This window comes from Hypanus sabinus, unplaced genomic scaffold, assembly GCF_030144855.1.
Source record: "Hypanus sabinus isolate sHypSab1 unplaced genomic scaffold, sHypSab1.hap1 scaffold_760, whole genome shotgun sequence".
NCBI classification, from domain to species: domain Eukaryota; kingdom Metazoa; phylum Chordata; class Chondrichthyes; order Myliobatiformes; family Dasyatidae; genus Hypanus; species Hypanus sabinus.
In genome coordinates, this window is record NW_026781611.1 from 118046 (window position 1) to 190134 (window position 72089).

The 72089-nt window shown below is 44.0% G+C and overlaps 2 long non-coding RNA genes across 2 annotated transcripts in view; one reads left to right on the forward strand and one right to left on the reverse strand.

The window, feature by feature from the left end:
- Nucleotides 1-23600: 23600 nt before the first annotated feature.
- On the reverse strand, nt 23601-40512 carry LOC132390081 (uncharacterized). The gene is made up of 3 exons (XR_009510775.1): nt 40041-40512; nt 34135-35344; nt 23601-23875 (listed from the first exon to the last, which is right to left on the reverse strand). It is a non-coding gene; the product is annotated as an uncharacterized LOC132390081 (long non-coding RNA).
- A 30301-nt stretch (nt 40513-70813) lies between these two features.
- Nucleotides 70814-72089, forward strand: part of LOC132390083 (uncharacterized) — an 11551-nt gene continuing 10275 nt past the window's right edge. Inside the window, exon 1 of the long non-coding RNA XR_009510776.1 lies at nt 70814-71273. This is a non-coding gene — a long non-coding RNA (uncharacterized LOC132390083). The remainder of the gene's footprint in view (nt 71274-72089) is intronic.

A 72089-nucleotide genomic window follows, 5' to 3' on the forward strand; every position in this document is an offset into this window, starting at 1 on the left:
GGTCCTCCACACTGCCAGGAGTCTTACCATTAATACTATATTCTGCCATAAAATTTGACCTACCAAAATGGACGACTTCGCACTTATAAGGATTGAACTCCATCTGCCACTTCTCAGGCTAGTTTTGCATCCGATCAATGTCCCGCTCTAACTTCTGACCGACCTCCACACTAACCATTGTGTCTGCAGCAAACTTACTAACCCATGCCTGCACTTCCTCAACCAGCTCATTTATGAAAAATCAGCTCCCAAAAGACTTTGCCTAACTTCCTGCCAGGCTTTAAGTGCAACCTGTCCTGTTTGTACAGTTGACAGCTGCCCCAGAAGAGTTCCCAATGATCTAAAAACCTGAATCCTTGCCCCCTTCTCCAAGGGGACATTGCTTTGTGGATCCAGAACTGTCTTGCACACTGAAGGCAAATAATGGTTGTAGACGGGTCTTTTTGTCCATGGAGGTCGGTGACAAGTGGAGTGTCTCGGGGATCTGTTCTGGGACCCTTACTCGTAGTGATGTTTTATAAATTATCTGGATGAGGAAGTGGAGGGATGGGTTGGTAAGTTTTCTGACGACAGAATGGTTGGAGGTTTTCTAGATACTGTGGAGCACAGTCAGAGGAACAGCGGGACGTTGACAGGATGCAAAACTGTGCTGAGCAATGACAGATGGAGTTCAACACAGATAAGTGTCAGGTGGTTCATTTCTTTAGGTCAAATGTCAAGGCAGCATATAGCATCAATGGGAAGACTCTGGAGGATCTTGTGTTCGAGTATATTACTGTAACACACACAAAGCTGCTGCACAGGTTGCCTCTGTGGTTAGGACACCATAAGGATTGAGTTTAAAACCCGAGAGGTAATGTTGTAGTCATATAGGAACTCGGACAGGCCCACTTGTAGTACTATGCGCAATCCTCGTCGGCTCACTGAAGGAAGTATGTCGAAACCACAGGAACGGTGCAGAGGAGGTTTACTCGGATGTTGCCTGGATCGGGGAGCGTGCCTTATGAGAATGGGTAGAGTGAACTCGGCCTTTTCTCCTCGGAGCGACGGAGGATGAGAGGTGACCTGACAGAGGTGTACAAGATGCTGAGAGGCATTGATCGTGTGGATAGTCAGAGGCTTTTTCCCGGGGCTGAAATGTCTAGCACGAAAGGGCACGGTCTTCAGGTGCTTGGAGGTAGGTACAGTGGGGATGTCAGGGGTATGTTTATTTACCCTGAGAGTGGCGAGTGCGTGGAATGAGCTGCCGGCGCCGATGGTCTGGGCCGATACGATTTTAAGAGTCTCCAGGACAGGTACATGGAGCATAGTAAAATAGAGGGCTATGGGTAATCCGAGGTAATTTCTGAGGTCAGGCCATGTTCGGCACAGCTTTGTGGACAGAAGTGTCTGTATTGTGCTGCGTGTTTTCTATGTTTCTGTGTTTCTATCTGGTAATGTCGAGCCCGGTGCTGATTACGGATTTCAGATCCGTGTTATTATCCATTGTTTGGTTTGCAATTCATGCCTTTTTAGATGTTCCCCAGTGGGCATTTTTTCGGCTGTGTGAGATAACAATTTCCATTGGTTCCATTACATTGACACTGACACTGAACTTTGCATCATTTCAGTAACCATAGCTGATCTGGATGCTATTACAAACTTGTTACGTACCCCGTAACTGGGTATCTAACCAGCAGAGAAAGAAGAATCCGTTGGAGTATGGTGGTACTATATCTAAAGGAGTTTATTCATAAAAATAAGCAAAACCATATCAATAATGCAAATATACATATATAACAAGTTAGCAGTAATAAACCTAAAAGTTTTAAAAGGCAAACCTTCCTTTGCTTTCTCTCCGTCCTTCTGTGGTGGACTCGTCACTGTGGCATGAGTGGACACACACACAAGTCCCCACCTGCCTGCTTTTCCCCTGTGAGCTTTACTGAACGATCTCCTGGTTCCCTCTCCGAAGCCCCCTCCTTTCATGTGGGTTCCAACACTCAATCAGTGTCCACTGGCGTGTCTGGAGGGCGTCTCTACAGATCTGTCTTTTATCCCTACTCACGGGGACTCAGCTATTCATCACTCCTGAATGATCTGTCCATCAAATAAGGCCACTCCTTCAGTCCACTGAGGAATGTTTCTGGGCAAAATAGTAGAAGATAACAAAACCCTTGCAGAAGTCATAATACAGTAAATCAACAGTCTCTCTCCCCTTTATTATCCGTAGCAAATGTTCTTGCCTGTTTTTCGTCTCTTTCTCATGGTCAGCATAGCAACAGTAATAGTTTGTGTTTCTCAGGGGGGTGGTGGTTAACTCTGTACCCCCATTGTACATCAGGTCTGTTCATCACTCATAACATACCCATCCTTCTGGGAATTTTCGCCAGGGCAAAATTAACTAAGAAAGCAATGACTGAATTACAGAGTTTAACAAAAATACAGAAGTTGTCTTAACTACAAGAATAATATAGATACACGTTCAAATTAACATCTAGATAAACAATCAGCAATAACATTATCACTCCCCTTTACATGTTGTATTTTAATATCAAATTTTTAACAACAGACTCCAACTTAGTAATCTCCTATTTTTTTTTTCATGTTAGCCAAAAAAATATACGAAAGGGCTTGTGTTCTTAGCTTAGGTGTATATTACAAAATGTGAACCAATACATGTGTGATGATATCGTGGTACGTTATAAAAGTTTGTGCAAATACTAATCTCTATTTTACTGTTAAACCTAACATTCGATCTTTCATGTTGTTTTTTTTTAATCTTTCACATACTTTGTCAAATTCCCTCAAAATCAGATCTTGTTGTTCAAAGTGGCATTTCGACAACCTTTGTCCCTTTTCCACTTAACTCTCACGTGGTTATCTTGCTCGCCAGTGTGGAATAGGCCTTCACAGACTCTCACCAATGTTTTCCAAACTAAGCCCATTTGCTGAACTTACACACAATTCGTTAATTTTAAGCAAGTCATTAATTTTATCTTCAGGATCTTTCATTCTGTTTGTTTTCAGTTTAACAGCTGCAGATGATCCCTCTTGGTCAAAACAACATTTCAAGTTCTGCCTCTCCAAATCACATACTTGAATAACATCAATTTGTTTATCCTTCAATTTCCAAACAATCTGTAATTGATTCACAGGCACATTGTTAAGAAGCCATTGTTCAGTTAACGGTCCCTTCCCTTTTGTCAATCCTTCTAAAACCAATTCAGATTTTATATTTTCTTTTTTAAATTTACGAACACCTTTCCCTTCTCCTTCAATAATATTCACATCACCAGCTTTCATCTCACCATTAACTTTTAACACACCTTCTAACACAAACAACTGAGAATTCTCACTTTCCACTGGTACCAAGGTTAACCCTTTCTTCACTGAACCACGTCCATCTGACCCAAAAAGACTGCATTCCTTTTCAACTAAATCAGATACCTCATACTTTTCCAGTGTTTCAATACTAGGTTCAGTACCCTGTGCACCCACACCCTTCACACCCTGGACACACGTAAATGGGACATCTACCTCTTCCAGGCTTTCAATACCAGTCCCTTTTTCAAATTCTAACTTACCCCGATCATCCCAGTTTCTCTCTGGGCAACACCCCTTCGGAGAAAACTCCACCTTGCGGGTTAAAACAACTTAGTCTGCTAACCCAGCAGACTCCCTCGAGGTAGCGGCATCCTTTTCATCTAGGACAGTCCTTACATCATTATCGGGAACACATTTAAATTCTTCAACAGCAAACTGCTCTGTCAAGCCAGGCAGATCGTCCGTGCCCAATCCTGGACCTTAACTGCCATATCTGTTTCTCATCTTTACTCTGTGTCTCTATAAATTCCCTCCTGACTAAGGATAGATCTATTTACTCTCCTTAGATCCACTATCCTCCGTTTTAAAACCCTCTAACCCCTCTTGGTACAGGGTAGGTAAAAAACGTCTCCGCCAAATCAACACTGGACTCATTTAAACTGGCTCCTTTCTCAGCCGCCTTTCTCGACATGCTGCGAGTTATTGCGCATGCGGGATAAATCTGCGAATCTATGGGCGGGTCCTCAGCACTCGCAGGCTTACTTGTTAATTTCACTGCTGAATACACATCCCCAGAATCTCTCCAGATCCGCACGGGAACCGGAGTTTCTCCTTCCTTCACATACACCGTCCCTTCCGAGATAAACTTCTCACGCCCCTCTTGTGCTCTGTCTACCTTTTCCTTCCTCCTCGATCCATTGACCGTCCCAATGCAACCAGTCGGAATTGCTGTTTTCCCTTTTCCTGTTTCCTTCTTCGGAGCAAAGCATTCAGATGCTAAATGGCCTGCTTTCCCACAATTATAACAGGTAAAGCTAGGAACCTTCCTTCTGGCCTGCTTTTCCTCCTCCTTACCTTTTCCACCAGCTCCCGGCTTATCTACTGCCTTAGCCGGCGGGCTTTCACTACCGTCCCTACTCCCTCTCTGGTAACTCTTATTTGAGGAAAACTTTGACCTGTGGGTTAAAGCATACTTATTTGCTAACTTGGCAGTCGCAGACAAAGTCTCTGTCACCTGCTCATCCAAGTACGTCTTCATACTCTCAGGGATACAACTTTTAAATTGCTCCATCAGTATTGACTGTAACAGTTTATCACAATCTCCAACCAGGACTTTTGGGGCATACCAACGCTCACAATTTATTTGCATCTCACGGGCAAACTCTAAATACGTGTGGTTCCACGGCTTTCTCAAGTTCCAGAACTTCTGCCGGTATGCCTCTGGCACCAACTCGTAACTCCTCAGTACAGCGCTTTTTACTTCCTCATAATTCCTAGTCTCATCCATAGACAATGCCGAATACGCTTGCTGAGCCTTCTCCCGAAGTACGCTCTGTACCAGAACAGCCCATTTTCTCTCAGGCCGGTTCTGATTCACAGCCACTTTCTCAAAATGGAGGAAGAAATTATTGGCATCCATTTCCTCGAATGGAGGTACCAACTGGATCTCCCGACCAATATTGAACCCCTCATTTGGGTCAGCCGCACGGTCTCTTCCCTGCTGTACCTTTAACGTCTCTATTTCCAGCGCATGCTGCCTCTCTTTCTCCCTTTCCTGCATCTGCCTTTCAGCTTCCACTTTCCTCCTTTCAGCTTTCCTTTCTTCCTCCTCTCTGCTCCTTTCTTCCTGTCTTGGCCCTGCAGCTTTTCTCTCTGCTTCCAGCTGCCTTATCCGAAGATCTTGCTGACTCTTCTTCTTCTTCTCCTTTTCCTCAGCAAACCTTAATTTTTCAATCTCTAACTGAGCCTCCCCCTCGGCTTGTTTCCTCTCAGGGAACAGGTCAAATACATCTGGTGTGAACACACCCTTGGATACACAATGCATAATTATTTCTCTCTGTATATCCACCTTTCTCATCGGTGATTTCACCTCTGAGAGTTCTAAGCGTTTCGGAACATTCACCAATTCAGCCTTCCTGGCAACTCTAATGCACCGCAGTTGGTTCTTTTAAAATTTGACAATGTCCATCTCTGCTGGTTTCCCGTCTGGGTAATGTCACAAACAGATCAGATAAGGGACTGTTATCCTGATTCACTGGCCCCTGAACATGTTATCAAATCCCGAACGAGCCCCAAGTTGTTACCTACCCTGTAACTCGGTCTCTAACCAGCAGAGAAAGAAGAGTCCGTTGGAGTCCGATGGTACTATATTTAAAGATGTTTATTAGTAAAAATAAGCAAAACCATATCAATAATGCAAATATACATATAAAACAAGTTAGCAGTAATAAACCTAAAAGTGTAGGAATAATAATAATCAATAATAAACAAGCTCGATCGATGTCGAGGCGTAAATAAATGTCATAGAAAACTATAAAGTTCAGTTCAGTTCATGAGTGCTGATGTAGTTATGGTTGATGTATTGTAATCGTTGGAGAGCGAGAGAGAGAGAGAGAGAGATGTAACAGCTACAACCAGGCAAACCTTCCTTTGCTTTCGTAATCCGTCGTATCTTTGTGGTAATTCAGTTATGACCCCTCTGGTCGTCAGCCAGACGGTTCTTCTCTGGTGAACTCGTCACTCTGACATGAGTGGACAAAAGCACAAGTCCACACCGGCTTGCTTTAACACTGTGAGCTTTACTGAGCGATCTCCTGGTTCCGTCTCCGAAGCCCCCACCTTTCCGTGGGTCTCAACAATCAATCAGTGTCCATTGGCGTGTCTGGAGGGTGTCTCTCCAGACCTGTCTTTTTATCCCTACTAATGGGGACTCAGCTATCCATCACTCCTGAATGACTGTGTTCATCTATTAAGGCCACTCCTTCAGTCCACTGATGAATTTTTATGGGCAAAACAGAAGAAAAGAAAAAAAACCCTTGCAGAAGTCATAATGCAGTAAATCAACAGGCTCTCTCCTCTCTCTTGTCTGTAGCGAATGTTCTTGCCTGTTTTTCGTCTCTTTCTCATGAGTAATAGTATAGTTAGCCAACCTTAATTTTTCCACCTCTAACCGCAGCTCCCCCTCGGCTGGTCTCCTCTCAGGGAACTGGTAGATGGGGCGGTGAAGGCGACATGAGGCATGCTTGGTTTCAGCGGTCAGAGCACAGAATATAAAAGTTAGGCTATTATATTGTAAATTGTACAAAGCACTGGCTGAAGCGGCATTGTATCAGAATCAGGTTTATCATCACTGACGTAACACATGATTTGATATTTTTTTTGCAGCTGTATAGTGCCAGACCATAGCAACAGTAATAGTCCGTGTTTCTCGGTGAGGGGGATGCTTAACTCTGTACCCCCATTGTCCATCAGGTCTGTTAATCACTCTTAACATACTGTTGTCCGTAATTCTCCTCTAAACTTACCAGTGATTTCCCATCACCTTTCTCATTGTCAGGTGACCCTTGCCTGAAGTGAATTAATTCCTAATTCCTTCTTCACCAGCTCCATTTACTTGTCAATTTTCTAGGTTTTTTTTGAAATGTGAGATTTTGAAGCACCATTGCCTCATATATTAAAACACCAATGCCTTCAGCCCAGCTCGTGTCCATGTCAACCACTGCAACTCCCTGCCTGTCTCAGCTGCTCCTTTCTGCCAATAACACCCCAAACTACACAGTCCTATTGTTTATCCACGCCTGTCCTAAATGTAGCAACTGTGTCCTCCTCCACCACTTCCTACAGGTACTTATCAGTTTTAAATCTCTCCCTCTTAACATGTGTGGCTTCCCCCTAAATCTGGATGAAGTTTTTCTATGTGAAAACTTGTTAAAGGCCTTACTGAAGTCCCCGGAGACAAACTCCACTGTCCCATCAACATCTCTCCCCCGTTGCCTACTGGAAATAACAATCCAAATGTTTTATCAGATAATGAAACATTGAACCATTGAAAATCTGCAGCGCAATAAAGGCCATTCGGCCGACAAATCAGTGCCGAAGTTGTCCTTACCTTTACACTATTTCGGATTACCTATAGCCCTCTTTTTTTCTTAGGTGCATGTATCCATCCAGGGGTCTCTGACAAGACCCTAACGTCTCCGCCTCCACGAAAGCCGCCGGCAGTCAATTCCTCACCCTCACCATTCTTTCCGTAAAAAACTTACCCCTGACATCTCCTCTGTACCTACTTCCAAGCAAGTTAAAACTGTGCCCTCTCGTAATAGCCATTTCAGCCCAGGAAAAAGACTCCGACTATCCACACGACCAATGCCTCTCATCATCTTAAACACCTCTATCAGGTCACCTCCCATCCTCCGTCACTCCAAGGCGAACAGGTCGAGTACACTCAAACTATTCCCTTAAGGTATGCTCCGCAATCCAGGCAACATCCTCGTAAATCTCCCCTGCACCATTTCTATAGTTTCCACGTTCTTCTTGTAGTGAGTCGACCAGAAATGAGCACCGTACTCCGTCTGGGGTCTCACCAGTGTCCTTTCTCGCTGCAACATTACATTCAGCTGTAAAACTCAGTCCGAAGGTTGATGAAGGCCAATTCACCGTACGCCTTCTCAACCATAGAGTCAACTTGGGTAGCGGCTTTGACTGTTCTATGGACCACAAGATCCCTCTGGTCATCCGTACTACCAAGACCCTTGCCGTTAATATCCATATTCTGCCATTACTTTGACCTACCTAAATGAAGAACCACACACTTATCTGGGTTGAACTCCACCTGCCACATCTCCGCCCAGTTTTGCATCATGTCAATGTCCTGCTGTAAAGTCTGGCAGTCCTCCATACCATCCACAACATCCCAACCTTTGTGTCATCAACAAATTTACGAGCCCTACCATCCAATTCCTCATCCAGTTAATTTATAAAAATCGCAAAGAATAGGGGTTCTGGAACAGATCCCTAGGATACGTCACTGGTCACCGACCTCTGTGCAGAATATGACCCGCCTACCAATACTTTTTGCCTCCTGTCGGCAGCCAGTTCTGTATCCACAAAGCTATGGCACCTTGGATCCCATGCCTTCTTACTTTCCCTATAAGTCTTGCATGGGCTACCTTATCAAATACCCTGCTCAAAAATCCATACGTTCTACATCTACAGCTCTACTTTCATTAATGTGTTTCGTCATCTCTTCAAAAAATTCAATCAAGCTGATGAGACCCACTGGTCTATAATTTCCTGGGCTATCCATACTCCCTTTCTTGAATACGAGAGCAACATCCGCACCCCCCCCCCCAATCCCCCGGAACCTCTCCCGTCCTCATTGTTGATGCAAACATCACCGCTAGAGGATCAACAATCACCTCACTCGCCTCCCACGGTTTCCTGGGATGCATCCCTTCCGGTCCAGGTGACTTATCCAACTTAATGATTTCTCACATCTCCAGTACATCCTATTCCCTAATATCTATCGGCAAAGGGTTTTCAGTCCGCTGCAAGTCATCCCTACAATCGCCAAAATCTTTAACCGTAGTGAATACGGAAGCAAAATTGTCATTAAGTACCTCTTCCGATCCCAGACATCCTTTTGTACTGTCTCTCTTGTTTGGTCCCATTGTCTCACGTCTTATCCTCTTGCTCTTCACATACTTGTAGAATGAATTGGGGTTTTCCTGTCTGGCAAGGCCTTCTCATGGCCCCTTGCGGCTCTCCTAATTCATTTTTAAGCTCCTTCCTGCTTATCTGACAGGTTTCTAGATCTCTATCATTACCCTGTATGTTGATCCTTTCGTAAGCTCTTTTTTTAATTCTTGACTCGATTTACATCGGCCTTTCGACACCACGGTTCCTGTACCGTGTATGCTTGTGTTTCCCACTGGTCGCGATGAATGGAACACAGTTAGCCAACCTCCAACCTTCGGAATTTACCCCGAACCCTGCAACGTCCATCTCAAAACCTCATGTCCATCAAATTGAATAACTTCTTAATGTTTACTTATCATGGAATAATAAATGTTTCATTTCATTTTCAGATTCGTAACGGAATTCATAAATCTGCAGATTCTATTGTTGAGTTGTGCACTAATCAATCTCCTATGTTTTAACAAATCTCCTATGTTTTAACAGAACGTATTTCCAATGTCATTGTTACATCTAATGCCACCAGACTGATTCAGTACAGCGACACCGTCAGGCTATCCTGCTCCGCAACAGGCACGGATGTCTCTTACCTGTGGCTTGAGAAGAATAACAAGATAATTCCTGGAGGCAGGATTGTTCTGAATGAAGATAACAGCACACTCACTGTATCTGGAGTGCTACGGACAGATGGAAGTTTCACCTGTAGAGCAAGCAACAAGATTAACGAAATCACAAGCCCTCCGTTTTCTCTTCATGTCAACTGTAAGTGTCCCGAGACTGCAGTAGTTACATATAATATCATAGTTCCTGCGAGATACGGGGTACAGGGAGTGTGTGAATACATTAGTGATCGTTGCCTGAGGTATTAACCACTATCGACTAACACTGCGACAACTGAACAGTTAATTAGGAGACAGATCCAGGTCTATCGCGGAAGCTGGGGAATTAAAATTAAAATTCTAAAGTTCAAATGCGAGTCACGTTACGGCGGTTAAACTACCACTATGTCGGTACAAATCTGTACTTTAGGTACTTCCCCTTTATTCTTAAACTGTGACCCCTCGTTCTTGACCTCCCCAACATCGGAAACAACCTTGTTGCGTCTAGCCTGTCCAATCCCTTTAGAATTTTATACGTTTCAATAAGATCCCAGCTCTATCTTCTCAATTCCAGTGAGTATAAGCCTGGTCGATCCAGTCTTTCTTCACATGAAAGTCCTGTCATCCCAGGAATCAATCTGGTGAACCTTCCCTGTACTCCCTCTATGGCAAGAATGTCTTTCCTCAGATTAGGGGACCAAAACTGCACACAATATTCTAGGTGCGGTCTCACCAAGGCCTTGTACAACTGCTGCAGAACCTCCCTGCTCCTGTTCTCAAATCTTTTTGCTATGAATGCCAACATACCATTTGCCTTTTTCACTGCCTGCTGTACCTGTATGCCCACCTTCAATGACTGGTGTACAATGACACCCAGGTCTCGTTGCACCTCCCCTTTTCCCAATCGGCTACCGTTCAGATAAAAATCTGTTTTCCTGTTCTTGTAACCAAAATGGATAACCTCACATTAATACACATTAAATTGCATCTGCCATGAATTTGCCCACTCACCTAACCTTTCCAAGTCACCATGCATCCTCTTAGCATCCTCCTCACAGCGAACACCGCCGCCCAGCTTCGTGCCATCTGCAAACTTGAAGATGCTGCATTTAATTCCCTCGTCTAAATCATTAATATATATTGTAAACAACTGGGGTCCCAGCACTGAGCCTTGCGGTACCCCACTAGTCACTGACTCCCATTCTGAAAAGGTCACGTTTACTCCCACTCATTGCTTCCTGTCTGCCAACCAATACTGTATCCACGTCAATACCATACCCCCAATACCGTGTGTTTTAAGTTTGCACACAAATCTCCTGTGTGGGACCTTGTCAAAAGCCTTTTGAAATATAAATATATCACATCCACTGGCTGTGCCCTATCCACTCTATTAGTTACATCAAAAAATTCTATAAGATTTCTCAGACATGATTTTCCTTTCACAAATCCATGCTGACTTTGTCCGATGATTTCACCAGTTTCCAAATGTGCTGTTATCTCATCTTTGATAACCGACTCTAGCATTTTCCCCACCACCGATGTCTGACTAACCGGCCTATAATTCCCCGGTTTCTCTCTCCTTCTTTTGTTAAAAAGTGTGGTTACATTAGCCACCCTCCTATCCTCAGGAACTAATCCATAATCTAAGGAGTTTTGAAAAATTATCACTAATGCTTCCACTTTATCTTGGGCTACGTCCTTAAGCACTCTGGGATGCAGACCATCTGGCCCTGGGGATGTATCTGCCTTTAATCCCTTCAATTTACCTAACACCACTTCCCAGCTAACATGTATTTCCCTCAGTTCCTCCATCTCACTAGAGCCTCGGTCTCTTACTATTTCCGGAAGATTAGTTACGTCCTCCTTAGTGAAGACAGAACCAAAGTAGTTATTCAGTTGGTACGCCATGTCTTTGTTCCCTATGATCAATTTCACCTGTTTCTGACTGTGATGGACCTACATTTGTCCGGACCAATCTTTTTCTTTCCACGTATCTATAAAAGCTTTTACAGTCAGTTTTTATGTTCCCTGCCAGCTTTCTCTCATAATCTTTTGTCCCTTTCCTAGTTAAGCCCTTTGTCCTCCACTGCTGGTTTCTGAATTTCTCCCAGTCCTCAGGTGTGCCGCTTAATTTTTTTTTTGCTAATTTATATGTTTCTTCTTTGGACTTGATACTATCCCTAATTTCCCTTGTCAGCCCCGGGTGCACTGCCTTCCCCGGTTTATTCTTTTGCCAAACTGGGATGAGCAATAGTTCTATTCAATCATATTGAAATTATCCTTTTAAAATTCTAATTCAGGTTTGAGTTTTGTTTTTTCTCAACACAACGGAAGCTGATCCGAACTTGGTACAGTGAGGGCAAAGATATTATTTTTTAGACAAATGGACCATTGAATCTGCCAGCGCTGTGTAAGGCCGTTTAGGGACTTTGCTAATAATTTCGTTCACCGGAAGGGACAGGGACAGTTTTGAGTGTAAAACGCTCACAGCCCTTATCAGCCCCACAACCCTTCTGGCAAATGTCCATAGCTAAGACAAGGTGGGTATACATTGCTTTAGTGCCAATGTGGAAATGGGAATTTACAGCTGTTAGATCTGGATGAAATTCACAATGTGCAGTGGTGTTACCGCCACCGGTGCTCACTGATAGAGACTAAACCTAGAATATTGGAACTGAAAATGGGTCCTACCGTAACACGTTGTAAACTGGAGTGTCCCTATAATTGCACACGTGGGCAGTAACTTGACAGTATAGTGTGTGCCCAGATGACATTCGGCCCGAACCCTGATTACATGAGTTATTGCATCTACACTTCAAGTTGCCTTACCTATCAACGCAGAACGACGCTTTGTATTTTGTCTGTAACGTTTTTATGAACTCTATTCCACAAAACACACACCTGGGGAAGTTTTACGAAACGATACGCTTATGACTGGCGTGCATTGTATCCAGCTTGGAGGAGGAGACGGGTTTTGGGATATGAGGTAACTGTGCAATGCATAGTTTCGTAAAACGTGGATAATCTGACACTGTGTCCCGACTCTCCTCTTTCCCGCGCGTGGCTTCCAGCCGAATGCATTCTCCGGTGTGTAGGGGCGCTTTCTCTGGTGGTGGGCTGATCTTCCTCTTCAGATGAGGAACTCTGTTTCATCTCCTGTCTGATTTGTTGCAACCCCATTTGTCCGTTTCTTTCAGACGGACCGGATCGTCCATCCATCATCACTCAACCGCACTCGGCTTTTCACGTTGCCGGAAGCTCCCTCAGGTTAACATGTTTTACAGAGTCCCGCCCAGATGCTCAATTGAATTGGCAACTGAACGGTGCCCACCTACAAAGTGGGCAGGAGGTCGTCCTCGACAGCATCTCTGTGAGCAACGCGGGAAACTATACTTGTGAGGCCTATAACAGGGTTACGAAAAGGAACAATGCCTCAACCACGCAAATCAATGTGTTCGGTAGGTAGTCCGTACTTCCCTTTGTTGAGGTCCTATAATTAATGGTGTTGGTGCAGACAGGCCCGTGTAATCCAACTAAATGCCTGAACCCGTTTAGAATACTGACTAACAATATCAATCCACAACGTTGCATATTGATGAATAAGAATATTGATTAAGATGAAAATTGCAATTGTTCTGACTTGCTGATTAAATTACAAATGTTTACTTGCTGCAGTTAAGGCCAGAAGGCCGTAATCATTGGAAGGATATTTAGACCATTTGGCCAATGGAGTCCGCTCCGCCATTTCATCATGGCTGATCCAATATTCCTCGCTGTCCCGATCACAGGCGTTTCCGCATATTCCTCATGCCCTGACCAAACGAGAATCTATCATCCTCGGCTTTAAACTTACATAACGATACGCCCTCTACAGCTGCCTACGGAACATAATTCCCAGATTCATCACGTTCTGTCGAAAGAGATTCACTTTCGCCTTGGTTTCTGAAAGGATACCACTCTATGCGCAGGTTGTGCCTTCTGGGATTAGACTCTCCCGCCATGAGAATCATCTTTTCCACATCCACTCTAACAAGACCTTTCACTGTTCGATAGGTTTCCATGAGGTCTCCCCACATTCTTCTGAACTCCAGTGAGTAGAGGCCCGGAGCCATCAAACCCTCTTCTCCTGTAAAGCCGTTCAATCCTGGGATCATTTTGGCGAACTTCCTTGGAAACCCCTTCGGTTTAATCACATTCTCTCTCAACGACAAGAGTCCCAAAATGCATCACAATACTCCAAGTGAAGCCTCACCGGTGCTTTATCAGGTTTCAGCATTACATCCTTCCTTTTATATTCTAGTCGCCTTGAAATGAATGCTAACATTGCATGACCCCTGATAACCGAAACATCCAACATTTCATCAGGGTGTTCCACGGTGAGGGATGATGCAGTTTGTCCACCAGTTCCTTGTTCCCCAGTACTACCTCTTCACTACCGTTTTTGAACGGCCCGATATCCACTCTTGCTTCTCGCTTCACACTTGTTGTACGTTAAGACTCTGTGCCGATCTTCATTAATATTATTGGCTGGAGTGCTTTCTCATTCATCTCTACCTTCTAAATGACCTTTTAGTTGCCATTTGTTATTTTATCCAACCTCCCAATCATCTGCCTTCCCATTAATGATTGTTCCATCATATACCCTCCTTTTTACCTTCATGATGGCTTTGACTTCTCTTCTTCGCCACGGTTATGTCTTCTTTCCTTCAGAACATTTCTTACTCCTCTGCCGTCATCCTCCGCCAGTGTTATTTTTCATTTAAATCTGGCCAACCCCTCTCTAGTGCTTCTCTAACTCCTTTTGACCCTCTGTAACACTGGTTCATCTGACTCTTCAGCTTCCCCTTCTCACATTTCAGGATGAAGTCGATCATATTATGATCACTTATCCCAACATTCTTTTTTTCCATAAGCTCTCTGATCAATTTAGGCTCATGGCACAACAGACAATCTGGAGGAGCCGACGTCCTGCCGAAATCTGGCTCCACCAGATCTCCACGGATCCTTCTGTCAATCTGGTTCCCTTCCAACTGCAACTCCACTTAGGAACCTAGCGTGCAGCGACAAGAGGCCTTCCCACAGGAATGTTTATCCCTCCCCAGTTCAGGAGCAAACCGACCCTTCTCTAGAGGTCGCAACTTCCCTGGAGGAACCCATGATCATAATTCCTATGCCCTCCCTCCTCCGCCAACACCGCAGCCACATATTAAATACGAAGTCACCCTACTTTTGGCTTCGACAGCAGGGGGCACGGGTAGTTTATTTTACATGGTCCACGGAACAATTAAACTGTCGTCAAGTGCAATTCTGTTTTAGTCTGCTTTGCTGGAGAATGTATATTCATTCTGCAGGAAAATCCATGAACAGAGGAACATCTGAAACGGGAATAGGTTGCTCACCGTCCCCTTGGGTAACAGCAGTAAAATTTTAAACTCAGTGCCGGCGCTTAGTTCAAGCTGGATACCGACGTGATATCGAAACACATAGGGATAAGAACTGGGAATGCCGACGATATTGAGTTGGCAGCATCCAAATATTATGTTCGTGATGTAGATAAAACCCCGTGTAAATCTATTTGCATTTAAATTGTACTTACAGAGACAGTGACTGGGGTTACTGTGGTGGCCAGTGATCCCAACCGCCTGGAAGACCACGATACCATCACACTCAGCTGTCACGCGTCGGGCACTGTTCAGACACGGAAATGGTTCAAGGATAACCAACCCATCCAGGGAAACGGCAGAATATTTACATCTCCCGACAAGGCGAAACTGACTATAATCAGAGCTAACAGAAACGACCGAGGGACGTACAAGTGCATCGCCAGCAACTCATTCAGCAGTGGCGCTGGAGAGACCAACCTGCAAGTTTACTGTAAGTACACAGTTAGTCAACCGCGCTCATTTGTATCAGATATTACACTTACCAACATTTGCTCCCATCTTTTCAATGAAGAGAGAAGGTCATAATATCCCGGATCCACCAGGATTTTACTCTAATCAACAATTTTTTCATTTTATAAATGGATCAGAGAATTGTACCGGAGCGTCCAGTCGTGTCCAATATTGTGTCAACCCTGACATTAGCTTGCTTTGCTCTGTCAGTCCCCTGGGGTAGATATGCCTGGTACAACGGGGACAATCTCCTGCAGACAGGGCAGGAACTCACCCTTGTGTCAGTGACAACGGGGACAATCTCCTGCAGACAGGGCAGGAACTCACCCTTGTGTCAGTGACAATGGGAACAATCTCCTGCCGACAGGGCAGGAACTCCCCCTTGTGTCAGTGAGCTCGGCTGACGTTGGGAGTTCTACATGTCGGATTAACCAACAGGACCAGTTATCTTACAAGGTGTAGTTAGCGCACAAGGTGAGTGAATGTGTCTCTCATTCGTCCATGTAAACCCGATGATCAAAGATTGAAACCATTTCCCTCTCACGCTGTCCTCACCCCCTACCTTCACTCCTCCTTCTAAGTGGCCTACCAGAATAAAAATAATAATTGATTTAAATTGATTTCTATTTCGAGACCAGCGACCAGAAGTTTCCGGAGCCTAGAAAAATTACCATTTCTTAATAAAGATGAGTTTTCGCCATGTAAAATATATGCTTGTTTTCTGTGTCATCACCAAAAACAGATGAAAATTGTACCTTCCGGGCTGGCGCGATCGTGGGCATTATACTTGGTTTACTCATCATGGGCCTGGTTGGAGGATTCAGTGGATGGCTGTTCGCAAGAAAAGCTGGCGGGTAAATGCATATCTCTACGAATTTCGCTCCCCCCTTTAATAATTGAATGTGAATTTGGGCAGAAACGACTTTAGCTGGGATCAGTGCCATCTGTGGACAGAATCAGCATTCCGTCTTCACGGCGAAGTTGTCTGTCCGAAAATTGTCTGAAAGAGGTTTGAGTTCAGCAATATGTGTGTGAACAGCCTTATCTGTCAAAAAGTACAAAGCATTTTGTCTACTTAACCCATCTGTCGATGCTATCGAACTCAACTGGTACAGGTCATCCGATAAACAAAACGTTATTAATGGATATCTGGAGAGAATCGAATGGAATTATAGGGGCCATTCTCATTCGGTGCATCAGCGCAGGAAATTAAGTTCCTGACGGATTATTTTCTTGTCCTTTGTTTCAGTTTATTCAGCATCATATGTCCACCGAAATCTAAAAATGGCACGAGCAGAAATTCCGGATGGAAAAGTGAGTGAACTCCGTTTCAACTGTTCTAATACTGAGTCCAGGGGAATCTCAGCATTTGATTTTAATTTGGTAGCTCATCGTCCACTGAAGCTGGAGCTGGCCATCCGAGTGAATGGTCACGGATGATGCGACTTTTGCCGTTGGGTTTCCAATTATTTTAGCTGAAAACCTCTGCTGAAGATTACAACATCAGCGAACTAATGGGACGGTAGTTCATGCAACTTAAATTCTCTTCATGTTGATCAATATCGGCCCTCAATTCCTGGTTCCGGTGATTGTTGGGAAGGGAGTTCATGCTATCAATGGCTTTTTCTTCTGGGGCGGTTTGACGTCTGCTGTGTTCAACAAAGCCTCCTGACGCTCTGCACCCTTGTGCCATATCTGTTTTGTTTCCTCAGGTACCTTCGATACAAAGAACGTAAACTCATCAGAATATTATGAAAATGTCCAAATGGATGAACAGGTTGGATGTTTGCATTATGTCCGTGATCTCACTCATTTATTTGCCAAGAGGGAAAAAAGAACATAATTAATGTGATGGGTATCGTCCATCGGGCCCTTCGGCACAGACTGGGCATTTAACAAGATCCTGGATGATCGATCCCGAATCTTATTTTCCGATAATGGAGAAACAATACATTATATTCCGCAAAGTAGACCCAAACCTGATGGCATGAACATCGATGTTACCCCTCCAGCATTTGTGTTCACTTCTCTCTTCTTCTATTTTCCACTCCGGCCTCTTACCTCTTTTCCTCACCTGCCCATCAACTCCCTGCAGTAACCCTCCCTCTTCCCCTTCTCCTATGGCACACTTGCCTCTGAAATCGGATCACTGTGGTTAAGAATGCGTATGGTGTATTGACCTTCATCAACCGTGGGATTGAATTCAGGAGCCGAGAGGTAATGTAGCAGCTATATAGGACCCTGGTAAGACCCCACTTGGAGGACTGTGCTCAATTCTGGTTGCATCACTACAGGAAGGATGTGGAAGCCATAGAAAGGGTGCAGGGGAGATTTGCAAGGATGTTGCCTGGATTGGGGAGCATGCCTTAAGAGAATAGTTCAAGTGAACTCGACCTTTTCTCCTTGAAGCGGAAGAAGATGAGAGGTGACCTGAGAGAGGCGTACAAGATGATGAGAGGCATTGAGCGTGTGGATAGTCAGAGCTTTTTTTCCCAGGGCTGAAATGCTTACTACTAGAAGTCACAGGTTTAAGGTGCTGGGGAGCAGGTACAGAAGAGATGTCAGGGGTGAGTTTTTTTTTGCTCAGAGACTGGTGAGAGAGTGGAATGGGCCACCGGCCAAGGACTTGGAGCCGTATACAACAGGGTCTTTTAAGAGGATTTTGGATAGGTACATGGAGCTTAGTAAAATAGAGTAAGCCTAGTAAGTTCTAAGGTAGGGTTGTGAACGGCACAACTTTGCGGGCCGAAGGGCCTGTATTGTGCTGTATGTTTTCTATGTTTCGTCGTTTTACTTTTTCTTCAGCCTTTTCCCCTTTCCCACTCTTTAGGCCTCACCTCCAGGCCAGTCCTCATTCTCCTGGCCACCATTTTGTCCAGGCGTCTTCCTGCCTCCTTCCCAGCCCAGTAGAAGGGTCTCTGCACAACACGTGAACGGAGTAATGAATTCCATTAATGCTGCCGGACACTCTGAGTCCCTGCGGCATTTTGTGTGTGAGTTTCCAGCACCTGCAGATTTTCCCCAGAATTCCCCAGAATCCATAACTCCTAAGTGATATAAAATCATAACTTACCCTTGCTGTAATATATTTCATGGAATAGTCTTTTAAAATGTCCGATCAATGTGAGTAACTCCACACACACACACACACACACACACACACACACACACACACACACACACACACACACAATCAGAAACACGCGGTGCAGCGAACGGTGAACGAGTCAACATTGCCCCAAGCACTAATTAATGTGATACATTGATACTCCCAGGGTTTATCGGCGGAGAGTTAGAATTCAATTGTTGTGAACTTGTTTAAACGTCTCAAATATAACACGTAATCTTCTCTTTCCAGGGGGCAAGGAACGAAGCGCAGGATGGAGACTCCACTTACACGGTAAGGGAAACATTTTCGTCAATCCCTTTTTGAAGTAATTGTTTCCGCTTCAGAACCTGAAGTGAGACTCTCGACAGCGAGAATGTCGAAGTTTCAGTAACGGGGGAAGCGAGAAATGGCGGAGGAACTCCTTAAGTATCACGTGTTCGCCTTCACTGTTGAAGACACCATCAGTATGACAGTGTCAGGACATGGGAGTGGTTGCAGCCACCATAATAATCAGAAAATGATAGACAATCTGGAAGGTGGATAAATAACCTGGGTGAATGGATGAGATTGACTGCACGCCAGGGGTCTGAAATAGGGCTCTGGTGAAGTGGTAGGAGAGGAATTAGTACTCATACCATCATGGAATTGTTTTGGAGGATTGGAAATTTGAAAACATCACTTTGCTCTTCTTGAAGAAAGGGAAGTAAATGACAGGAGCTGACACGCCTGTCAGCTTGAGGCCTCTGTGTACGGCAGTTTTGAAGAAGGAAAGGGTGACCTCATTGAAAGCTGAATAATTGGAAGACCTATACTGACTAGGCGAGGAGCGATTCTCTCAAAGTGAGGGAGAGGGTGCTGGTCTGGGACCAGAGGGCGGCGCTATGGAATGCATGGTATGGAATGGAGGGTGTGAGTACTAATTCCTCTACTATGGAGTGCAGAGAACCCTTCAGAAGAGAGCGATGAGGAGGAATATCTTTAGCTGAAGTGTGGTGTATCTCTGTAATTTGTTTGTCCCTTATGGCTCTGGGGGCAAAGGCCCCGTGTTACATGAAACAGCGTTGATAGTTTCAAGTATTGCAGACTGAAAGCAGATGATTGGGGTTGGGAGGGAAAATTCATCCGTCATTAGAGAATGGTGGAGGAGTCCAATGGACCGAAGGGCCCAATTCTGCTCTTATGTTTTATGCTGTTGTGAACTTATAGTGCTTCCTGCGATATTTAATAATCATAATTGTGTCTCTGATCCTCTCTTCGTCATGGCCTTACTGTTCCGTGTTTCTCTCAGACACGAATTGCTAAGAATGCGCAGGTCCTTTTCAATGCTCTTCTGATTCTTCTCTGACACATAAATGCATTTGGTAATAATTTTTACTAATCCTGCTGATTTCCTCGCGTTAACAGGGTCTTATCCTGGAGTATCGATCTGTTTACGGTGATCTGAATAGGTATGTGAACCGAATCTGGGGCTGCCGACCCATAGTGTCACTTGTAAAGGAAAGGTATCCACTAATTTCAAGCCTATGGGCCTGCAGGGCCATGGTTGTGCGCATGTCATAGTCACCCTGAGATTAGAAGTTTAGAAACAAGTAATCGAGCAAGACTGGAGTCAGGCGGCGTCGCACAGCGATATATTGATATTGAAAGGAACAATTTTCCTGGATCTATAGCGATTTAAAAAAATATTAATTGCGGTTGCATTGTCACAATGTGAGACACAGAAGATTGTCTTGTGGGCAAAAGTAACGTTTTATCTCCTTGTTCCCCATTTTCCTTGCTGACTTTTGCCATCGCCCTGATGGTTAAGATGGTGCTGGGGTAGTTGGTAGTAGAGGAAGTGGTGGTCCGGAGTTTCTCGTAGAATAATAATGGTAGGTTACTATGCTGCATTCTGTACACTATGCACACATCGGCCATTACGTGCCGGTAGTGAAGGAAGGGAACTTGCATGCTGCAATTGCATGCGCTTGCTCTGTACCAGGGTCTAACACTACACTGTCGGAAAAAAATAGATATGTCAGAAATACGAAACTGTGGCAATTACCTCCTGGAGCAAACACGAGGAAATCTGCAGATGCTAGAAATTCAAACAACACACACAAAATGCTTGTGGAACGCAGCAGGTCAGGCAGCATCTATAAGGAGAAGAACTGTCGACGTTTTGGGCCGAGACCCTTCGTCAGGACTTCCTAATTCCTTCCTAACAGGTTTTTTCAGCAGTTCAACTGAACCAGAAATGCTCTCAGAACAATACAGTTCTCCCTCCATCGATCACTACTCCCCCCCACCCCAGGTAGATGATTCCGGAAATCAGAACAGAATTTCCCAAACACACCGGATTCAATCTCGTAATTCTGTCCCATCCACAAATAGTAACGAAGAGGGTGAAAAATGCATCTTCACAACAGAATGTTCACATCTCCCCGGGAATCTTAAATGTTTCGTTAACAGTGTAGACAGTAACAGAGATGGGGAAGGTTATCGGGACCGGAGAGTGTTACAGAGACCCTAATGGAAACAGCAATGGAGGTGTTTACAGAGACAGGGTGGTTGGAGGGGACAGAAATGGGGAGATGTGTAATGCTTGCCAGGTGGTTCAGTAGCAATGAAGGGTAAAGAGTAGGGGAGGTTCGGAGAGAGGGGTGTGCGGTCTTGGCGGATTTACTGACAGAGAGCAGTGAGACCCGGCGTGGAATGGGAGACCGCATTGCTGGGACATAAGCTTCGATCACCTGAAAAAGCGGGATCTCCCGGTGGTCACCCATCAGTACGGGTTACATGAAGGTATCTTTCCTTTTATATTTAAATTGGATTTGACTGAATTTCTTGACAACGTAGGCGCTGGGGATGTTGGAAATATCAAGAAAAACGAAATCCCGGAATAGACTCAGACAGTCAGGCAGCCTCTGTGGAGAAGGAATGTTTCATATTTCAAATCGAAGATCCTCTGTCAGAACTATTGGACGATTCCCTTCGGCCCCATGTCTCTCCCGCTCCAGTGAAGGTTCATTTAACATTTTCGTGCCGCTTTGTTGTTCCCCGCCTTCCCGTCCCGTATCGCAATGTCGACCTCTGCTTCCGCTTTCACAGATGGAGTTTAATGCTGATAGGTGTGAGGTGCTACATTTTGGTAGGAGTAATCCAAATTGGACATACATGGTTAATGGTAGGGCTTTGAGGAATGCAGTAGAACAGAGTGATCTAGGAATAATGGGGTACCCTAAAGTTAGGATCTCGTGTGGATAGGGTGGTGAAGAAAGCTTTTGGTATGCTGGCCTTTATAAATCGGAGCATTGAGTATAGGAAGTAATGTTAAAATTGTACAAGGCATTGGTGAGGCCGAATCTGGAGTATTGTGCACAGTTCTGGTCACCGAATTAAAGAAAAGATGTCAACAAAATAGAGACAGTACAGAGACTTATTAGAAGGTTACCTGGGTTTCAGCACCCATGTTACAGGGAAAGATTGACCAAGTTAGGTCTTTATTCTCTAGAGCGTAGGAGGTTGAGGGGGGACTTGATAGAGGTATTTAAAATTATGAGGGGAATAGGTAGAGTAGACGTGGATAGGCTTTTTCCATTGAGAGTAGGGGAGATTCAAACAACAGGACATCAGTTGAGACTTAGGGGGTAAAAGTTTAAAGGTAACATGACGGGGAATTTCTTTACTCAAAGAGTGGTAGGTGTATGGAATGAGCTTCCAGTAGAAGTGGTCGAGGCGGGTTCGGTATTGTCATTTAAAGCAAAATTGGACAGGAAGATAATGGAGGGTTTTGGGCTGAGTGCGGGTCAGTGGGACTAGGTGAGAGTAAGCGTTCGGCACGGACCAGAATGACCGACATGGGCTGTTTCCGTGCTGTATTTGCTATATGGTTATATACCTCTCTAAATGTACTTAAACCCTGCCTCACAGGATCTTCACCATCAACTATCGCTCCACTGAGGTAAGACTGACTGGTCTCAGATTTCCAGGACTATCTCTACTCCTTCTTGAATAAAGGAAAACATCCGCAACCCTCCAATCCTCCGGGACCTCTCCCGTCCCCATTGATGATGCAAAGATCATCGGCAGAGGCTCAGCAATCTCCTCCCTCGCCTCTCTCTGCAGCCTGGGGTACATCTCATCCGGTCCCGGCGACTTACCCAACTTGATGCTTTCCAGCACATCCTCTTTCATAATATCTACATGCTCAAGCTTTTCAGTCCGCTGCAAGTCATCACTACTATCACCAAGATCCTTTTCCAGAGTGGATACTGAAGCAGAATATTCATTAAGTAGGTCTGCTAATTCCTCCGGTTCCATACACACTTTCCCAAAGTCAGGTCCTATTCTTTCACATCATAGCAATGTCGACTTCGGCTTCTTCCTTCACAAATGCTGCCCGACGTGCTCAGTGTTTCCAGCGGTTTATTTTTCTACCCCTTAATGTTATGTTACTCTTACCCCCGGTAACTGGTCCCAAGATTGGTTCGCTTACTGTGTCCGGCGGCTGTATTTTATTCACAAAGGGGTAGCTTCCTTAACTTAGTGCAGTCAGGCTTGCACTGCTCGGGGATCTGTATTCTGAAAAACGCATCTACTTCTCAAAACGTCAGGAGATTCACTCGACAATATGTGGTGATGACAAGTGAAGCTGCAACTGTGAAGAGCGGCTTTGAGAGATCCTGATGACAAGCATCGGCCCTCGGTTACTGAGGCAGAAAGGCCGACATGGTACTCCATAATTTTAACCGGAGAGTTCTACCTGCTCTTTAGTTCTCTGTCCTCTGGGACACGTAAAATATTATTTGCCTTACAATTAAATGAAAATTTTAAATATTCGGCAAATTGACCTCGAAATAAATCCCTCCAGACACTCCATGATATCTGCAACTCTGCTCCATATTCATAATATATATATTTTGTTTCCTCTGTTGACCGACGTCTACAGAAGACCACAGCATAAAAATTGCAAAATAAAATTATTTGGACGTTTAAGTTGTCTATTGAAGTGGAATATCGGCAGCAACTTTTATTTACGCGACAGGCTGATCTTTACAGAAAAGCCGCTGCGTTTCACCGTTACGTTGTTCTGAACCTGGCAAGTACAATTTCCACTGGCAACGTTGACAACTGACTCGATGGTGTCGCCCTGTCCTGTCTGCTGTCTGCTCCACTGCGCCATCTAGAGTCAGCATTGGGAACTGACTGGACAGAACATTTTAATTTCAGACTTGTGACAGTATGTGTGACAACCGGACCCTGCGGCTGAATCCCGATGTTGCCTGACGCATCTGCAACAGAAATAGAGAGTGTATGCTGTTTCTGTGATCGGTGATATTCAGTGTAAACTAATGTAATGATCTAACTGCGTACCTACAAGATATCAGTTCGGTCAGATGTATTCTAATCATGTTCTATCTGAATTGCGCCCTTAGCGTCACAGGGAATACAACCGTATCGTTGCTTTTCTGATAGTCAAATAGTTGATGTTTACATTGACACGAGACACGGGCTCTGCCAACAGAACTGACAGAGGAATGGAATTATTCCTTTCTACTGCAGTCCAATCATTTCAGCTGGGAAGCTGCAGACCAAATTACGATCGTGACCGACGTATTGGTCCTAATGGCAAATTAATGACAGCTCATGAAGAGGAGGGCGCGGCGTCAGTTCCACGGCGTCATCAAGATGGCATGTGATTTACTTTTTTTTCGATGGCCGAAGGCTCTGCTCCTGCACGGAACAGCTCTATGGGTGACAGTAAATTGTTTTCATTGGAGGGAGAGTCACGAACAAAGCGACGTAATCATCACATAAATGTTCGGACTTCGATAAATCAGAGCTCCATGAGCTAGTAATCTTCAGAAGATCAGAGGTGGAGGGGTCAGTAACTTTAAATTGCTGGTTACCACTTTCTCATCAGCCCAGGCCTGGAACCACCGTGGAGATGTAATTGCGGGCAAAGCACGAGAACTGTTTTAATTCCTCAGGAACCTGACGAGATCCGGCATGTCATGAAATACCTCGGCAAACCTCTGTGGGTGTGTTGCGGGAAGTGCACTGAGAGTCTGCAGTCAGACATCGTGTGGGAAGACCAATGTCTCCGAGCGGCAAATCACCCAGCAGGTGGCGCAGTCGTCCCAGCACGTCACCAGCACAACCCTCCAAACCATTGAGCAGATCCACATGAAACGCGTCGGAGAGAAGCATCATCCACCATCACAAAGATCCTCACGAACCGGTGTGTGCACTTTTCCCGCTGCTGCCATGAGGTGGAAGGTAAAGCCGCCTCGAGACTGGCAGCTCCGGAATCAAGAACAGTCACTGATCCTCAACCATCAGAATCTTCACTAAAAGGAGATTACCACACTGATTTAAGGACCCTGTTATCCTGTTATCTCATAGTCGTGATTTCTTGTTATTATTTATAACCATATAACCATATAACAATCAAAGCACGGCAACAGGCCTTCTCGGCCCTCCTAGTCCGTGTCGAACTCTTAATCTCACCTAGTCCCACCTACCCGCACTCAGCCCATAACCCTCCACTCCTTTCCTGTCCATATACCTATCCAATTTTACCTTAAATAACACAACTAAATTGGCCTCTACTACTTCTACAGGAAGCTCATTCCACACAGCTATCACTCTCTGAGTAAAGAAATACCCCCTTGTGTTTCCCTTAAACTTCTGCCCCCTAACTCTCAAATTATGTCCTCTCGTTTGAATCTCCCCTCCTCTCAATGGAATCAGCCTATTTACGTCAACTCTATCTATCCCTCTCAAAATTTTAAATACCTCGTTCAAATCCCCCCTCAGCCTTCTACGCTCCAATGAATAGAGACCTAACTTGTTCAAACTTTCTCTGTAACTTAAGTGCTGAAACCCAGGTAAGATCCTAGTAAATCGTCTCTAATTTATTGATATTTTTCCTATAATTCGGTGACAAGAACTGCACACAATATTCTAAATCTGGCCTTAACATTGCCTTGTACAATTTTAACATTACATCCCAACTTCTGTACTCAATGCTCTGATTTATAAAGGCCAGCGTTCCAAAAGCCTTCTTCACCACCCTATCTACATGAGACTCCACCTTCAGGGAACTATGCACTGTTATTCGTAGATCTCTCTGTTCCACTGCATTCCTCAATGCCCTACCATGTACCGTGTATGTTCTATTTGGATTATTCCTGCCAAAATGTAGAACCTCACACTTCTCTGCATTAAACTCCATCTGCCAACGTTCAGCCCATTCTTCTAACCCGCATAAATCTCCCTGCAAGCTTTGAAAACCCACCTCATTATCCATAATACCTCCTACCTTAGTGTCATCGGCATACTTACTAATCCAATTTACCACCCCATCATCCAGATCATTTATGTATATTACAAACAACATTGGGCCCAAAACAGATCCCTGAGGCACCCCGCTAGTCACCGGCCTCCATCCCGATAAACAATTATCCACCACTACTCTCTGGCATCTCCCATCTATCCACTGTTGAATCCATTTTATTACTCCAGCATTAATACCTAACGACTGAACCTTCTTAACTAACCTTCCATGTGGAACTTTGTCAAAGGCTTTACTGAAGTCCATATAGACTACATCCACTGCCTTACCCTCGTCAACATTCCTCGTAACTTTTTCAAAAAATTCAATAAGGTTTGTCAAACATGACCGTCCACGCACAAATCCATGCTGGCTACTCCTAATCCGATCCTGTCTATCCAGATAATTATTAATACTATCTCTAAGAAAACTTTCCATTAATTTACCCACCACTGATGTCAAACTGACAGGTCTATAATTGCTAGACGTACTTCTAGAACCCTTTTTAAACAATGGAACCACATGAGCAATACACCAATCCTCCGGCACAATCCCCGTTTCTAATGACATCTTGAAGATCTCCGTCAGAGCTTTCTTAAAAGCGCCAGTACTTCCAGCTCTTTAATTGTCATAGGTTCCATAACTTCCTTACTTGTTTCCCACACCTTACACAATTCAATATCCTTCTCCTTAGTGAATACCGAAGAGAAGAAATTGTTCAAAATCTCTCCCATCTCCCTCGGCTACACACAGAGCTGACCACTCTGATTCTCTAAGGGGGCAATTTTATCCCTCACTACCCTCTTGCTTTTAATATAACTGTAGAAACCTTTCGGATTTACTTTCACCTTATTTGCCAAACCAACCTCGTATCTTCTTTTAGCTTTTCTAATCTCTTTCTTAAGATTCCTTTTACATTCTTTATATTCCTCGAGCAATTCCTTTACTCCATGCTGCCTATATCTATTGTAGACATCCCTCTTTTTCAGAACCAAGTTTCTAATATCCCTTGAAAACCATGGTGCTTTCAAACCTTTAACCTTTCCTTTCAACCTAACAGGAACATAAAGATTCTGTACCCTCATAATTTCACCCTTAAATGACCTCCATTTCTCTTTACATCCTTCCCATAAAACAACTTGACCCAATCCACTATCTCTTAATCCCTTCGCAACTCCTCAAAGTTAGCCTTTCTCCAATCAAAAATCTCAACACTAGGTCCTGTCCTGTCCTTCTCCATAATTATATTGAAGCTAATGCTATTGTGATCACTGGACCCGAAGTGCACCCCAACACATACATCTGTCAGCTGACCTATCGCGTTCCCTAACAGGAGATCCAACATTGCCCCATCTCCAGTCGGTACTTCTATGATTTGTTGCAAAAAACTATCCTGCACACATTTCACAAACTCTAAACCATCCAGCCCTTTTACAGAATGAGCTTCCCAATCTACGTGTGGAAAATTAATATCTCCCACAATCACCAGCTAGTGTTTACTACAAATATCTGCTATCTCCGTACACATTTGCTCTTCCAAATCACGCTCCCCATTAGGTGGCCTATAATACACTCCTATCAGTGTTACTACACCTTTCACATTCCTCAATTCCACCCAAATTGCCTCCCTAGAGGAGCTCTCTAATCTATCCTTCCAAAGCACCGCCATAAGATTTTCTCGGACAAGCAATGCAACACCTCCTCCTCTGGCCCCTCCTACTCTATCACACCTGAAGCAACTAAATCCAGGAATATTGAGTTGCCAATCACAACCTTCCTGCAACCATGTTTCACTAATACCTACAACATCATAATTCCAGGTATCAATCCACGCTTTAAGCTCATCCACCTTTCTTACAATGCTCCCAGCATTAAAATAGATACATTTAAGATACTCTCCACCTCCTCCACTCTTTTCATCCCTAACAATGCATTCAAATTTATTATCCTTTTCTTTCTTCTCCCCGACATCTTCGGGTTGAGCGCATCCCTTCTCCATCACACACTGTCTATTTATTTCCTCTACTGGTGAACTAACCTCCTCTCCCATAGTTTCCTGAAATTGATTCCCCCCGCCCATCTCACTAGTTTAAAGTCTGCCCTGTAGCCCTAGCAAACCTCCCCTCTAGGATATTGGTCCCCCCAGGATTCAAGTGTAACCCACCCTTCTTGAACAGGTCACGTCTGCCCCAGAAGAGGTCCCAATGATCCAGAAAATTGAATCCCTGCCCCCTGCTCCAATCCCACAGCTAAGCATTCATGCTCCACCTAATTCTGTTCCTACTCTCACTGTCGCGTGGCACAGGCAGTAATCCCGAGATTACTACCTTTGCAGTCCTTCTTTCTAACTGCCTTACTAAATCCCTATACTCTCGTTTCAGGACCTCTTCCCCTTTCCTTCCTATGTCATTGGTACCTACATGTACCAAGACATCTGGCTCCTCACCCTCCCACTTCAGGATATCTTGGACGCGATCAGAAACGTCCCGAACCCTGGCACCAGGGAGGCAAATTACCATCCGGGACTCCCGATCACCTCCACTGAACCGCCTGTCTGAATCGCTGACTATCGAGTCCGCTATTACTATGGTCCTCTGTCTTCTATCCCTACCCGTATGAGTTACAGGGCCGTCCTCTATGCCGGAGGCTGTCTTCCACCAGGTAGGCTGTCCCCCCCAACAGTACTCAAACATGAGTACTTATTGTCAGGGGGTACAGCCACTGGGGTACTCTCTAGTACCTGCCTCTTCCCCTTCCTGACCGTGACCAACCTATCTGCCTCCCGTGGCCCCGGAGGGACCACCTGCCTGTAACTCCTCTCTATCACCTCCTCACTCTCCCTGACCAGGCGAAGGCCATCGAGCTGCAGCTCCAGTTCCCTACCTCGGTCCTTCAGGAGCTGCAGTTCGATGCGCCTAGCGCAGATGTGGACGTCCGCGAGGATCGGAGACTCCAGGAACTCCCACATCCGACACCGAGAACAACAAGCTGCCCTCACACTCATACTTCCCAAATAACTGACAATAACAAGAACTAAAAGATAAGCCTACTGTGCCCTCTTCCGCCTAAGCCCCCAGAGCTCAAGCCCTACACTCTGCTTCCGGCGCACCCCGCTGCCCGCTTCTTAAGGCTGCGTTCTTTTTATATCTTCCCTCCGTCCCAGGCCTCCTCACGCGCCTGCTCAGTCCCGCCTCTCAGAACTCCGATCTGAGACGCCATTGGACAATTTGAAAATGGCCGCCGCCGCACTTCCTCTCAAAGCCTCGCTGTCCGCTTCCAAAAGAGAACTACCTCACTCAGTCTCTCCTTTTTATATCTTCCCTCCTTCCCAGGCCTCCTCACGCGCCTGCGCAGTCCCGCCTCTCAGAACTCCGATCTGAGACGCCATTGGACAATTTGAAAATGGCCGCCGCCGCACTTCCTCTCAAAGCCTCGCTGTCCTCTTCCAAAAGAGTAAATGTGGTACTCTGTCGAGTATCCCTGAGATCCGTCCACTCTGGCCTGACCTATCCGGGACCAATGGGATTGTGGAGAGTAAATGTGTTACTCTGTCGAGTATCCCTGAGATCCGTCCCCTCTGGCCTGCCCTATCCGGGACTAAATGGATTGTGGACAGGAAATGCGGTACTCTGTCGAGTATCCCTGAGATCCGTCCCCTCTGGCCTGCCCTATCCGGGACCAAAGGGATTGTGGAGAGTAAATGTGTTACTCTGTCAGGTATCACTGTCATCCAGGCTCTCTTCCTACCCCACATTATTCTTGTCTGTGATTGCAGTGCGACAATCTCTGGCCCAATGTCCCCTCTTTCTACAAACCCCGTTTCTGTCCTTAGCCAAGTGTCCTCTTCATCAACACTGTCCACACGTTCCTCCCACCCGTTCTGGGTTCTTCGTCGGGGCACGAACTCCATCTCCTCACTACCGGTTCTCTGTGCACTCTCTCGCTTTTCCACAGTCCCTTTAAAGAGTCAATTGCGCTCCCTATTGATCAGTATTCATGTCACCCAGGGGCCAGGTCTGACACAGCGAATTGAGATTAGTTAATTTAAAGGAGTGGGCAGGCTTGGGTCTAAGACGGTTTCGAAAAGTCTGCACTGCCAGCTGGACACATTGATCTGTCCAGGGGTTTGCCGGCATTGGACTCTCACGTATCCTTAAAACGAGCTAGAAAGTACGCAAGGGATTCTCCTATTTTCTGTACTTATCGGATAAATTCTCAAAATCCGCATGCAGTCGGTCTGTCATTCAAATGGGTTCCCTTACCTCAGCGACCCACCGTGCCATGGCTTGTATTACATCAGCCCCTCTGGTGGCTCCCGGCCACCTTCGGGCGTCTGCCTGGGAAAGGGGAATCCACTCCCTGTCCCTGCCCGAGAGGTTCCATATATTACCCTGAGGAGTGGCACGTCCCCGGGCAGGGTCTGGAAAGGGAAACCCACCCCCTGTCCCTGCCTGTGAGGTTCCATATATAACCCTGAGGAGTGGCACCAGTCCCTGGGCAAAGCCTGGAAAGGGGAACCCACTCCCTGTCCCTGTCCGAGAGGTTCCATATACAACCCTGAGGAATGGTACAAGTCCCCGGGCTGGGTCTGGAAAGGGGAACACGCTCCCTGTCCCTGTCTGAGATGTTCCATATATAACCCTGAGGAGTGGCACAAGTCCCCGGTCAGGTTCTGGAAAACGGAACCCACTCCCTGTCCCTGCCCAAGAGGTTCCTTATATAACCATGAGGAGTGGCACAAGTCCACGGGCAGGGTCTGGAAAGGGAAACCCACTCCCTGTCCCTGCCTGTGAGGTTCCATATATAACCCTGAGGAGTGGCACCAGTCCCTGGGCAAAGTCTGGAAAGGGGAACCCACTCCCTGTCTCTGTCTGTGAGGTTCCATATATAACCCTGAGGAGTGGCACAAGTCCCCGGGCAGGGTCTGGAAAGGGGAACCCACTCCCTGTCCCTGCCTGTGAGGTTCCATATATAACCCTGAGGAGTGGCACCAGTCCCTGGGCAAAGTCTGGAAAGGGGAACCCACTCCCTGTCTCTGTCTGTGAGGTTCCATATATAACCCAGAGGAGTGGCACAACTCCCCGGGCAGGGTCTGGAAAGGGGAACCCACTCCCTGTCCCTGCCCGAGAGGTTCCATATATAACCCTGAAGAATGGCACAAGTCCCCGGGCAGGGTCTGGAAAGGGGAACCCACTCCCTGTCCCTGTCCGAGAGGTTCCATATACAACCCTGAGGAGTGGTACAAGTCCCCGGGCAGGGTCTGGAAAGGGGAACCCACTCCCTGTCCCTGTCCGAGGTTCCATATATAACCCTGAGGAGTGGCACAAGTCCCCAGGCAGGGTCTGGAAAGGGGAACCCGCTCCCTGTCCCTGTCTGAGATGTTCCAAATATAACCCTGAGGAGTGGCACAAGTCCCCGGTCAGGGTCTGGAAAGCGGAACCCACTCCCTTTTTCAATGAATTCAGGTAAAGTCCCTGGTCCGGACAGTTATACTGCTGAATTTTTTAAATCCTTTTCTTCTTTTCTTGCTCCATGGTTTTGTAAAATTTTTAAAGATGCGTTAACCATAGGTAAATAACCACAATCTTTTTATGATGCCTCCATTTCTCCAATTAGTAAAAAAGATAAAGACCCCACTGAATGTGCATCCTATCGGCCAATATCCTTGCTGAATACGGATTCTAAGATTTTTACCAAAATTCTTGCCACCAGATTAGAAAATGTATTACCTCAAATTATCTCTGCAGATCAGACCAGATTTATTAAAAACTGTTATTCATCTTTTAACATTAGAAAATTTATTAATATAATTTATACTTCTTCATCTAAAATACTAGAATGTCATTTCCTTTGATGCTGAAAAAGCGTTTGATAGAGTTGAATGGCTATTTTTATTTTATACGTCGCAAAATTTTAATTTAAGCTTGAAATTTATATCATGGATTAAATTAATGTATTATAAACCTTTGGCTTCGGTTCTTACAGATAATCAAAGATCTCCTTTTTTACAGTTGTCCCGTGGGACCAGGCAAGGCTGCCCTTTAAGTCCTCTATTATTTGACATTGCTTTGGAACCTTTAGCCGTTGCCATTCGTGAATCACCTAATATTTTTGGTATTACCCGTGGGTAAGGGACTTATAAGTTATCATTATATGCTGATGATTTGTTACTATATATATATCTGACCCCGAGAGATCTATTCCTGCTATTTCATCCTTGCTTGCTCAATTTAGTAGCTTTTCTGGCTACAAACTGAATTTTAATAAGTGTGAATTATTTCCATTAAATATGCAAGTTCCAATTTATAAACAATTACTGTTTAAAGTTGTCACAGATCATTTTACTTATTTGGGTATTAAAATTACCAAGAAACATAAGGGTTTATTTAAAGTTAATTTTTTACCTTAAATTGAACAAATCAAGCAACATGTTACCAGGTGGTCCCCATTATCTCTGTCATTGGTTGGTCGAATTAATACTATCAAGATAATAGTATTACCCAAATTTTTATATTTATTCCAAGCATTAAGAATTTTTATTCCTAAATCTTTTTTTGATATTATTGACTCCAAAATATCATTGTATGTGTGGCAGAATAAAAATCCTAGATTAAGTAAAAAATATTTACAGAAGCCTAAGAAGGAAGGTGGTTTTGCTTTGCCAATCCTGAGATTTTACTATTGGGCAGTTAATATTCAATATTTAATATTTTGGACACAAGAATCGGTCATAGTACCTTGCCCACAAACGGTAAATGTGGAGTGTAAATCTGTACAAGACTTCTCATTGTTTTCTATTTTAGGATCTTCGCTTCCTTTTGCTTTATCTAAACCAAATAAACAAATAGCTAATCCTATAGCTAAACATACATTAAGAATATGGTTTCAGTTTCATAAATTCTTTGGCTTGAATAATCAAGCCCTATTATATCTAATTTCTTTTTCCAGCCCTCATTTAAGGACCAAGCCTTTGTGTTATGGAAAACAAAAGGTATAACATGTTTTCGTGATCTATTTTTAGATAACAGTTTTCTGTCCTTTGAACCTCTATCCAGACTAAAACTCTTTTTTTTTTCAGATACTAGCAAGTTAGAAGTTTCTTGAATGTGAGTATTTTCTGCAATTATGTCCAATGGATATTATAGAAAAAAATTCTAGCTCCGAATCCTTGCCAGAAGGGTTAAGTAGCCATCATTTATCATATGATCATGAAAATACAGCCTGGAGTATCAGAAATAATTAAGGAGGAATGGGAAAAATAACTTCACTGTCTTATACCCACAAAGAAGTGGGAGAAAATTTTACAATTAGTCAACTCTTCTTCTATTTGTGCTAAACATGCCTAATACAATTTCAGGTTGTTCATAGGGCTCACATGTCCAAGGATAAACTCGCTCGATTTTATTCTTATGTTAATCCAACCTGTCACAGATGTCATTCTGAAGTCACTTCATTGACCCACGTGTTCTGGTCTTGCCCCTATTTGCAAAATTACTGGAAAGATATGTTTGGTATTATTTCAACAGTTCTGAATATCAAATTGCAACTTCATCCTATTACTGCAATTTTCGGTTCACCAATGGTGGATAATAGTCGTTTATCCCCCTTCAGCCCGGCAGATGATTGCATTTGTTACATTAATGACTAGAAGATCTATCCTATTGAATTCGAAAGAAATTAATCCTCCAACTATATTTCAGTGGTTTTCTCAAACTATTTCTTGTTTGAGGTTAGAAAAAATTACAAGTGTTGTCTTTGACCCTTCAGTTAAATATGAAGAAACTTGGAGACCATTTATTCAACATTTTCATATAAGCTAAACTGACTTTTCCTAAACCTTACTTTTAATATCCTTAATTATTTGGATGGAGGTGCAGAGTTATTGACGCTACTGTGTATAATTGATATAATGCAATGGCCCATGTCGGTTAGGATTTTTTCCTTTTTTTTGGTGGGGGGAAGGGTTCCTTATTTTCTCCATTTTTTGTAACCACCATGAGGTTGGGAGGTTAATATAATCTATTTGTATTTATTACTTAACCTATTAATTATGTACTCTCAATCTCTTTGTATTCATGTTTCATTTATGTTTGTTTAAAATCAATAAAAAAGATTTAAAAAGAAAGGACTACTCTGAGGAAAGGCTGGAATAGGCGCAACGGGCCGAGTGGCCTGGCCTGCTCCTGTTACTTATTTACTAAAGTCCCAGTTTACCTTTGTGCCTGGTTCTCCCTTGACCTTCAGCCTGTCCTTTTGCACAGGGGAGCGCTCACACACCGGAGCTCCATCGGCAGCCGCTGCGGGCCAGCTCCCGGATCCCAGCAGCAGGAGACAGGACCGGGAGGAAACTCCGGACAACAGGCCCCGATCCACGGCGGAGAAAGACCGGGCTCCCCCTGTGTGGCTGAAACATCTCACGGAATCTCCGCCCGAATCTTCACCTCCGCCATCGGAAGGGTTCAAAACGCCGGCCGCTGTTGCAGCCTTTACCCGGGGAGCTGCTCCCAATCTCGGGTCTCTCACCGGGTCTACTCGTTCCCGGTTCCAAAATTCGGTCCGCCCAGAGTCCCGCCCACTGACACTCCTCAGCCAATGGAGGCCAGAGTCTCCCAGTGGTGTTCTCTGATTGGCTGTGAGTGTGTCCGAGGGGAGACTGTTACCGGGAGACGGAGATGTCAGTCACAGTTTGTTCTCAGAATCAAAGCAAGTTCCCCGAGGCTCAAAGTTCAAAGTAAATTTTATTATTATTTTTTAATATTTTAACAATTTATTGAACACAAACAAAAACAGAAACATTAAACATATGCTAACAAAGTCAGGGAATCACACAAAAGCAGCAACGAATATATAACCATTAACTTTAAATATACAAATAAACAAGGAAAGCCGCTGTAAATATTTATGACAGAGAAATGATCCCCATGAGATTTGGTGTTATTAGTAAACCCAGATAAGACATTTTCAAAACAAAAAGTAAAATCCACATTAATATATTGATCTATAAATTGACAAACATCAACCTAAAATGTTTTAACATATTCACAATCCCAAAACAGATGAAATAAATCCTCTGGTTATAAACCACAAAAATAACAGTTAGTTTCGATATCAGAATTAACCCGTCAAATAAACACTATTTGGATAATATCTATGTATAGTTTTAAATAAGCCCCAAATACCCCTCCACCTCAGATTACCCAAGCGACTATTCCAAAAACTAACAGAGTACATTTAAGTCGCCACCTACAACTCCTACAAACACACAGAGCAAAGCTACAGAACGGTAACAATATCTGGATCACTGAAAGATCAATCAGAGTGCAGAAGACAACAAACTTCGCCAATGCAAATAAACAACGAGAACATGAAATAACGGCAGCGGCTGCCGGTAGATGTCCGGTGCTCTCAGCGCTCCCTGTTCAATCTGACAGGACAAGAAACAATGAAGCACAAAGGTAAACTCGTGTTTCAGAAAATAAGAAATCGAGAAGGCGTGGCCATTCGGCACCTTGCGCTATCACTGCCCTTCAACTCAGAACAAGCTTGTCTTTTGACCTCAGCACCACTTTCCTGCAACTTCCCATCACCGCTGAGCCCCAGGATATGTCTATTCAATTTAGAAACCTTGTGGAGATAATTGCAATGATTCACTGCACTCTGGGTGAGGAAATTTCTCCTCATTTCAGTCCTGCTGAGTTGTCCTTGGATTTTGAGACTGTGACTGATGGTTCCACACCTTATGGGAAACATCATTCCAGCCCTTCTGCTGTAAATATTCTGAGATTGTATTTCTCTAATTCTGAGACAGGAATGTGATCTGTCTCAGTCAAATCACCTCTTATTTCACTCATTTTGAGACAGTCCCAGTACGATGATTTGTTGTGGGAGCATCTCTATGGACAAGTGAGTGCAGTTATCCTGTGTTGTTCCACAGCCTCAGAGTTGAGGGGTAGTAACTGTTCCTGGCCCTGGTGGGGCGAGTCCTGAGGGTCTTGTGCCTTCTACCTGATCACAGCAGTGAGAAAAGAGCCTGCCTGTGTGGTGAGCCTGATCACAGCCGCCTGTATCACCGTCCCCTCTTGCCTGCCCCATCCGGGACCAAAGGGATTGTGGAGAGTAAATGTGGTACTATGTCGAGTATCACTGTGATCCGTCCCCTCTGGCCTGTCCTATCCGGGACCAAAGGGATTGTGGAGAGTAAATGTGGTACTATGTCGAGTATCACTGTGATCCGTCCCCTCTGGCCTGCCCTATCCGGGAGTAAAGGGATTGTGGAGAGTAAATGTGGTACTCTATCGAGTATCACTGTGATCCGTCCCCTCTGGCCTGCCCTATCCGGGACCAAAGGGATTGTGGAGAGGAAATGTGGTACTCTGTCGAGTATCACTGTGATCCAGGCTCTCTTCCTGCCTCTTATTATTCTTGTCTGTGATTGCAGTGCGACAATCTCTGGCCCAATGTCCCCTCTTTCTACAAACCCCTTTTCTGTCCTTAGCCAAGTGTCCTCTTCATCTGCACCGTCCGCACGATCCTGCCACCCGTTCTGGGTTCTGCCTCGGGACCCGAACTCCATCTCCTCACTACGGGTTCTCGGTGCACAGTCTCGCTTTTCCCCAGTCCCTTTAAAGAGTCAATTGTGCTCCCTATTTATCAGAATTTATGTCACCCGGGGCCAGGTCTGACACAGCAAATTGAGATTAGTTAACTTAAAGGAGTGGACAGGCTTGGGCCTGAGACAGTTTAGAAAAGTCTGCACTGCCAGCTGGACACACTGATCTGTCCAGGGATTTGCTGGCATTGGAATCTCACGTATCCTTAAAATGAGCTATAAAGTACGCAAGGGATTCTCCTTTTTTCTGTAGTTACTGGGTAAATTCACCAAAATCTGCATGCAGTCGGGCTGTCATTCAAATGGGTTCCCTTACCTCAGCGACCCACCGTGCCATGGCTTGTATTACATCAGCCCCTCTGGTGGCTTCCGGTCACCTTCGGGCATCTGCCTGGGAAAGGGGAACCCACTCCCTGTCCCTGCCCGGGAGTTTCCAGATATATCCCTGAGGAGTGCAGGCAAGTCCCCAGTCAAGTTCTGGAAAGGGGAACCCACTCCCTGTTCCTGCCTGAGAGGTTCCAGATATAACCCTGAGGAGTGGCACAAGTCCCCAGGCAGGGTCTGGAAAGGGGAACCCACTCCCTGTCCATGTCCGAGAGGGTCCATAGGTTACCCTGAGGACTGGCACAGGTCCCCGGGCAGGGTCTGGAAAGGGGAACCCACTCCCTGTCCATGTCCGAGAGGTTCCATATATAACCCTGAGGAGTGGCACAAGTCCCCGGGCAGGGTCTGGAAAGGAGAACCCACTTCCTTTTTCAATGAAATCAGGGAAAGCCCCTGGTCCGGACGGTTATACTGCTGAATTTTTAAAATTATTTTCTTCTATACTCTCTCCTTTGCTTTGTAAAATTTTTAAAGATGCGTTAACTGTAGATAAATAACTGCAATCTTTTTATGATGCCTCTATTTCTCCAATTGTTAAAAAAGATAAAGAACCCACTGAATGTGCATCCTATCGGCCAATATCCTTGCTGAATATGGATTCTAAGATTTTTACCAAAATTTTGGCCACTACATGAGAAAATGTATTACCTCAAGTTATCTCTGAAGATCAGAACAGATTTATTAAAACCTGTTATTCATCTTTTAACATTAGAAAATAAATTAATATAATTTATACTTCTTCATCGAAAAAACCAGAATGTCATTGCCTGAGATGCTGAAAAAGCGTTTGATAAAGTTGAATAGTTATATTTATGTAATAATCTGTAGAATTTTAATTTTAGCTTGAAGTTTATATCATGGATTAAATTAATGGCTTTGGTTCTTACCAATAATCAAAGATCTCCTTTTTTTCAGTTGCCCCGTGGTACGAGGCAAGGCTGCTCTTTAAGTCCTCTATTATTTGACATTGCTTTGGAACCTTTAGCCGTTGCCATTCGTGATTCACCTAATATTTTTGATATTACCCATGGGTAAGGGACATAATTTATCATTATATGCTGATGATTTGTTTCTATACATATCTGACCCCGAGAGATCTATTCCTGCTGTTTCATCCTTGCTTGCTCAGTTTAGTAGCTTTTCTGGCTACAAACTGAATTTTAATAAGAGTGAATTATTTTCATTAAATATGCAAGTTGCAATTTATAAACACTTACCATTTAAAGATGTCACAGATCATTTTACTTATTTGGGTATTAGAATTACCAAGAGACATAAGGGTTTATTTAAAGTTAATTTTTTACCTTTAATTGACCAAATCAAGCAACTTGTTACCAGGTGGTCCCCATTATCTCTGTCATTGGTTGGTCAAATTAATACTATCAAGATGATAGTATTACCCAAATTTTTATATTTAAACCAAGCATTACTAATTTTTATTTCTAAATCATTTTCTGATATTGATTGCAAAATATCTTCATACATGTGGCAGAATAAAAATCCTAGATTAACTAAGAAATATTTACAGAAGTCTAAGTAGGAAGGTTTTTTGGCTTTGCTAAACCTAAGATTTTACTACTGGGCAGTTAACATCCGATAGTTAATATCTTGGACACGAGAATTGGTGTAATGGGTAAATTTACCCACAATGGGTAAATTTGAAGTGTAAATCTGTACAAGACTTCTCATTGTTTTCTATTTTAAGATCTTTGTCTCCTTTTGCTTTATCTAAACCAAATAAACAAATAACTAATCCTATAGTTAAACATACATTAAGAGCATGGTTTCAATTTTGTAAATTCTTCGGCTTGAATAAGTTTATCTTATCAAGCCCTCTTATATCTAACTTTTTTTTCCATCCCTCTTTTATGGACTTTGTGTTATTGTGTTTATGGCCGTTGTGTTATTGAAAACAAAAGGTATAACATGTTTTTGTGATCTATTTTTAGATAACAGTTTTCTGTCCATTGAACAGCTATCCAGCCTAAAACTTTTTTTTTAGATACTTGCAAGTTAGAAATTTCTTGAATGTTAGTCTTTTCTGAAATTATGTCCAATGGACATTACTGAAAAAAATCTGGCTCTGAATCCTTGCCAGAAGGGTTTAGTAGCCATCATTTATAATACAATCATAAAAATACAGCCAGGAGTATCAGAAATAATTAAGAAGGAATGGGTAAAATAACTTTACTGTCTTATACCCACAGGGCAGTGGGATAACATTTTACAAATAATCAATTCTTCTTCTATTTGTGCTAAACATGCCTAATACAATTTAAGGTTGTTCATAGGGCTCACATGTCCAAGGATAAACTCGCTCGATTTTATTCTTATGTTAATCCAGCCTGTGACAGATGTCATTCTGAAGTCACTTCATTGACCCAGATGTTCTGGTCTTGCCCCTATTTGCAAAATTACTGGAAAGGTATTTCTGGTATTATTTCAACAGTTCTGAATATCAAATTGCAATCCTATGACTGCATTTTTTGGTTTAACAATGGTGGATAATGGTCGTTTATCCCCCCTCAGCCCTGTAGATGATTGCATTTGTTACATTAATGACTAGAAGATCTATCCTATTGAACTGGAAAGAAATTAGTCCTCCAACTATATTTCAGTGGTTTTCTCAAACTATTTCTTGTTCGAGTTGAGAAAAAATTACAAGTGTTGTCTTTGACCCTTCAGTTAAATATGAAAAAACTTGGAGACCGTTTATTCAACATTTCCATAAAAACTAAACTGACTTTTCCTAAACCTTACTTTTATTGTCCTTAATTATTCGGATGGAGGTGCGGAGTTATTGACGCTACTGTGTATAATTGATATAATGCAATGGCCCATGTCAGTTAGGATTTATTCCATTTTTTTGGGAGGGGAGGGTTTCTTATTTTCTCCATTTTTTTTAACCACTATGAGTTTGGGAGCTTAACATTAATAAGGTATTTATTCCTTAACCTATTAATTATGTACTTTCAATCTCTTTGTATTCATGTTTCATTCATGTTTGTTTAAAATCAATAAAAAGATTTAGAAAGAAAGGACTACTCTGAGGAAAGGGTGGAATAGGCGCCACGGGCCGAGTGGCCTGGCCTGCTCCAGTTTCTTATTTTCTGAAGTCCGAGCTTACCTTTGCGCCTGGTTCTCCCTTGACCTTCAGCCTGTCCTTTTGCACAGGGGAGCGCTCACACACCGGAGTTCCATCGGCAGCCGCTGCGGGCCAGCTCCCGTATCCCAGCAGCAGGAGACAGGACTGGGAGGAAACTCCGGACAACAGGCCCCGATCCACGGCGGGGAAAGACCGGGCTCCCTCTGTGAGGCTGAAACATCTCACCGAATCTCCGCCCGAAACTTCACCTCCGCCATCGGAAGGATTCAAAACTCCGGCCGCTGTTGCAGCCTTTACCCGGGGAGCTGCTCCCGATCTCGGGTCTCTCACCGGGTCCACTCGTTCCCGGTTCCAAACTTCGGTCCGCCCAGCGTCCCGCCCACTGACACACCTCAGCCAATGGAGGCAAGATACTACGAAAGGTGTTCGCTGATTGGCTGTGAGTGTGTCCAAGGGCGGACTGCTGCCGGGAGCTGGAGATGTCAGTCACCGTTTGTTCTCAGACTCATAGCAAGTTCCCCGAGGCTCAAAGTTCAAAGTAAATTTTATAATTACTTTTTAATATTTAAAATTTTTATTGAACACAAACAAAGACAGAAACACTAAACATATGCTAACAAAGCCAGGGAAACACACAAAAGCAGCAACGAATATATAACCATTAACTTTAAATATACAAATAAACAAGGAAATCCGCTCTAAATACTGTTGGACAGAAGGGACTGTATCTAAGAGGAGTCACAAAACAAGAACGTTTACAGAGATAACACAAAACATTGACAGATTTGTACAGTCTTTACAGGTTTCTGGTTACGGGAAGTGTTCAGAGTATAAACGTATAGTTTGAAGTCTGAGGTAAAAATCTAAATGAAGGTTTCTTATTGCTGTGTTTGCATTTATGGATACAAAATTTGCTGTAAATTAACAAAAGATTTATGATAGAGAAATGATCCCTGTGAGATTTGGTATTACTAGTAAACCCAATAAGACATTTTCAAAACAAAAAGTAAAATCCACATTAATATATTAATCTATAAATTGACAAACATCAAATCAAAATGTTTTAACATATTCACAATCCCAAAACAGATGAAATAAATCCTCTGGATATCAACCACAAAAAGAACAGTTAGTCTCAATATCAGAATTAACCCTTGTCAAATAAACATTATTTGGATAATATCTATGTATAATTTAAAATAAGCCCCAAATACTCCTCCACCTCAGATTCCCCAAGTGACGATTCCAAAAACTAACAGAGTACATATAAGTCGCCACAAACAACTCCTGCAAACATGCAGAGCAAAGCTACAGAATGGTAACTATATCTGGATCACTGAAAGATCAACCAGAGTGCAGAAGACAACAAACTTCGCCAATGCAAATAAACAATGAGAACATGAAATAACCGCAGCGGCTGCCGATAGATGTCCGGTGCTCTCAGCTCTCCCTGTTCAATCTGACAGGACAAGAAACAGTGAGGCACAAAGGTAACCGAGTGTTTCAGAAAACAAGAAATCGAGAAGGCGTGGCCATTCGGCCCTTGCGCTACCACTGTCCTTCAACTCAGAACATGCTTGACTTTTGACCTCAGCACCACTTTCCTGCAACTTTCCATCACCGCTGAGCCCCAGGATATGTCTATTCAATTTCGAAACCTTGTGGAGATAATTGCAATGATTCACTGCACTCTGGGTGAGGACATTTCTCCTAACCTCAGTCCTGCTCAGTTCTCCTCGTATTCTGAGTTTGTGAGTGCTGGTTCCACACCTTCTGGGAAACATCATTCCAGCACATCCACTTTAAATATCTTGTGAGATTATATTTCTCTAATTCTGAGACAGGAATACAATCTGTCTCAGTTAAACCACCTCTTGTTTCACTCATTTTGAGACAGTCCCAGTACGATCATTTGTTGTGGGAGCAACTCTATGGACATCAAGTGAGTGCAGTTATCCTGTGTTGTTCCACAGCCTGATGGTTGAGGGGTAGTAACTGTTCCTGACCCTGGTGGGGCGAGTCCTGAGGCTCTTGTACCTTCTACCTGATTACAGCAGTGAGAAAAGAGCCTGCCTGTATGATGAGCCTGATCACAGCCGCCTGTATCACCGTCCCCTCTGGCCTGCCCTGTCCGGGACCAAAGGGATTGTGGAGAGTAAATGTGGTACTCTGTCGAGTATCACTGTGATCCGTCCCCTCTGGCCTGCACTATCCGGGACCAAAGGGATTGTGGACAGTAAATGTGGTACTCTGTCGAGTATCACTGTGATCTGTCCCCTCTGGCCTGCACTATCCGGGACCAAAGGGATTGTGGACGGTAAATGTGGTACTCTGTCGAGTATCACTGTGATCTGTCCCCTCTGGCCTGCCCTATCCGGGATCGAAGGAATTGTGGATAGTAAATGTGGTACACTGTCGAGTATCACTGTCACCCAGAATCACTTCCTGCCCCTTATTATTCTTGTCTGTGATTCCAGTGCGACAGTCTCTGGCCTAATGTCCCCTCTTTCTACAAACTCCGTTTCTGTCCTTAGCCAAGTGTCCTCTTCATCTGCACCGTCCGCACGATCCTGCCACCCGTTCTGGGTTCTTCGTTGGGACCTGAACTCCATCTCCTCACTACCAGTTCTCTGTGCACACTCTCGCTTTTCCACAGTCCCTTTAAAGAGTCAATTGCGCTCCCTATTCATCAGAATTTATGTCACCCGGGGCCAGGTCTGACACAGCAAATTGAGATTAGTTTACTTAATGGAGTGGGCAGGCTTGGGCCTGAGACAGTTTAGAAAAGTCTGCACTGCCAGCTGGACACACTGCTCTGTCCAGGGATTTGCTGGCATTGGAATCTCACGTATCCTTAAAACGAGCTATAAAGTACGCAAGGGATTCTCCTTTTCTCTGCAGTTATCAGATAAATTCTCAAAATCCGCATGCAGTCGGGCTGTCATTCAAATGGGTTCCCTTACCTCAGTGACCCACCGTGCCAGGGCTTGCATTACATCAGCCCCTCTGGTGGCTCCCGGTCACCTTCGGGCATCTGCCTGGGAAAGGGGATCCCACTCCCTGTCCCTGCCCGAGGGGTTCCATATATAACCCTGAGGAGTGGCAGAAGTCTCCTGGCAGGGTCTGGAAACGGGAACCCACTCCCTGTCCCAGTCCGAGAGGTTCCATATATAATCCTGAGGAGTGGCACAAGTCCCCCGTCAGGGTCTGGAAAGGGAAACCCACTCCCGTTTTCAATGAATTCAGGTAAAGCCCCTCGTCCAGACGGTTATACTGCTGAATATTTTTAAATCCTTTTCTTCTATACTCGCTCCTTGGCTTTGTAAAATTTTTAAAGATGCGTTAACTGTAGGTAAATAACCACAATCTTTTTATGATGCCTCCATTAATCCAATTCTTAAAAAAGATAAAGACCCCTCTGAATTTGCATCCTATTGGCCAATATCCTTGCTGAATACGGATTCTAAGATTTTTACCAAAATTTTGGCCACTACATGAGAAAATGTATTACCTCAAATTATCTCTGAAGATCAGACCGGATTTATTAAAATCTGTTATACATCTTTTAACATTAGAAAATAAATTAAAGTAATTTATACTTCTTCATCTAAAATACTAGAATGTCATTTCTTTAGGTGCTGAAAAAGCGTTTGATAGATTTGAATGGCTATATTTAGTTAATACATTGCAGAATTTTAATTTTAGCTTGAAATTTATATCATGGATTAAATTAATGTATTATAAACCTTTGGCTTCACTTCTTACCAATAATCAAAGATCTCCTTTTTTTCAGTTGTCCCGTGGTACGAGGCAAGGCTGCCCTTTAAGTGCTCTATTATTTGACATTGCTTTGGAACCTTTAGCCATTGCCATTCGTGAATCACCTAATATTTTTGGTATTACCCGTGGGTAAGGGACTTATAAGATATTATTATATGCTAATCATTTGCTACTATACATGTCTGACCCTGAGAGATCTATTCCTGCTGTTTCATCCTTGCTTGCTCAGTTTAGTAGCTTTTCTGGCTACAAACTGAATTTTAATAAGTGTGAATTATTTCCATTAAATATGCAAGTTCCAATTTATAAACACTTACTGTTTTAAGTTGTCACAGATCATTTTACTTATTTGGGTATTAAAATTACCAAGAAACATAAGGGTTTATTTAAAGTTAATTTTTTACCTTTAATTGAACAAATCAAGCAACTCGTTACCAGGTTGTCCCCATTATCTCCGTCATTGGTTGGTTGAATTAATACTATCAAGATAATAGTATTACCCAAATTTTTATATTTATTCCAAGCACTAACAATTTTTATTCCTAAATCTTTTTTTGATATAATTGACTCCAAAATACCCTCGTATGTCTGGCAGAATAAAAATCCTAGATTAAGTAAAATATATTTACAGAAGCCTAAGAAGGAAGGTGGTTTTGCTTTGCCAAACCTGAGATTTTACTATTGGACAGTTAATATTCAATATTTAATATTTTGGACACGAGAATTGGTCGTAGTACCTTGCCCACAATGGGTAAATTTGGAGTGTAAATCTGTACAAGACTTCTCATTGTTTTCTATTTTAGGATCTTTGCCTCCTTTTGCTTTATCTAAACCAAATAAACAAATAACTAATCCTGTAGTTAAACATACACTAAGAATATGGTTTCAATTTCGTAAATTCTTCAGCTTGAATAAGTTTATCTTATCAACCCCTATTATATCTAACTTTTTGTCCAGCCCTCTTTTATGGACTAAGCCTTTGTGTTATGGAAAACAAAACGTATAACATGTTTTCGTGATCTATTTTTAGATAACAGTTTTATGTCCTTTGAACAGCTATCCAGCCTAAAACTCATTTTTTTTTAGATACTTGCAAGTTAGCAATTTCTTGAATGTTAGTCTTTTCTGAAATTATGTCCAATGGACATTACAGAAAAAAATCTGGCTCTGAATCCTTGTCAAAAGGGTTTAGTAGCTATTATTTATAATATGATCATGAAAATACTGCCAGGAGTATCAGAAACAATTAAGAAGGAATGGGAAAAAGAACTTCATAGTCTTATACCCACAGGGCAGTGGGAGAACATTTTACAATTAATCAATTCTTCTTCTATTTGTGCTAAACATGCCTAATACAATTTAAGGTTGTTCATAGGGCTCACATGTCCAAGGATAAACTCGCTCGATTTTATTCTTATGTTAATCCAACCAGTGACAGATGTCATTCTGAAGTCGCTTTATTGACCCACATGTTCTGGTCTTGCCCCTGTTTGCAAAATTATTGGAAAGATATTTTTGGTATTATTTCAACAGTTCTGAATATCAAATTTTCAACAACATCCTATTACTGCAATTTTCAGTTTACCAATGGTGGATAATAGTCGTTTATCCCCACCCCCCAGCCTGGCGGATAATTGAATTGTTTCATTAATGGCTAGAAGATTTATCCTATTGAATTGGAAAGAAATTAATCCTCCAACTATATTTCAGTGGTTTTCTCAAACTATTTCTTGTTTGAGTTCAGAAAAAATTACAAGTGTTGTCTTTGACCCTTCAGTTAAATATGAAGAAACTTGGAGACCATTTATTCAACATTTTCATATAAACTAAACTGACTTTTCCTAAACCTTACTTTTATTGTCCTTAATTATTTGGATGGAGGTGTGGAATTATTGACGCCACTGTGTATAATTGATATTATGCAATGGCCCATGTCGGTTAGGATTTTTTTCATTTTGTTTGGGTGGAATAGGTGCAACGGGCCGAGTGGCCAGACATGCTCCTGTTTGTTATTTTCTAAAGCACGAGTTTACCTTTGCGCCTTGTTCTCCCTTGGTTTTCAGCCGTTCGGATTGCACAGGGGAGCGGTGAGAGCTCCGGAGATCCACCGGCAGCCGCTGCGGGGCAGCTCCCGTCTCCCAGCAGGAAGGGACGGGTCTGGGAGACAACTCCAGACAACAGGCCCCGATCCTCGGCGGGGAAAGGCCGGGCGCCCTCCGTGCAGCTGAAACATCTCACGGAATCTCCGCCGGTCGCTTCAGCTCTGCCTTCGAAAGGATTCACGACCCGCCGGTGGTGCAGCCGAAACCCGAGGCGCAGCTCCCGGTCTCCGGCCCACTCGTCCCGCCCACTGACACCCCTCAGCCAATGGGAGCATCCCTCTCCCAGCGGTGATTGCTGATTGGCTGCCAGTGTGTGAGGACGGGCTGCTACTGGGAGCTGGAGATGTCAGTCACAGTTTGTTCCCAGAATTAAAGGAAAATCCCCGAAACTCAAATTTCAAAGCAAATTTTATTATCAGAGTCCAGATAAGTCACCACTTACAACCCCGAGAAGCATTTTCCTGCGGACGTACTTAGAAAAAGTATAGAATAGTAACCATAACAGAAGCAGGTAGTGAAAGATCAGCCAGAGTGCTGAAGGTAACAAACTGTGCAAATACAGAAACAGCGATAAATAACAAGAGCATGAAATAACCTCAGCGGCTGCTGATGGATCTCCGGAGCAATCCGACAGGCGGAAGGCCAAGGGAGAACAAGGCGCAAAGATAAACTCGTGATTTAGAAACTAAGAAACAGGAGCAGGCGTGGCCATTCGGCCCTTTGCGCTGTTCTGCCCCTCACTCAGAACATGGCCGATCTTTGACCTCAGCGCCACCTTCCTGCAACGTTCCCAACATCGCCGAGCCCCTAAATATGTCCGTTTAATTTAGGAAACTTGTGGAGAAAACTCCTAACATTTACCGCACTGGGTTGGAGAAATTTCTCCTCATCTCAGTCCTGCTGAGGTGACCTCGGATTTTGAGTCTGTGATCCCAGGTTCAACTACCCAGCCAGGAGAAACATCATTCCTGCCCCTACCCTGTAAATCCCCTGTGAGACTGTGTCTGTCTCAATCAGGAAGTTTCTCCATGTAAACCTTGTGTTAATGAAATTGTTGACAGTTCTTTCAGACCAGCTGCTTTGACCAAGAACACCAGACAGTGGTCAGCACGGAATGTCCTGCAGTTACCGCAGGAGAAGGACTGGATGGACACAGTGGAGTGGTTCCCTGAGCAGACAGTCCAGACCATCTGGCAGAATGCCTCATCACCAGATCTCACCGACAGTCACCAAGACCTCAGCTGTCTGGCGGCGATTCGGGCCCCTCCCAGTCTGATCCTTGCTGCATGCCCGGAGATCACTCCCACAGCGCGCTGCCTCGAGATTACTGCAGTGGAGACGAGAGGGCCCCTCCCAGACTGATCCTTGCTGCATGCCCGGAGATCACTCCCAAAGCGCGCTGCCCCGAGATTACTGCAGTGGAGACGAGAGGGCCCCTCCCAGTCTGATCCTTGCTGCATGCCCGGAGATCACTCCCACAGCGCGCTGCCCCGAGATTACTGCAGTCGAGACGAGAGGGCCCCTCCCAGTCTGATCCTTGCTGCATGCCCGGAGATCACTCCCACAGCGCGCTGTCCCGAGATTACTGCAGTGGAGACGAGAGGGCCCCTCCCAGTCTGATCCTTGCTGCATGCCCGGAGATCACTCCCACAGCGCGCTGCCCCGAGATTACTACAGTGGAGACGAGAGGACCCCTCCCAGTCTGATCCTTGCTGCATGCCCGGAGATCACTCCCACAGCGCGCTGCCCCGAGATTACTGCAGTGGAGACGAGAGGGCCCCTCCCAGTCTGATCCTTGCTGCATGCCCGGAGATCACTCCCACAGCGCGCTGCCCCGAGATTACTGCAGTGGAGACGAGAGGGCCCCTCCCAGTCTGATCCTTGCTGCATGCCCGGAGATCACTCCCACAGCGCGCTGCCCCGAGATTACTGCAGTGGAGACGAGAGGGCCCCTCCCAGTCTGATCCTTGCTGCATGCCCGGAGATCACTCCCACAGCGCGCTGCCCCGAGATTACTGCAGTGGAGACGAGAGGGCCCCTCCCAGTCTGATCCTTGCTGCAAGCCCGGAGATTACTCCCACAGCGCGCTGCCCCGAGATTACTGCAGTGGAGACGAGAGGGCCCCTCCCATTCTGATCCTTGCTGCATGCCCGGAGATCACTCCCACAGCGCGCTGCCCCGAGATTACTGCAGTGGAGACGAGAGGGCCCCTCCCAGTCTGACCCTTGCTGCATGCCCGGAGATCACTCCCACAGCGCGCTGCCCCGAGATTACTGCAGTGGAGACGAGAGGTCCCCTCCCAGTCTGACCCTTGCTGCATGCCCGGAGATCACTCCCACAGCGCGCTGCCCCGAGATTACTGCAGTGGAGACGAGAGGGCCCCTCCCAGTCTGACCCTTGCTGCATGCCCGGAGATCACTCCCACAGCGCGCTGCCCCGAGATTACTGCAGTGGAGACGAGAGGTCCCCTCCCAGTCTGATCGTTGCTGCATGCCCGGAGATCAACCCCACAGCGCGCTGCCCCGAGATTACTGCAGTGGAGACGAGAGGGCCCCTCCCAGTCTGATCCTTGCTGCATGCCCGGAGATCACTCCCACAGCGCGCTGCCCCGAGATTACTGCAGTGGAGACGAGAGGGCCCCTCCCAGTCTGATCCTTGCTGCATGCCCGGAGATCACTCCCACAGCGCGCTGCCCCGAGATTACTGCAGTGGAGACGAGAGGGCCCCTCCCAGTCTGATCCTTGCTGCATGCCCGGAGATCACTCCCACAGCGCGCTGCCCCGAGATTACTGCAGTGGAGACGAGAGGGCCCCTCCCAGTCTGATCCTTGCTGCAAGCCCGGAGATTACTCCCACAGCGCGCTGCCCCGAGATTACTGCAGTGGAGACGAGAGGGCCCCTCCCATTCTGATCCTTGCTGCATGCCCGGAGATCACTCCCACAGCGCGCTGCCCCGAGATTACTGCAGTGGAGACGAGAGGTCCCCTCCCAGTCTGATCCTTGCTGCATGCCCGGAGATCACTCCCACAGCGCGCTGCCCCGAGATTACTGCAGTGGAGACGAGAGGGCCCCTCCCAGTCTGACCCTTGCTGCATGCCCGGAGATCACTCCCAAAGCGCGCTGCCCCGAGATTACTGCAGTGGAGACGAGAGGTCCCCTCCCAGTCTGATCGTTGCTGCATGCCCGGAGATCAACCCCACAGCGCGCTGCCCCGAGATTACTGCAGTGGAGACGAGAGGGCCCCTCCCAGTCTGATCCTTGCTGCATGCCCGGAGATCACTCCCACAGCGCGCTGCCCCGAGATTACTGCAGTGGAGACGAGACGGTCACTCACCTCTTTGCGGACTGTGGGCTGGCGAAGATCTGTGGAGAAAGATGCAAGGGTCTGTTCCATGGCAGCTGCGTGACTGAAGGCTCACTGATCCTCGGGCTGGTCCCAGGACGCGAAGGAAAACGGACAGCGATTGCTGCTGGAAGATCATCAACTCGGGGAAAGACACTCTAAACGTTTTGGCCTGCCATCACACCGAGATGTCCGGAGAGCAGGGGTTCCCAACCTGGGGTCCACGGTTACTGGTATTGGTCTTTGGCATTAAAAAAAGTTTCGGAACTGCTTTCGTCCGGGAATACTGCCGACTGACACATTGCGACTGAACTACAGGGATTCTCTACACTGGACAGAGAGAGGCCGGGTTGGCTGAGGAAGCCACACAGTTATTGTAGTAGTGAACGACCCCAGGGGGGCACATGGCTTCTCCTTTCAGCGCAGGACTTCAATCGTCTTCCGACCGCAGGGATGGGGCCTTTTGAGATTCAGCTGACGTTTTTGTCGCACTGGGTTTTTACGGGATGGTTTACCAGCCATATGGCCTTGTGGTGGACAATCCCGGTACTGCAGGGGGTCATTCCCCGGTTCTACAGCGCGCGTTGTGGACAATCGCGGTACTGCAGGGGATCTGCAGCTCCCGGAAGTGAAAGTTTTCTGACTCAGGAAGTGCTGGGAGTTAACATGGCTTCGAAAGGACCGGTCGAGAGTTTAACAGAGGAGGCAATTTGTCCCATCTGCCTGGATTTCTTCACCGATCCGGTTATACTGGAGTGTGGACACAACTTCTGTCGCTCTTGTATCACACGGTATTGGGAAAGGGAGCAGAGAAACTCCTGCCCGGAATGTAGAGAGGTGATTGCTGACCGCACCCTCAGGGTGAACCGGGCATTAGCAAATCTGGCTGAAAAAGCTCGAAATCTAAACCTGAATCGGAAAGGGAAGGAAAGTGAACGTCACTGCGAGGAACATGAGGAAGAACTGAAGCTGTTTTGTGAAACGGACAAGACACTGATCTGTCTGATCTGTAGAGACGCGCAGGAACACCGAGAACACCGCTTCATGCCGATTAAGCAAGCTGTTAAAATCTGCAAGGTAAAAACTAACGTTAATTTAACACTTACCATATTTCCTTTCTCCTACATAACATCACACGAGCCTCCATAACCAGAACATCATTCTCTGCAACTTCCGCATCTCCAACGGGATTCTAGCATCTCTCCGTCCCACAGCCCACCGCAGCACCCCAAACTCTCCGCTCTCTATACGGATCGCTCCCCGTACTGTATCGCCCTGATCCACTCGCTCCTCCCCACTGATCTCCCTCCTGGCACAGACACCTGCAAGCGGGACAAGTGCTACACCTGACTCCTAACCTCTTCCCTCGTCACCATTCAGGGCCGCAAACAGCCCAGTTCCTCCCGTTTCTTCCATGGTCGATTATCCTCTCGGATTAGATTCCTTCTTCTCCAGTCATTTGCCTCTTCCACCTGTCCCCTCCCAGCTTCTCACTTCATCACCCTCCCCCACGTTCCCCCTCACGTTGTCTCACCCGTCACCTGTCAGCTGGTTCTCATCCACAAACTTATTATTCTGTCTTCTGTCCCATTCCTTCCCAGTCCTGATGACGGGTCTCATCCCGAAACACCGATTGTTTATTTCCCCTGAATAGATGCTGTCTGACTCACTGAGTTCCTCTGGCATTTTGTGTGATAATCGGGGTTGATCACCTGTTTCTTTTGAAGCATCTTTGTTTCTATTTCCTTCACTCTCTGACTTCCAGGATCAGCTAAAATCTTCCTTAGACTCTCTCACAAAAAAGAAATCAGATTTCCAGGAAAAGGAGCAACAACAGAAAGAGAAGATTTCTGGAGTTCGGGTGAGGCTTCCTGAGCGGAATTTCTGATATTACTGTCGAGTTTTGCTCCATTTAATGCAGAATAGCCGAGTATCGCAGCTCCAGTGACCTGGGTTCGATCCTGACCTCTGCTGCTGTCTGTGTGGAGTTTGCATGCTGTCCCTGTGGCCATGACAGTTTCAGACACATTCCAAGGACATGCTGGATGAATAGTTAACTACAATTAACCCTGTGAAGGTGGGGGAGGGTGTATGTGAATCCGGTAGGAGTTAATGGGTCATTGAGGGAGAATAGGTTTCAGGAATACGTGAGGAAATGGTGTTGACGGGAATGTCTCAGAAGTAGTATGGACCTGAATGGACCGAATGGTCACTTTTATGTCATAAGGAAATACAACACAGCAATGCGGTAAACTAATCTTCACCTTTCATTCAACAGAAACAGTCACACAGCCTTCAGTCCCACATCACATCCCAGTTTGCTGAACTGCGCCAGATTATCACTGAGAAAGAGCAGAGTTTACTCAGGGATCTCAGGGAAGAAGAGAAGAGGATTCTCAACCCAATGGAGAAAAATGTTCGGGACATTCAACAGAATATCAGGTTTATTCAGGAGGATATCTTGAAGCTAAAGGAGAAGATGGATCAAAAAGATGGTGTGATATTTCTCAAGGTGAGTGATTAAATTTGAATTTGTTTCTGTCACATTGAACTAATTGATTCTACCAAATCAATTGCCGCTGTTGGTGTCCTCACACAGAGTTTTCTCCTTGCATGACAAACCTCCAATCACTCCGCAAATGGCATTCTAAAATGTTGGAGACAGATATTCGATCATTTATCAGCAACATACAATCTTTAAGCAATGAATTTTCAGCATAATTAATTGTAAATTAAACTGCAATGAATCAGTCAACGACGTGGACAGTAAGTCCAAGTCTAATCAGATTTGTGTTTTTATTTATTTCAGGAGGAAGCTCATCGGAACAGGAGGTAGGACATGCTCTTTACTGAAACCCTGCGCAGATTTGTAAAATAGTTCAAAAATTCCAGTTTATCACCAGCAGTTTAACATTTACAGGATTAATGACAATATCCAGGAATTGTCAGTGACAGATGAGGCCCTGCCTGTTGGAAAATTCGATCACCCCTATTTATTGAACACAGTGCTGAGAGGAAAACTTGATACCATGAAGCGAGGTAACATTTACAAAGATTCATTTTTCCTTGTTCATGAAACACAATTATGTTATAAGTTGAGGCAAGGATTGGCTGTGATAATGGACTGAAGGGGAACTGAAGTTTATTCCACATCAACCCCACTGACTGGGAGGCATCACTGTCACATGGTCAGCTGGAGATGTCAGACCCCTGGACACACCAGCACAGGGTCACAGTACAACCAATACACGGGACTGGTAGATGAACCACTGTGTCCTGATCCCAGGCAACCTGCACTAACACACCAGGACATGAATTTGAATTCTACCACAGCTGCTGGGAATTTAATACTGACTAAAAACGGGTATCAGTGTGGTGACCGGGATTGTCAGGAATATACACAAGTCCTGCGTGCACTGTGAGTGCAGATTCTGACTGACGTAGGAATTCCCTCTTCTGGATCAGCAAATCTCACTGTTGTTAGAGGGAGCAGAGGGGAGCAGTAATGATCGGGGACTCAATCGTTCGGGGGAACAGACAGGAGAATCTATGGACAAGAATCAGACACCGGAATGCTATCTTGCCCCCAAGGTGCCAAGGTCAGGGACGTCTCGGATCGTGTCTGCAGCATTTTGGAGAGGGAGGGTTAAGAGCCAGCTATAATTTTGCAACTTGGGACCAATTACATAGGAAGTAAAAGCAAAAGGGTCCTGAAAAGAACCTGGCTAGCTTGGTAGAAAACTCGGAAGCCGTACCTCCCGGGTTGTAATTTCTAGATTGCTGCCTGTGCCATGTGCTGGTGAGGGTAGAAACAGGATAATTTGACAGATAAACATGGCTGAGAAGATGGTGCAGGGTGCAGGGCCTCAGGTTCTTGGATCATCGGGATCTCTTCTGGTGGAGGAATGACCTGCTCAAAAGGGATGTGTTGCACCTGGACGCGAGGGAGAACAATATTCTCGGTGAGAGAGGTTTCAGAGAGCTGTTGGGTAGGATTTAAACTAATTTGTTGGGGGGGGGGGGTTGAAACAGGAGTGAAGGTGTAGAACTGATGGTAAAAATGCAAAGATAGCGTGCAGTCAGACTGCCAGATAGAGCGGACAGATGAGAGGAGAAAATTGCAGCCAGCAAGGTGAGTATCAGTGCATTAGGGATGCAGAATTAAAAAGGGTAGCAGATACAGTACACAAAGTGTTATATCTCAATGCATGGAGTATGAGAAATAAGGTGGATGATCTTGTTGCACTATTACCGATTGTCAGGTATGATGTTGTGGCCATCACGGAATCGTGGCTGAAGGATGGTTGTAGTTGGGAGCTGAATGTTCAAGATTACACAGTGTATCGGAGGAAGGAAGGAAGGCCGATGGGGTGGTGTGGCTCTGCTGGTAAATCAGCAGCTAGATGTGACATAGGATTGGGAGATGTTGAATCCTTGTGGGTTGAGGTAAGAAACTGCAAAAGTAAAAATGACACTGACACTAGTCATACACAGGCCTCCCAACAGTCAGTGGGATGAGGCCCACAGATTACAACTGTAAATAGCAAAGGCTGATGAAAAGTATAATGTTATGATAATCATGGGAGATTTCAACATGCAGGTCAATTGGGAAAATCAGGTTGGTAAAGGATCTCAAGAGAGTGAGTTTGTTGAATGCAATGTGATGGCTTTCTAGAGCAGTTTGTCGTTGAGCCTACTCGGGGAACAGCTCTACTGGATTGGGTGTTATGTTTTGAACCAGAGGTGAGTAGTTAAAAGAAACCTTAGGAGGCAGAGCTCACAACATGACCGAGTTCAACTTGAAATCTGATAAGGAGACAGTAAAGCCTGACATTGTAGTATTTCAGAGAAGTCAAAGAAATTACAGTGGTCTGAGAGAGGAGTTGGCCAAAGCAAATTGGAACGAGATGCTGGCAGGGATGAGAGCAGAGCAGAAATGGTGTCAGTTTCTGGGAAAATGGGGAAGGTAAAGGATAGATGTATTCCAAAAATAAATAATTACTCAAATGGCAAAATAGTACAATCGTGGCTGACAAGGGAAGACAAGTTAATGTAAAGGCAAAAGAGAGGGCATACAACTAAACAAAAATTAGTAGGAAGAAAGAGGATTGGGAAGCTTTTAAATATCTACAGAGAGGAACTAAAAGGATGATTAGGAGGGGAAAAATAAACAAGAAATTGATTTGAATTGAATTGACTTTATTACTTACATCCTTCATATACATGAGGATTAAAAATCCTTATGTTATGTCTCCATCTAAATGTGCAATGTATAGTAATTTATTATAAATAATATATATAACATGCTGGTCAATATAACAGAAATACAGTTGCGTCCACACGAGTTAATCAGTCTGATGGCCTGCACCCCAGTGTTCTGAAAGAGGTCGCAGTAGAACTTATGGAGGCATTTCAAATGATCTTTCAAAAATCACTGGACCCTGGCATGGTGCCAGAGGACTGGAAAATGGCAAATGTCACTTAACTCTTTAAGTAAGGAGGAAGGCAGCAGAAAGGAAATTATTGACCAGTTTGCCTCACCTCTGTGGTTGGGAAGAAATTGGAGTCAGTTGTTAAGTATGAAGTTATGGAATACTTGGTGACACTGGACAAGATAGGACAAGTCAGCATGGCTTCGTTAAGGGAATATCCTGCCTGACAAACCTGTTGGGATTCTTTGAGGAGATTACAAGCAGGATCGATAAAGGGGATGCAGTGGATGTTGTATATTTGGAATCTCGGAAGGCCTTTGACAAAGTGCCACACATGAAGGTGGTAACCAGGTTAAGAGGCCATGGTATTACAGAAAAGTTACAGGCATGGTTAGAACATTGGCTGATTGGTAGGAAACAGCGAATGAGAGTAAAGGGATCCTTTTCTGGTTGGCTGCCACTGACTCGTGTTCCGCAGGGGTCAGTGTTAGGACACCTTTATTTTATGCTGTATATCAAGATCTAGCTGATGGAATAGACCATAAGATATAGGAGCAGAAGTAGGCCATTTGGCCCATCGAGTCTGCTCCACCATTCAGTCATCTATCTCTGCCTTAAATATGACTTGGCCTTAACAGCCACTTGTGGCAACAAATTCCACAGATTTTCCGCACACTAACAAAAGTAATTTCTCCACATCTCAGTTCTAAAAGGACGTCCTTCAATTCTGAACTCATACCCCCTTGTACTAGAGTAGATGGCTTTGTTTCCAAGTTTGCAGATGATACAGAGATTGGTGGAGGGACCGGTAGTATTGAGGAAACAGCTAGGCTGCACAAGGACTTGAGTGAGGAGAATGGGAAGGAAAGTGGCAAGTGATATACAATGTTGGAAAACGCATGGCCATGCACTGTGGTCGTCGAAATAATGTGCAGATTTTTTTTTCAGATGGGGAGAAAACCGAAAAAGCTGACATGTAAATGGACTTAGCAGTCATTCTGCAGAAGACCCTAAAGGTTCACTTGCAGTACAGCCAGTGGGGAGGAAAGCAAATCCAATGTTATCATTCAATTCAAGGGGTTTAGAATAGCATTCAATTCAAGAGCAGGGATGTGATGCTGAGGCTTAATAAGGCACTGGTGAAGCCTCACCTTGAGTATTGTGAACTTGGGCTCCTCGTCTAAGAAAAGATGTACTGGCATTTCAGAAGGTTCATTTCATAAGGATGATTCCAGGAATGAAAGGGTTATCATACGAGGAACGTTTGATAGCTCTGTGTCTGTACTCGCTGGAATTTAGAAAGATGAGGGGGAATCTCATTGAAACCTTTCGAATGTTGAAAGTCCTAGAAACCTTTCGAATGTTGAAAGTCCTAGACCGAGTAGATGTGGAAAGGATGTTTCCCATGGTGGTGGAGTTTAGGACAAGAGGGCACAGCCTCAAGATACAGGGGGATCTATTTAAAACAGATGTGAACAAATTTGAGCCAGCGGCTGGTGAACTTCTGGAACTTGTGTGTATTTGAGGCAGAGCTTGATTGGTTCGAGATTGAACAGCATCAAAGGTTACGGGGAGAAGACCAGGTAATGGGGCTGAGGAGGGAAATGTGGATCAGCCATGATTGAATGGCGGAGCAGACTCGATGGGCAAATGGCCTAATTCTGCTCCTATGTCTTATGGTGATCAGACCACTACATTGAAGCATTGTGAGAATGAGCTCGGACACACCAACAAGCATTGACATGGGTCAAGATTTCATCTCGGGAGAAGCACACACAGCATAACCGGGCTGGCAAAGCTCCCTCACACACATACACAGGAAGGACTGGCAGATTGTAGTCAGAGCCTCAGCAATGTACGTTGTTATTTCCCTCAGTAACCTGGAAACCAGTCTCTTCAGAGACAGTCATTTATTCATTTAAACAGCTCAATCACGTGTGACACATTGTCAACACACACCAGACATGTGATGACACACTGTAACATACAAATTCTTCAATGTGCACACTCTCCTTCAATGTGTATACACAACACACACATACACACACAGATATACTATCAGAGTGTGACACACGGCCACAGAAATAGGCACAAATTTCCATTTAGGATTGAAATCTGCCGTCCTTACCCAGTCTGTCTGTTCTGTGGCACTGAGCTGCCCTCTGACGTGACGTCACATCAACACTTCACAGACAGACTCCGGGGTGAGATTCCTCAGGAGGATGATCTCGGAGGGTTTGATGAATGTTGAACTCACGGCCCACTTCATCAATCTGCAAGACTAAGATGTCTTCTTGAGCATGGCCCATTTGTGTGTGTTTGCACCCCCCCACCCCCCAACCCTCTAACCATTTCCCATCTGCGTACCTGCCCAAATTTATTTTAAAATATTTTATTTTTACCTGTCTCTACAGCGTCTGAGGGCAAATTCCATTTACCAACCTCCCTCTCTATGAGAATGTTACCCGATAGACCACTCAGAAAAATTTCCCGTCTCATTTTCAGTCCGAGGCCTCTGGTTCTGTCCTCCCATTTCTTGGAAAAAGAAACTTTATTTAAGCTCCTTATGAATTATTTACCTTGTTAAGAGGTCACACCTGAACATCCTACACTACAGCTGAATAGTCCAAGCTTACCCACTCTCTGCTTTTAACTCAAGCCCCCAGTCCTGGTAACATCCTCCTGAAGCCTCCTGTCCAGTGTAATGACATCCTCCCCATATTCGGGAACCGGAAATGCAGACAATACTCCAAGTGTGGTCTATCATCGACATCAAAGGCCTCGCTGAATTTCATGTGGACAGTGTGGAATAGGCTGATGAATACAGGACTGAAGGTGTTTTTTTAGATTGGGACAAGAAGGGCGGCGTGGAAGCTAAATTCTGAAGGAAGGCAGTGTAAAAAAAAAACTTTGCATAGAAGAACGGCGAGACTGCGCAGGACAGCGCGGAGAGTTTAAAAAGATGACCACCCTATACAGCGGGCAGCGGAGTGGGTGGCAGCAGAGTGTAGGGCTTTGGCTCAACGGGCTTAGGCGGTAACGGGAAGAGCCGAGAGCTTTTTCTCTTTTTCTCCCCTTGGCAAATCGGCCTGGACGGACGGGGGAACAGCAGGGCACATTAGCTAACAGTTTAAAAAGTTTGTGTGCTTGGAGAAGTAAGTGGGTGAGTAGACCTATCTTTCTTTGTCTCATTCCCGTAGAATTAGGTAGCATTTCTGCAGGGTCTGTGCTTTGTTCAGGGTGTCAGATGTGGGAATCCTGGGAGACCTCCAGCCTCCCTGATAGCCACATCTGCACCAGGTGAACCGAGATTCAGCTCCTCGGAGACCGTGTTCGGGATCTGGAGCTGCAGCTTGATGACCTACTGCTTATTAGAGAAAATGAAGAGGTGATAGACAGGAGCTACAGGGAGGTAGTCATCCCTAGGCTACAGGGGTCAGAAAACTGGGTGACTGTCAGGAGAGGGAAGGGAAGTGCCCAGAAAGTGGAGAGCACCCCTGTGGCTGTCCCCCTCAGCAACAAGTATATCGTTTCGGATGCTGTTGAGGGGGATGACCTGACAGGGGACGGCCACGGTGACCGGGTCTCTGGCACTGAGCCTGGCGCTGTTGTGCAGGAGGGAAGGAGGGAGAAGAGGAATGCGATAGTCATAGGGGATTCCATAGTCAGGGGAACAGACAGGAGATTCTGTGCGCCTGGCAGAGATACCCGCATGGTGTGCTGCCTCCCAGGTGCCAGGGTACAGGATGTCTCGGATCGGGTCCAGAATATTCTGAAGGGAGAGGGCGAGCAGCCAGCTGTCTTGGTACATGTTGGTACCAATGAGATAGAGAGGAAAAGGGAGGAGGTCCTGAAGAGAGATTTCCGGGAATTAGGAATGAGGCTGAGAAGCAGGACCTCCAGGGTAGTAATCTCAGGATCGCTACCTGTGCCACGTGCTAGCGAGGGCAAGAATAGTAGGATCAGGCTGATGAATGTGTGGCTGAGAGACTGGTGCAGGGGGCAGGGCTTCAGATTCTTGGATCATTGGGATCTCTTCTGGGGGAAGTACTACTTATTCAAAAAGGACGGGTTACACCTGAACCCGAAGGGGATCAATATCATCGCGGGAATGTTTAATAGAGCTGTTAGGGAGGGTTTAAACTAATTTGGCAGGGGGGTGGTCAACCGGAATGATAGAGTGGAGGAGAGGGAATCTATAAATCTAAGATAGTGAGCAGTAAAGATGTCAGGAAGGACAGGCAGGTGATGGGGCAAATTTGCAGCCACTGGGATGAGTTGCAGTGCAATCAAAGCAAAACTGACCAAATACAGGACTTAAGGTGTTATACTTAAATACACACAGCTTAAGGCATAAGGTGGATGATCTTGTCGTACAGCTACAGATTGGCAGGCATAATCTTGTGGCCATCACTGAGACGTGGCTAAAGGATGCAAGTCTATGAGAGCTGAACGTCCAAGGATACACAGTGTATCGGAAGGATAGGCAGGTAGGCAGAGGGGTGGCATGGCTTTATTGGTATGAAATGATATTAAATCATTAGAAAGAGGTGACAGAGTATCGGAAGGTGCAGAATCTTTATGAGTTGAGCTAAGAAATCGCAGGGGTAAAAGGATCCTGATGGCAGTTATCTACAGGCCTCTTAACAGCTGCAGTGATGTGGACTACAAATTACAACAGGGAATAGAAAAGGCTTGCCAGAAGGGCAGTGTTATGATAATTGTGGGGATTTTAACATGCGAGTGGATTGGGAAAATCAGGTCAACACTGTATCTCAAGAGAGAGAATTTGTAGAATGTCTACGAGATGGCTTTTCAGAACAGCTTGTTGTTGAGCCCACTAGGGGATCAGAGATACTGGATTGGATATTGTGTAATGACCCAGAGGAGATTAAAGAGATTGAGGTGAAGGAACCGTTAGGAGACAGTGATCGTAACATGATTGACTTCACTGTGAAATTTGAGAAAGAGAAGCCGAAATCTGATGTGTCGGTATTGCAGTGGAGTAAAGGAAATTACAGTGGCACGAGAGAGGAACTGGCCAAATTTGACTTGAAAGGGACATTAGGGGGAAGGACGGCCGAGCAGCAGTGGCTGGAGTTTATGTGAGGAGTGAGGAATGTGCAAGACAGATATATTCCAAAAAAGAAGAATTTTTCAAATGGAAAAAGAGAAGTCAAAGCCAAAGTGGCTGACAAGAGAAGTCAAAGCCAAAGTAAAAGCAAAGGAGAGGGCATTCAAAGAAGCAAAAATTAGTGGGAAGACAGAGGATTGGGAAGTTTTTAAAAGCTTACAAAAGGAAACTAAGAAGGCCATTAAGAGGGAAAAGATGAACTATGTAAGGAAGCTGGCAAATAATATCAGTGAAGATACTAAAAGCTTTGTCAAGTATATAAAGAATAAAAAACGGGTGAGAGTGGATATTGGACAGATAGAAAATGATGCTGGAGAAATTGTAATGGCAGATAAGGAGATGGCTGAGGAACTGAACGAGTATTTTCATCAGTCCTCACTGAGGAAGATATCAGCAGTATACCGGACACTCAAGGGTGTCAGGGAAGAGAAGTGTGCGCTGTCACAATTACGACAGAGAAAGTACTCAGGAAGCTGAATAGTCTCACGGTAGATAAATCTCCAGGACCAGATGGAATGCACCCTTGTGTTTTGAAGGAAGTAGCTGTGGAGATCGCGGAGGCATTAGCAATGATCTTTCAAAAGTCAATAGGTTCTGGCATGGTTCCGGAGGAGTGGAAGATTGTAAATGCCACTCTGGTATTTAAGAAAGGGGCAATGAAGCAAAAAGTAAATTATAGACCTGTTAGTTTGAGAAATGGTTGTGAGGTTTCTGGAGTCAATTGTCAAGGATGAGGTTACGGAGTACCTGGAGGCATATGACAAGACAGGCCAAACTCAGCATGGTTTCCTTAAAGGAAAATCCTGCCTGACAAACCCATTGAAATTATTTGAGGAGATTACAAGTAGGCTAGACAAGGGAGATGCAGTGGATGTTGTGTATTTGGATTTTCAGAAGGCTTTTGACAAGGAGCCACACATGAGGCTGCTAAACAAGATAAGAGCCCATGGAATTATGGGAAATTTACATATGTGGGTAGAGCGTTGGCTGTTTGGCAGGAAACAGAGAGTGGGGATAAAGGGATCCCATTCTGGTTGTCTGCCAGTTACCAGTGGTGTTCCACAAGGGTCCGTGTTGGGGCCACTTCTTTTTACGTTGTATATCAACGATTTGGGTTATGAATTAGATGGCTTTGTGGCTAAGTTTGCTGATGATACAAAGATAAGCGGAGGGGACGGTAGTGCTGAGGAAACAGAGAGTCTGCAGAGAGACTTGGATAGATTGGGAGAAGTGGCAAATGAAATACAATGTTTAAAAGTGTATGGTCATGCACGTTGGTAGAAGAAATAAACGGGCTGACTATTATTTAAATGGAGAGAGCATTCAAAATTCTGAGATGCAATTGTACTTGGAAGTGCTCGTGCAGGATACCCTTAAGGTTAACCTCCAGGTTGAGTCGGTGGTGAAGAAGGTGAATGCAATATTGGCATTCATTTCTAGAGGAATAGAATATAAGAGCAGGGATGTGATGTTGAGGCACTATAAGGAACTGGTAAGACCTCACTTGGAATACTGTGTGCAGTTTTGGGCTCCTTATTTACGAAAGGATGTTCTGACATTGGAGAGGGTTCAGAGAAGATTCACGAGAATGATTCCTGGAATAAGAGTGTTAACATGTGAGGAATGTTTGACCGCTCTTGGACTGTACTCCCTGGAGTTTAGAATGAGGGGGAACCTCACAGAAGCATTTCGAATGTTAAAAGGCATGGACAGAGTGGATGTGGCAAAGTTGTTTCCCATGGTGGGGGAGTCTAGTACGAGAGCATGACTTAAGGATTGAAGGGCGCCCATTCAGAACGGAGATGCAAAGAAATTTTTTTAGCCAGAGGGTGATGAACCTGTGTATTTCTTGCGGCAGTGGAAGCCAAGTCATTGTGTGTATTTAAGACAGAGATTGATAGGTATGTGAGTAGACAGGTCATGGTGAGAGGGTGGGAGAGTGGGACTAAATGAGAGAATGGGAAAATGGATCAGCTCATGATAAAATAACTTCTGCTTTAAAAATCAAACACAAGAAAATCTACAGATGCTGGTAATCCAAGCTGCACAGGTCCTGATGAAGGGTCTCGCCAGATCTCTCTGACACCTGTCTGGAGAGAGTTGATGTTGGGAGGATGTGGGTGGGTCGAGAACGGTGAGCACAGCCTCCGACTATAGGGATGTCCATTTAGGACAGAGATGAGGAGGAATTCCTTTATCCACAGGATAGTGAAACTGCCACATGCAGCTGTGGGGGCCAAATAATTGAGTATATTTAAAGCAGAGTAACACACACAAATTGTTGGGTGAACAGCAGGCCTGTAACTTTCTATGGAAACGAGTAAACAGTCTACGGTTCAGACTGAAACAGTTCATCAATACCTGTGTTGCTCAAGGGTTACTGCAAATTCATCCCCTGTCCTAATGAGGGGCTGCGGGGGATGGGGTTGTGGGAAAGGGGACAAAGTCATCCTCACCTGCCATCTTTGCCCCCTCCAGCTTCTCATTACGTCTACACACACAGATCACCCACGGGCTTTCCACCCCTCCCCCTCCTGGTCCAATCTGCCATTCATCTCTCCCATACTGGTTCCCATTGTCACCTCCTTTACTGTTTCAAACCATCACACTGCCCCACTTCACACTCACAAATAAATGTGAACATCGTATGACGGGCCTGTTCCTGTGCTGTACTGCTCTACGTTCTCTGTTCCCAGTTTCGGAGAATGAGAGGAGATCTCATGGAAACACAAAATTCTTTCAGGGGTCAACAGGCAGGAGTGAGGGAGGATGTTTCCCCTGTCTGAGGAGTCAAGGGCCAGGGGTCTCTCTGCTCTCCGTCCAGCAGAAAACCCCCGATCCCCGGGGCCGCGCTGCCCGAGTCTCCCCCCCCCCCCCCACCCCGATCCCCGGGGCCGCGCTGTCCGAGTCTCCCCCCGATCCCCGGGACCGCGCTGTCCGAGTCTCCCCCCGATCCCCGGGACCGCGCTGTCTGAGTCTCCCCCCGATCCCCGGGGCCGAGCCGACCGAGTCTCCCCCCGATCCCCGGGGCCGCGCTGTCCGAGTCTCCCCCCGATCCCCGGGGCCGCGCTGTCCGAGTCTCCCTCCGATCCCCGGGGCCGCGCTGTCCGAGTCTCCCCCGATCCCCGAGGCCGCGCTGCCCGAGTCTCCCCCGATCCCCGGGGCCTCGCTGTCCGAGTCTCCCCCCGATCCCCGGGGCCGCGCTGTCCGAGTCTCCCTCCGATCCCCGGGGCCGCGCTGTCCGAGTCTCCCCCGATCCCCGAGGCCGCGCTGCCCGAGTCTCCCCCGATCCCCGGGGCCTCGCTGTCCGAGTCTCCCCCCGATCCCCGGGGACTCTCTAATTCTCTGCCTCTCCCCCAGTCTCTGTCACCCTGGATGTGGGAACGGCGGGTCTGGAGCTCGAGGTGTCTGAGGATCGTAAGAGTGTGAGAGGGACCGGGACCTGGAGGAATCTCCCTGACACCGGGAAGAGATTCACACACTGTCCTTTTGTGCTGGGATCGAAGGGATTCACATCGGGGAAACATTACTGGGAGGTGGAGGTGACGGGGAATCGGTTCTGGTGGCTGGGAGTCGCCGCAGAGTCTGTGGAGAGGAAGAGACGGGTCAGTCTGAGTCCGGAGACCGGATTCTGGGTCATCAGGCGGGATTATGATGTGTTACATCGGGATGGTGACGTGTTACATCGGGATTGTGACGTGTTCTATGGTCTCCCGTCCCCCGAGACCCGTCTCGCTGCCTGTCCCATCCCCGGGAGGGTGGGAGTTTATCTTAGTTACGAGTCCGGGACAGTTTCATTTTACAACGCGGAGACCAAGTCCCATCTCCACACCTTCACTGGGAATAAATTCACGGGGAAACTTTATCCTTTCTTCGCGACCTGGGATAGAAACCAGTGGCTGAGAATCTGCTCCGGTTCCGCTCCGGGTCTGTAAACGGGTCCGGTCCCGGGACCGGCGTCAGGAGTAAAGTCCCTGTAAATATAAATGTGCGGAGAATGCAGCTAAATACGTGGCTAAGGAGATGGTGCAGGAGGGAGGGTTTCATGTTTCTGGACAATTGGGCTTTGTTCCCGGGAAGGTGGGACCTGTTCCGAGGACGGTTTGCCCCTAAACTGGGCGGGGGGGGGGGGAGGAATAACATTCTTGCGGGTAGATTTGCCAGTGCTGCTCCGGGGAATTTAATCTAGATTTGCAGAGGGAGGGGAACCAGAGTGTTAGAGCAGATAGTGAGGTGCAGGAGGATAAGGAACATGAGAGGACTGCATGTATAAACGGAAATGAAAAAAAAAGCAGACGATATACATATTCTCAGGTACATCTATTTCAATGCACGGAGTATTGTCGGTAAAACAGATGAGTTCAGGGCTTGGGTTGACACGTGGGATAACGTCATTACTGCTATTAGTGAGGGGCAGAACTGGCAGCTTAATGTTCTGATAAAATTGGAGAACGGCCAATTTTGTGGAAATGAAAAAGGATCTAGGAAGAGTGGATTGGGATAAGTTTTTTTTTTCTGGCAAGGATGTGTTCAGTAAGTTCACAGGCATAAGAAATTAAATAGAGATTGGGTTGGAAATGTTATAGCAACTTCATTTAATTCAAAATCGAGAGGAGTTGCAATTTCGGTTAATAAATCTTTACCAATTAAAATACAAAATGTAACAGTTGATTCTGTGGGGTGATATGTGATTATACATTGTCAAATTTGCTCAGAATTATGGACTTTTATGAACATTTATGCACCAAATGAAAATGATGCAAAATTCATACAAGAAGATTTTTTGATCTTGGCTGACGCAAATGATAAAATATTAATCGGCGGAGATTTTAATTTTTGTTTAGATCCAGTTTTGGAAAGGTCAACTACAGTTGTTACAAAATTAAAAGTAATAAAACTAACTTTATCATTAATGAAAGATTTAAACCTGATTTGATATATGGAGAAAAATTAATCCAAGAGAAAGAGATTATTCATTTTATTCAAATAGACATAAAACATATAAAACAATAGACATGGAGATTTAATACAATTTTATTAAAACGTCAAGATTTTTGTGATTTTATGAAAAAACAGATTCATTTTTTTTGGATACAAATTTACATTCAGTTGAGGAAAAAATTGCATTATAGGAAGCGATGAAAGCATATTTAAGGGGTCAGATTATGTTATACATCTAAAATTAAGAAGGAAAATTGAGAAAAGATATCATAAATTTAGAAAAAGAATCTCAAAGATATATGACAGAAGAAAAACAAAGACAACTTGTTAATAAAAAACTACAATATAATACACTCCAGACATATCGTACAGAAAAAGTAATTATGAGAACTAAACAGAAATATTACGAATTAGGTGAAAGATCACGTAAAATTCTTGCTTGGCAGTTGAAAACAAAACAGGCTTTTAAAACAATAAATGCAATTAGAACAAGTGTAAATAAGGTTGCTGATAAACCTTTAGAAATTAATGAAACTTTAAATTTGTTTTTAATACTGAACTATATCAATCAGAATCACAAAATAAGATTACTGAGATAGATACATTTTTATCACAAATAACCCTTCCAAAATTTAATTTGGAAGAACAGAAAGGATTAGATATGCCCTTTACATTAAAAGAGGTTGAAGAAGCTTTAGGATCACTTCAGAGTAACAAATCCCCAGAAGAAGATGGTTTTCCTCCTGAATTTTATAAAAAAACTTAAAGATATATTAATTCCTCCCTTTATGGAATTGATATACCAAGTGGAAAGAATGCATAAACTCCCACAATCTTTTTTAACAGCGATCATAACTGTATTGCCAAAAAAAAGAGATCCTCTAAAACTAACATCATATAGGCCTATTTCTTTGTTGAATACAGATTATAAGATAATAGCAAAAATTTTATCTAATAGAAAATCTAAATACTTACCAAAATTAATACATATGGATCAAACAGATTTTATTAAAAACAGACAATCAATGGATAATCTAACCTGGTTACTTAGTATAATTCATCTGGCACAAAAAAGAGAGGAAATTAGTGTGGCATTTGCTTTGGATGCAGAAAAAGCATTTGATAGATTGGAATGGGATTTTTTGTTTAAGCTTTTGGAAAAATATGAGCTAGGAAAATCTTTTATACAATGGATTAAAACCTTAAATACTAATCCTCAAGCTAAAGTAGTTACAAATGCTCAGATTTCAACACCATTTTGCTTAACAAGGTCAACTAGACAAGGCTGCCTGTTATCACCTGCTTTATTTGTATTGGCAAAAGAACCATTAGCTGAATTAATTAGAACAGATTCAGATATTGGCGGTTTTAGAGTTAATCAAGAAGAATATAAGATTAATTTATTTGCTGATGATGTTTTGATTTATTTAACAAACCCATTACAATCTTTGCAAAGATTATCTTTTAAATTGGAAGAATACGGGAAAGTATCAGGGTATAAATTAAATTGGGATAAAAGTGACATTTTACCCCTTACCAAAGGAAATTATAATCAATGTCGATTAGTAACTCAATTTCGATGGTCAATAAATGGGATAAAATATTTAGGTATCAGAGTTGACAATGATGTAAAAAATTTATATAAACAAAATTATTTGCCATTATTAACAAAAATAAAAGAGGATCTTGATAAATGGATGATGTTACCAATAACATTAATAGGTAGAGTTAATGCTGTAAAAATGAATATATTCCATAGATTGCAATATTTATTCCAAACTTTACCAATACAATTACCGCAGAAGTTTTTTCAAGAACTAAATAAATATGTAAGGAAATTTCTTTGGAAAGGAAAGATGTCAAGAATATCATTGGAAAAATTGAGATGTAAATTTGATTTAGGAGGGTTACAACTTCCAAATTTTAAGAATTATGATAAAGCAAATCAACTTAGATTTATTGCATCTTTTTTTGATGAAAAAAAAAACGGCATGGATTAGAATAAAATTAGATAAGATAGGAGAAAACATACCAGAAGATTTTACATATAAATGGGAATCCAAATTGGTACGGGAAAAAAAAGAATCTCCTATATTAAGACACTTGATTGATTTATGGAATAAGGTAAATATGGACGATAAGATAAAGAAATCTTTATTAGCAAAAACAAACTTTAATTCAAAATAGGCTTATTGCTTTTACAATGGATAATAAACTTTTACATAATTGGTTCCAAAAGGGGATTAAATATATACGTAATTGTTTTGAAGGAGGTTTATTGATGTTGTTTGATCAATGAAAAAATAAATATAAAATATCAAACAACACTCTTTTCTCTTATTTTCAATTAATGGACAATTTACGAGAAAAGCTGGGTCAAACAATGTTGATGCCAAAACTTAGTGAAATAGAAATATTAATTCAAAAAGGAAAAATTTAAAAAATTACATCTTGTATGTACAATTTGATTCAAAAACAGACTGAATCTGGAATTCATAAATCAAGACAAAAATGGGAAACTGATTTGAATGTTAAAATTGTTGGAAAAAGTTGGTCATTATTATGTTCTGATAGTATGATAAATACAATAAATGTTCAAATTAGATTAATACAATATAATTTTTACATCAATTATATATAACACCACAGAAAATAAATAGATTAAATTCAAATATGTCTGACCAATGCTTTCGATGTAATCAAGAAATTGGTACTTTTTTACATTCTACTTGGTCTTGTTTTAAAATTCAACTATTTTCGATAAATCTGACTTTTATTGGAACAAAGTACTGGAGTTCAACTCCCAAATAGTCCAATATTATTTTTATTAGGAGATATTGAAGGGACAATACCGAAAATTAAATTGAATAAGTATCAGAAAAAAATTACAAATATTGCATTGGCAGTAGCTAAAAAAGATCGCAATTACTTGGAAATCTGAGTTATATTTAACTATGGATCATTGGAATAATGAAATATATAGTTGTATTCCACTTGAAAAAAATACATATAATCTAAGAAATGAGTATGATATATTTTTCAAAATTTGTCTCCCATACCTACAAAAGATGGGATTAAATATATAGGTCCTTTGAAGATAAAATTATAATGTAATTGGGGAAAGTAAGAATAAATATTAAAATTATTTTGAACTCCATGGAGCATGTGGGTATCCTCCAATATCGAGGCAATCTTTTTCTTCTTTATTTATTTCTTTAGATAAGGGTTAAGGTGGGGAGGGGGAGGATTAATATTATTTTTCTTTTTCTTACTAATTTTTCATTACATTTATTCTTTGAAATCTTCTTAAAAAATAAATAACCCATAAATAATAATAATAATAATAATAAAATAATAACCCACCAACAGCCCACTCACCTTTGCAACCCTTTATGTTATTTCCTTATGTTTAACACAATTATTATGTGCCTTTTCCAGCTCAAACTGTGAATTGATTTAAAGTCAGTCCCATAATTTAATAGCTTTTATTTGAAAACTATCTTCCCTCGCAAAGATTGTACTGAAGACTGCATTTGATTTTTCTTCAGCCTTGTACACTTTACATTGAAATAGTATGTGTTTCGACGGTTTCACAATGACAAAATGTACACGACACAGAATGAAGTTTTCCAATTAGTTACAAGGCATAATTAAGCATAGTGTGGATATTTCTGTCATGTGAATATCATTCATTCCCTTGTTTTAAGCCCTTCTTCTATAAACCCAACAGGTTTACGTGTTCTGGAAAGGTGTCTGTCTTTACGTCCATTATCCTACGTCTTGCCATAAGCCCCTAATTCTTAACACTACCAACCTTTTAGCTTCTAATTTGCTAAGTGGAAAGTCTATATCCACAGCTTAACATTTAACAGCTTTTGGAGCTAAACAGTCAACATCATCATTTCCCTCAACAGTGTGATATGAAGGGCCCATCATGTGCAGACATATAAATCAAACTTTATATATGAAATACCGTTTGACAAGTTTCCAACAGTCAATCTGACCTACTGCCAGAATGACCTGTTTAAGACTCATCAAAACCAAAATATATTCTGAGCAAATTATAAGGACCAATTTCTTCCATCCACTGTAAGCCTAAACTGTTGGCAAAGAATTCAGCCTTCTATGCTGATAAATGGCTATAAGTCATTTCTTTATCATTACCTGCAATTCAGGCACACAAAAACAGCCACACCAACATCCCCAATTAAATTATCTTTTGATTCATCTGTAAAAATGGTTACTGTATGATAATAACTTTCATTAATATACTGATGACCAACAGACTCTCAGGCAGAACCGAATCCAATCGTGTAAAAACTAAAATCAACTGAAGTCATTGGAAAAAACAATGTGGGGTTAGAGGACGCTACAGTGGGACATACTGGATCATCAAATACACCCATATTCGCAGCGTGGTAAGAATCCAGCCACCCAAAACAAAAAACACTCCTCTAGTGATGTCCCCAACCATCCTCCAGCGCACCTTTAACAGGATGATCATTTCCTTGACCCGCAAATTAATCCAGTATGTTGACATCAACTTGAACCTTTGAGGGCAATTGTCCCATTGCAATCAGTAAAGCCAAAGCAGGAGACAACATTACCGCACCAGAACACAATCTAAAAGTCTGTAATTGTATCACATACAAACACTTTTAATTTGAAGATGAAGGTGATCCACAAGCCACACAGACATAATCAAGAACAGATCTAATTAAACAAATAAAATTGGTCAACAAAGATTTTCATGTTGCACCCAAGAATACCCACATAGATGTCTGAGGGGATTTAAAGCTCCTTTACATTTATCAATTATTTTACTGATAGGTGCTTCCCCGTCAGCTTATTATCCATCCACATACTGAGAAATCTTACCACTGACACTTCCTCAAGATATTAATCATATAATTTAAAATCAACTGCAAGTCTATTAATGCTGTTTGTAAACCACGTAATGTGTTTTAATGACTGAAAGCTTACAATCCTCATCAATCTGCCCACTGTTTGAGCTATTAATTGTAAATTGCAGTTAATACCTCAAATCCATAAAGCTAAGTCATCTGTATATTGTGATTTACCCAGGGAATCCCATTTTCCCATCTCAGAGAAAATATCATTAATCATAATATTAAATAATGAAGGGCTACAAATACTGCCTTGTGGGATTCCATTCTCTATCTCATAGACACAAACATGCCGACCGTTACTTGGACAGTCCATACAAAAAAAAACTCAGAAAAATTATACAATGTCCCCCTTACTCCTAATTTAATCAAAAGTCCTTTCTTCCATATCATTTCCCTTTTCAGTCTCAAGAAATACTGCTATTACAACATCTTTATTTAATTGTGCTTTCCGAATATCATCTTCCAAACCTAAAACTGAATCTAATGTCATGTCATACTTCCAAAATCCACTCTAATAAAACACTTTATCACCACTCTTTCCAAAATATAACTCAAGCGCTTGATTACTATACATTCCATAAGGTTACATAAATGAGACATTCACAATATAGGCCCTTAACTAGAAGGATCAAATGGGGATCTGCCAGGTTTTAGAATAGGCACTACTATTTCCATTTTCCATGAGGAAAGTGGATGCACAATTCAAATATTTAATATTTTACAAATGCGAATTATATACAATTACAATTTCAAATATCACTCTTTCCTGGAGACACCTGACCTGCATTATTAATATACTTCTTAAATTCATACAAAGAAATCTCTCCATCCGTGATACTATCATTGCTGCAGCTGACTTCCAGCACATCAGGGTATTCACTGAAAAACATATCCCTACATTGTTTAACTTCTTCACTTAAATTATCCTGATTATGAATCTCAGCAAATGACCCAGCCAGTAACACAACCTTCCCTGTTTCAGTAACAATCATTTTGCCCTCATTAATCAACACTGGAATATTATGATCCCCACAAATCCCATTTTCTAAATCATATCCCAAACAATTTCAAGTTTGATATCCCTTCATATAACCTCCAATAAATCACCTACTTCCTCACCACGGCCTTTGCCCTTTTATTGGTAATAATATAACTCGGAGACTGATGCACCATCACACAAAAACTCACATTTCTCCCAATTTGCTTCCTGTCCCATTATTAATCCAAATCCAAACTCAGAAAGACAGGAAGGCTGACTGACGTTCAAATAAACTAATCACCCTCTGAGTTCCCACTTGAGCGACGGGCACTACAGCCAATGACAGCAGGGGTTAGTATTAAATTTGAGCTGCGATAGGCTGGAGGAAATCGGCCCATGATCAGCCCCTCCTCTTCCGCTCCATCGCCATGGCGGAGATCAGCGAGTCGCTTCTGTCGGTGTCGCCGGCCTCGGCGCCCACAAGGACGGGTGTGATTCCCCTTCGCGCCTCGGTGGGTCTGTTTCGGTGACGTCTGTGGTGGCTGACGAAACATGCTTTGACAGGGAGCGAACGAGGACCAATGACTACAACTCCCGGAAGGCCCCACTGATGACGTTGTGTTGTTGTTTCGGGGTAAGGTGTAAAAGCAAAATGGAGGAACATGTAATGCATTAAGTTTTCTGTACTGTGTCGTGCCTTCAGTGAAAAAATAAAGTAAAAGAAAGATTCCAGCGAGAAATGGAGAGAAAACAGAACAATACAGCACGGTACAGGCCCTTCGGCCCACAATGTTGTGCTGACCCTTAAACGCTGCCTCCCTTAGCTTAAATTCCTCCATACATCTGTCTAGTAGTCTTCACTAGTGTATCTGCCTCCACCACTTACTCGGGCAGTGCATTCCACGCACCAACCACTCTCTGAGTATAAAATCTTCCTCTAATATCCCCCTTGAACTTCCCTCCCCTTACCTTAAAGCCATGTCCTCTTGTATTGAGCAGTGGTGCCCTGGGGAAGAGGCGCTGCCTGTCCACTCTATCTATTCCCCTTAATATCAACTATACCGCTATCTCCTCTCATCCTCCTTCTCTCCAGAGAGTAAAGCCTTAGCTCCCTTGATCTCTGATCATAATCCATACTCTCTAAACCAAGCAGCATTCTGGTAAATCTGCTCTGTACCCTTTCCAGTGCTTCCACATTCTTCTTATAGTGAGATGACCGGAACTGGACAGAGTACTCCCTGTGGCCCAACCAGAGTTTTATAGAGCTGCATCATTACATCGCGACTCTTAAACTCTATCCCTCGAGTTATGAAAGCTGACACCGCATAAGCTTTCGTAACTACTTTGTCTACCTGTGAGGCAACTTTCAGGGATCTGTGTACATGTAGCCCCAGATCCCTCTGCTCCGCTGCACTGCGAAGTATCCTGCCATTTACTTTGTACTCTGCCT